Source organism: Molossus molossus, unplaced genomic scaffold, assembly GCF_014108415.1.
Source record: "Molossus molossus isolate mMolMol1 unplaced genomic scaffold, mMolMol1.p scaffold_m16_p_1, whole genome shotgun sequence".
NCBI lineage: Eukaryota > Metazoa > Chordata > Mammalia > Chiroptera > Molossidae > Molossus > Molossus molossus.
Window position 1 is genome coordinate 250,542,426 of NW_023425344.1, and position 68,348 is coordinate 250,610,773.

Below are 68,348 nucleotides of genomic sequence, written 5' to 3' on the forward strand. Positions count from 1 at the left end.
AGATAACGGATTGTGTACTGTGAAAGTGTAGATGAAAGGTGAATGGTGAGTAGATAATAGGTGGATTCTGGATGAATAGATAATTACTAGGTGATTAACAGATGATGGTTAAATGATACATGGCTGTATCTTGGAAAGGGATACATAAAAGGTGAATGGCGCATGTGTAGAAGGTGGAGATATGGATGGATGGTAAGTGGTGAGTGGTAGATGGTAAATGGATGGTTTAGTGATAAATGGAGGAAGGCAGATGGTGAATGGATGGTGAATGAAGATGGATATTGAATGAAGAGTGAATAATGGATGGGGGATAATACACAGATAATGAATAGATGGATGGTGAGTGGATTGTTATGGCGGATGGATTCTGGTGAATGAATGCTCACTGCTATCTCTGTACTCTATCCGGAGGACCTAGAATAATGCTTGACACATAGGAAGCACTCAATATATCTTCTAGAATGGATGAATATGGATGGACGGTAGATGATACTCGAATGGGTTTTGGATGAATAGTGAATTATAGCTGAACAATGGATGGATAGATAAATGTACTGTGAAATGGACAATGGGTGGTAGATGGTTGGTGGAGAGGTGGCAGGTGGATTGTAGTTCATAAAGATATGAATGGATGAGGGATTATGAATGACGTGGTGAGTGAAAGTGGATAGATGAATTGTGGCTGATCAGGTAGATAGAGGTTAGCGGATGGGTGGTGGATAATTCCGGATAAATGAACAATAAATAGATGGTAGATTGACCAGATATATGGTGGGTGGATAAATGAATGGCAGATGACAGTAGTCGGATAACTGGATATTGCATGATGGAGTGTGGATGTTGGATGGACGTTGGATGTTAGATGTTGCATGTTGGAAGAGTGGGGGATTTTATGCAGGTTAGAGGTTGTGAACTTTGGCCTCAGGTGTCAGGTCTGTACATCCAGCTGTAGGAGACTCGTTGTCCCAGGGCTGTTTTGCCCCTTTCTGAGAATGGGCTGGGCATGAAAATAAGAGAGGAGTGGTTGGATAACCCTCCCCCGATCCACATCCATCTTGGCCCTCCCACTTCATTGTCCATTTTTCCTTTCCCTTTTCACTCCTTTTATTTGGAGGGTGTCCTCCTTCTAGCTATCTGGCCCCACCCAATTCTGTCCCCCCAATTCCTGAACCTCAAACTTGAGGGTTGGGATCTCAAGTGACTGGGGACCAGGTTCTAGGTGACACAGTCTTGTGAAAGGGAGGCTGGCACTGGAGTCTCACCTGCGAGCGGAGCCGGGAGGACGGGAACACGGAGGGGTGTGAATGAGGGGCCGGGCCAGGCAGCGCGTGTGGGCGGAGAGCTCCGAGGGAGCAAGGAGCCAGTGAGGGCGAGCAGCGCGCAGAGCGGAGCGCAGGGGCCGGGAGCATCCAGCGTGCGGTGAGTGTGAGTGAGGCGCAGGGCTCCCCCTCCCCACCCACGCCCGGCCCACCGCTCCCACCGCTCCGCGCGCCCTGGCGGCCAGGCGCAGCGTGAGTGGGAGAGGAAGAAGGGGTGGGTTGTAGGGGGGTTGAGTCGGAGCTCCTGGGAAAGAGGAGGGCGTGGGGACCACGGTGAGCCCTTGGCTGCTGGATGCCAGGCTCTGGGCGAGAGCAGTGACCCCGGGGGCTGTGCACCCCCATAACTGGCCTTACATACCTAGGAGCCAGCAGAAGTGTGGTGGCAGGAGCCTCTGATGGGCTGGTGCCCCTGCTGGCACGGACCCTGGCACCCTTAGGCACTTGCTCCCCGCTGCCTGCCCCAGTGGCCTGGCTCCATCACCTGCGTCTGCCATCATCCTCTCCTCCATCTCTACTCCCTCTCTGAGTCTCTGTCTTCTCTCTGTTCTTTCTCCAGCTGTACCATCTCTGCTTTGTCTGTGACCAGCGGTTTTCTGCTTCTCCTCTGTCTCCTTCTCACATCTGGCTGGGTCTCCGTCTGGGCTGCCCTGGGCTCTAGCTGAGATTTTGAGATGAGCTCCCAGGAGGGACTCATTTCGAAGGACAGACCTGGGAGTAGTGGGCAGGGGGTGAGGATGCTCTGGGGTGGAAAAGGCACAGTGGGTATGGCTTGGTTGCCCACTGCCCAGGATGCCCAGTGCTGCCTGTGCCCCCCATCAGCCTCCTCTGGGTCTCAGTGGGCACTGAGCTGACCTGAACTGGGTGTTTGGTGAAAGAAACCTCATTTCCCACAATAGCAGCCCCCATCTTTGGCTGGGTGCCTTCAGGACCCCCTCCCCACAACCACAGGGCCTCACAGACATTTCACCCTGCCTGTGGCCCCCCTGCCTTCCTGGAGGTGCCAAAGGGAGGTGTCTGCCTGCCAGACCCACCCCCATTTCTGCCTCTGGCTTAGTGCAGCAGGAGAGTCTGAGGCTGGTGCCTCTCTTCTCAGAGTCCTTGCTGTGCAGCCTCTGGCCGGGCTCCCATGCCCTCGCGCCTGGCCCTAGTGGGCATGGTCAAGCGCAGGCAGGATGTCAGTTTCCATTCAGCTGTGGGTTGAGGGCCGGGCTCTGGGTGTGTGGGGAGCGTCTGTTCTCAGGAGGGGCACAGGGAACTTTTGCCTCCGGCTGACTTGAACCTGACCCCTGCTGCTCCCAGCGTCCAGTCTCAAAAACCATTTAGGTCCCTCCACTTGGTGTCCCCCCTCCCCGTCTCCTGATTCAGAACATCTCTCCTCCCTGCTGGCCCGGCCGCCTCTTGTCCATCCCCCAGGCCTCAGGTCAGCTGACCCTCTTCCAGGAAGCCTTCCCGGGTCTTAAGGCTGGGTCGGCCTCCCCTCTCCTGCCCCTGCCCTCTGCTGCCCTGGGCACATTGAGTGGTGCCTGTCCCGTGCCCCTCCATGGTAGGCTGGGGCAGGGATTAACAGCGACAGAGGTCCAGCTGGGCCATGGCGTTGGGCCAGGCTGGGGTGGGGTGGATATGGCCGATGCAGCACGAGACTTCTGGGAGGAAGTGGGATCCAGCGTCTGGCCCACAGCAGACCTCTCTCTGTCTTCATGTCTGTCGGCTCGCTGTCTTCATGTAGCCCCACAGTGGAAGCAGCATGAGTGGATCCCTGCCCGCCATGCCGAGGCCAAGCCCAGCCGAAGAGACTGGAGGCCAAGCAGGAAAGGTATGTCGTAGGGGCCCTGGGGTGCCAGGCCTCAGCCTTGAGGGACTGGAGGGAGCCAGACTCAAGTCCCAGCCTGACTTGGGGCATAGCCTCAGTTTACCCATCCGCATTGGGGAGGCAGTGGCTCTTCTATAGAAGTCTGGTAGAGAAGCGGCTGAAGGTTGGGCTGCCCCGGCTTACTTAGCACCCGTTCCGGACCTCGGGGACCCCAGGGCTTGCTATTTGGGGCAATTTTCTCTCTGCTGGGTGAGGCAGTGCCAGAGTCCTCAGCTCCAGTTTTTTTGGGGGGAAGGTGTTAATGCAGCTAAAAAGTGAGCTCCCTACACAAGGAGCACAGTCTTAATGTTCTGAGTTCTCATTCCTGGCATTGTTGGGGTGGGGGGAGCAGGGCCGAGTGGCACGGAAGCCAGTCTGCAGCCTGGGGTGGCTCCCTCCCTGGCAGGGCAGACAGAGAGGGGTCCCCAGGCCTTGGAACTCCAAGCTCTGCTGGTCTGGATCTCCCTCACACTCTGGGCAGAGTGACCCCCTAGTCACCTCCTCCTTCCCAGAGAGGCAGGAAGGAGAATGCAGGTGTGGAAGGGTTCCCGGAAGGGAAGTAGCCCTGGACTGGCAGGATGGTCCAGTCGCTGGGGCATGGCTGCGGTCCCTGCTCCGCTGGGCCTCTGATTCCACAGATGCCCCAGCCCAGTGACACCTGTTCTTGCACTTCAGGGCCCCTGGGGTGCTTGGTTAAAATGCCCGTTCCTGGGCTCCCACCCGGAGAGTCTGGGCGGGAGCCCAGGAATGTGTATTTAGGTGCACGTTCAGGTGGTTCTGCTGCAGAGGTTCAAGGGCTTTTCGCAAAGTCCTGCCTGGTGTGTGCCTGCCCTTCCTCGAGGTACTCGTGCCATTGGGGTAGGTGGGCAGGGCACCAACCAACTACCCTGTTAGGTAAAAGAAGGGAGGGCGGAAGCCCCAGGGGGGACCAGCAAAGCCTGGAGGTGGGGAGCCCCATGGAGGTGGGGCAGGCGAGTCTGGGCTGCTGGGGCGAAGGGCCAGGTGGGGAGGGCACTGGCGGCTGGAGCCTCTACCTTGGAAGGCCTTGAATGGGAGGCGGGATGCTGAGGGCACCAGGAGGGCTTGGGAAGCGCCCACACACACTCTTGTGGGCACTGAACAATGAACCCAGAGTGAGTCGCTCAGGTTGCCATGGCAACAGCTTTCCAGCTCCTCTGAGCAGGGAGGAGGCCAAGGACCCCGCAGGGAAGACCCCAGAAGGGGCTGTGCAGGATGCTGATGGCAGGCAGGGGTGCACTCTCACTGTGAGACCTTGGCCTCTGCGGCCCCAGGCTCCTATCTGTGAAATGGGCCCAAGGGCTAAGCCCATGTGGGTCCCATGGTGCCAAGTGCCCCAGCCCCAGGGATGGGATGGAGGAGGGGCGGGACCTTCTCAAAGATGTGTGTGTGAGGACCCCAGGACCAGAGTGGGAGGGAGTGGGGAGCCAGGGGCCCGGCATTGCCATGACCCCTGCCCACCCTCCCCTCAGGCTGCAGTGGGTGCCCGGGAGAAGGGCCCTCGGCTGGGCCAGCGGCTGCCCTCTATCGTGGTGGAGCCCAGCGAGGTGGGTTCTGTGGAGAGTGGGGAGCTGCGCTGGCCCCCAGAGGGCATCCGGAGGGGTTCCCCCCAGAGCCAGGCTGCTGCTGGTGAGTGAGGGCTGCCTGTGGGGACCCCCAAAAGAGAGGAGTCGGAAACAGGGTCTCCTTCCTGCCCGCCCCTGCAAGCAGGCCCTCCAGCCTGCTCACCCCTGTCACACGCCCTGCCAGCCTCTGCTTGGTGCTAGGACTGCCTGGCCTTGACACGCTTCCTGTCCCCGTCCCCTCCCACCTGCACACGAGCCCCTTCACTCACGGCGGGCCGGTCTGGCACAGGGCGCGTTCGAAGTAAGCATCTGTGGAAGGAGTGACTGCACGTTTTCACCCCTCACCATCCAGTCCCGCCTCCGCCCTCCTCTTCCTCTCTCGTGTGTGCGTTGTCCTCTAGGGCCCGGAAGGGGTGAGGGTATGGGTGCTGAGCAGGTCCAGCCCAGGTGCCCACAGGTGTGGAGATGGGCCAGTCCTGCCCACAGGTGCCCTGGTTAAAGGCCGAGGGGCTGCCGAGGCCGGGGGAGCTTCCCGGAGGAGGACGTGTGGGTAGGAGAGGGGTCAGCCAGGAGCCAGGGCGGGGGCGCAGGAGAGAGAGTGAGTTCGGCAGTGGTGCCCCTGTGGAGGGTACCTGAGGGGGAATCTGTCCCCTGGGGAGGAAATGAATTTGGCCTCAGCCGGCGTTGCTTAGCAACCGCCTGCCCTCTCCCCCTGTTCAGATGTCACCCCCTCCATAACAACCCTTACTGGTCAGCCATACCCTGAAGCTGGGGCCCAGAAGGGGCCTGTCCATGCCTTAACCCACCCAACCCCAAAGCCCTGTCACCCTCTGCCAGGTTCCACACAGAGCAACTCCAGGACAACCCCTTGGGTGGGTGGGATGTGGGTTCTGGGGCATCCCCAATCTGCCACCCCTTATTCTGGTGGATGTGTCAGGGTAGGAGTGCTTCTGCTCCCAGAGCTTGGCCTTATCCTTCCTCCCTGACCCAGAGGTTCGCGTCCAGCACCCCTCCTCCACCTGTGGGGTACCTGCGGCCAGCCCCACCCAGGCTGCAGCCCCGCCCACACGGCGGCCTCCGTGTTTCTGCAGCCCCCTCGCCAGAAGCTCCAGGGGAGGCTCCGGACGACACTGGCAGCAAGGGTGCCAGCTCCGAGGACCAGGCCCCTGTGGCCCAGTAGTAGGACAAGGACCTGGCCAGAGTCTGCTGTCCCTGCCAACCCTGCACTGTTCTCTGACAGCTGAGAGGGCCCATGCCCAGGGTGGCTGGGCTGGTGCGCAGCGGACAGAGCCGGCCACCCCTCCGGCCTCACAGAGGCTGGCCAGGCCCACGGCCCCTGCCCTCTCCCATCCACGGTCGGGGGTGGGGCCACACCCCTCCCTGTCCCATGGTTTGAAGCAGAAATAAAGGTTTTTCCTGATAGTGGGCACACTCGGTGGGGACTGGAGGGGCTAAGGACAATTTCGGTTCTGCGAGTGGCCTTTCAGGCCAGGGTTTCGGCAGAGCCCAGGCTGACCAGGCCAGGTGCTAAGTGAGAGACCACTGGGTGTTCTGTGTGGGGTGGAGCTCTCCGGGGGCTGTGGCGGTGCTCTGGCCCCCTGCCGAGGGCCCTCCGCTCTGCCTCCGCCAGGGCTGCCCCAGGCAGGACCAGCTCTTCCAGGTGGCCTTCTCTCTCCCCTCCTGGGGCCTGCAGCCCTGGCTGGACCCTGAGGGCAGGAGGCTTTGCTGTCTTCCCTCTGTACCCTGGGTACAGAGGGCAGAGGAATGGTGAAGGGGGTGGGGTGCTCTATTCCAGACTGGATCTCTTTAAATTCTCCAGAAGTCCCACTTTACAGGTGAGGGAACTGCTGTGTGAAGGGAGCTCCCCAAGGCTATGGTGGGATCCCTGAGGCTGGGAAGCCCTCAAGCTGGAACCAGAACTCACATGGGAGATTGGGTGGCACCTCTTCCTGAGCCACGTAAGGGTCCTGTCTGTCCATGGGGTCCAGCAACATTGTCTCTTGGCTCTGTCTCATTGCACCAGGACAGGGGAGCCCTGTTGGCCGGTCAGGTTGGCATGGGGGACAGAAACCTGGTCACTGCCCGGGCCCACTCCCCAGATGTGCTATCCTCCCACCCTGGCCCCTGCCCGCGGCCAACCTGACCGTGGGGCCTGAGGAAGCTCAGGGCCTAGCAGGGGGCAGCATGGTATAAATACTAGCTCACCAAGTACACAGGCCCAGGCAGGGTGGGCCAAGGCCTGGTGAGCACAAAGGGGAGGCAGGAGACACAAGCCTTGCTAACCTCCAGGCTGAGAACCGCACCTTCTCCAACCCTCCTTCCTTCTAAAAGTAGCTCAACCCCGCCCCCCAGTGCAGGAGAGGTGGGTGGCGGAAGTGCCCAGTACGCGGGTTTGCCTGGCAGCCTGGGCGTGTGCCTTCATTTTAGCCTCGTGACCCATGGACCCCAGACACAGGCCAAGGACGTCTCAGTGGGCCTGCCCTGGTCTGCAGCTTGGGAGAGGTGTTGGGCTGTCTTTCAAGGCCCTTCCTGTCCTCCTTCAGCTCCTCCTGTCTGGTCCCCAAGGGGGTGGGAAAGGGGTAGACAGTTGACAGGAAGAGTTGCCAGGACTTGCTGACACACGGAGCATCGGGCAAGGGTCTTGCCCGCGCGGGGTGGTTTCAGGTTCCTGATATAGAGCACCAGGTGGGCAAGGGTGCCGTGTGCAGAGATGCCACCCTCCTCCCTCCCAGGCAGTGTCACACCCATTTAAATACGTCTTTCCCAAGGTCCCACAGCTGACAAACAGCTGAGCTCAGAAACCTAGGTGCACCTGAGACCCAAGCGTGGCGGTGCCTGCAAAGCCACTCTGGACCTCGCCATTTAACAGGGCAGGTCTTGGGTGGAGGAGACACGTAATCAGAGGTGCCAGGACCGAGATGCCCGGTGAGCTGGGAGAAGAGGAGTCAGACCCAGGGAGACGGCCCATTTGGGGTGGGGCAGAGCATCACGACCCTGTCACCCGCTCCCCGGAACAGCTCAGGATCCCGCAGCCACCGGACCTGGCGGCTCTAATCCCAGCAGGTCCGCAACCCACCCTCCTCCACTATCCGAAACAAGCACTGAAAGGGAACAGTCGGGGGCGGTGCCAGACAGAAGCCCCGCCCATGGTTAAGCCACGCCCCTTCCCCATCACCGCCCTATGGGCCACTCAATCTCTGCAATACTCACCTTGAAGAGACTGAGGCTCAGACAGAGGCACTGTCTCCCGCTTGGGCCCATAGCCAGGTAGGGGCAGAGGATGGAGCCCAGGACTCCTGCTCGCACACGCTTCGCTGCCCTGCAGCCGCCTCCATGTTTGGGGTGAGAGAGCCTGGCTCCCCAGGAACTCTGAGGACAAGCAAGCATCTGGTGATGAGGGTCCTTGTCCTGCCCTTCCCGACCTGGGAGGCAGGTGCTCCGCTGAGGTGAATCCATCTGATCCCAACAGCCGCCCTGTTTTATGGCGGAGTAATTTGGGCTCAGTCAGAAGTGCCCCTCCTAAGGCTGTGCAGCCCAGCGGGGGGGGGGGGGAGCCGCTATGCCTCCCCCTCCCGCTGACACCTCAAGTCTGCCTTCCTGACACCTCTGGTCTGCCTTCCGCTGAGACACCTCTGGTCTGCCTTCCGCTGAGACACCTCTGGTCTGCCTTCCGCTGACACCTGTGGTCTGCCTTCCTGACATCTCTGGTCTGCCTTCCGCTGACACCTCTGGTCTGCCTTCCCCTGACCCCAGCCAGACCAGCCCTTGCCTGAGGCTCTTCTGAGACAGGCTGGGGCTTTTCAAAGGGGATTTACTCAGCGAATTGGAGGAAAACAACATGGAAATAGAATAAAAGAAACATTACAACCTCTTGTTGAAAAGTGGTCACAGGCTTGGGCAGATATAGGGTGCAGCTGGGACTTAGGGAGAAGTCCAGGAGCAATCCCCAGGCCCTGAGCACCACCTGCTTTTCAGGGACCTGTCTTTTGAGTGGAGGTCCCAGGATGTGCCCTGTGAGCTGGGGAATAAGAGGGAACTCAGAGCTCAGGGGATTAATGGCTCAAGTGGTAAACCAGAGGATTTCCTGGAGGAGGTGTTGACATCTCTATGTCCAACTTGGCCCATCTGCAGATGGCAGTGGGTGCTACAGCATCTCAGGTGCCTTCTGATCTGTTATGGGCAGGATTTCGTTCTTATGGTGAAGTCCTAACTCTCAGTAACTCAGAATGTGACTATATTTATTTATTTATTTTTTTTATATATATATTTTTTTATCCTCACCGGAGGACATTTTTCCATTTTTTGTTCAGATAGAGAGGGAGAGAGAGAGAGAAAGAAACATCGACGTGAAAGGGACACATAGAGTGGCTGCCACCCACACAACCTAACCAGGGCCGGGGACAAACTGCAACCGAGGTACGGGCCCTTAGCGGGAACCGAACCCGGGTCTCTCTGGACTGCAGACCAACGCTCTAACCGCTGAACCAAACTGGCCAGGGCAGAATGTGACTATATTTAGAAATGGGTCTTTAAGCATGGTTAAGTTAAAATGAGGACAGTAGGGTGGGTCTTAATCCAGCATGACTGGTGTCCTTACGAGAAGAGGAGACACAGACAGACACAGAAGCAAGTCCCCGTGAGGACGGACGCAGGAAGACGGCACCTTCAAGCCAAGCAGAGAGGCCGCAGAGAACCCAGCCTGCGCACACCTTGCCCTCCGGCTTCCAGGCTCCAGAACCGGGAGAATTAAAGGTCCGTTGTGAAAGCAGCCCGGCCTGTGGTTCTGTGTTTGGCAACCTCCGGACCCCACGCACAGGCTTGTCTCTGTTCTTCCAGCACCCTGCCCAGGGCAGCCTCCCGCGTTGTCCCCCACTCTAGTGGCTCCAGCCCAGGTGGACAGGCCTGGATCTGTCTTCCCTGGATTTTCCCTAAGTTTTTTCCTAGGACGCTGGCAATGGAATCCCCCCTTAACCGTGTGGGTCTACTTCTGGGAAGTCTCAGTGACCCACCTCACAAAAGCTTTCAACCTGACCCATGGGGGAGGAGTGGGGCCGTGTTCCCAGTCGGCCAGCCAGGTCCCCTGACACCTTTGCTCACAGGCTGAACCCCCGGAAAGACATCCCGTCCCGAGTGACCCTGTCTGACCATTAGGGCCTCCCCTCCGTCCAGCTCCTGAGGCCTCTGCCATGGCGTGTGGCTAACCACGTTCCCTTTGCTGTCACTGTCCCGTCCCCTCTGCCCACCCCTCACCTACCAAGGCCTGTGTTTCTGCTCTCCTGGCTCTCAGCCAGGCAGGGGCTCTCAGGGTGAGCTCGGCAGACAGGTGGGGCAGCTCCTTCGTCCTGGAGGGAGGGGTCCTGCCAGGCTCAGGAGCAGGGGCTGGCCTGGGTCTGACAGGAGGAGCTGGCAGAGCAGTCCCCAGAAGTGTCCCCTGCCTGCTCTGGAGTCTGCCCCTGCATCCCCCTCCCATGGGCCCTGAACCTCAGCCTGAGCCCTGGGCTGCCAGGAATCAAAGGTTAGAGAGAGAGATTGCCTCTGGAATGGAAGAGGGTGGGAATATTTCTGAAAGTGAAAGTATGGGGTCGGGTGGAGGGCGGGGCCGGGGGTGGGGCCGGAGGGCCAAGGCAGTTGCTGGTTGCTGGCTGCAGCTGGGAAGCCCCAGCTGGTTGTCACTGGCTCTGGCTGCTGCAGAGGCCTCACTGCCTGGGCCAGCTCTGAGGGCCCCACTCGGCAGCCTCTCCTGGTGGCCCTGTCTGTCAGGACCCAGGGTCTACCTACTCAGCAGGTATGTTTCATGCAGGTGGAGCAGGGGGCCACAGAGGTGCTGTGGCCAGTGGGTGGGACCCAAGGGACTAAGGACCATTCTGATTCTACTAGTGGCCTTTGGGGCCGAGGGCCTGGGCTCGGAGTCCAGGCCAGAGAGCCAGCTACATCGCGGTGGACACGCAGAAAGCAGTTAGACAGACATGGACATAAGGATATGCGTGCAGGCCCCGACAGACACACGAACTCGGAGAGAACCACTCACAGACCTTTGAGGCACACTCATTCTGGACAGAGGCACACGCAAGGAGACACTCTTAGGCCAGCACACAGAGGTGCACAGCCCACATACACAGTGTGGACACATCCATACACTCCTACATTACATTACTTATCTGTGTCCCTTGGGCCCCTGCTGTGTACTAGCCCTGGCTGGGGCTGGGTGGGTCCAGTCCACTCCCTGCCCTGAGGGGGTCCTGGTCAAAGGGTAGATGCCCCAGACCCTGTAACTGTCCTTTAGTCATAGGCAAATGTATGCACATGGCCAGACTCAGAGCAGGAGGTGCTGACCGTGCTCTGGGGTTCAGCTTGGAAGTCAAGGAAGGCTTCTTGGAGGAGGAGCCTTTCTGAGCCTTGAAGAGGCTGGCAGCTGGGGAAGGTAGGGGAGAGGTCACTGTTGGCAGAGGGAACAGTCTGTGCAAAGGTGTGGGAGAGTGCTGAGTGCTTCTGAGTGGTTAGAGGTGGTGAGCGAGTGGGGAAGAAGGCAGAGGGGCCTTGAACTTGAACAGCCAGCTAAGGAGCAGCCTGAGGGTTTGATGTTTTGTTGCTGTCAGTGGGGAGTCTTTTTCAATTATTATTTTATTTGTTTTTCTTTAATGATTTTGTAGAAGAGGAAGGGAAAGGAAGAGAGAGAGAGAAACATCGATTGGCCGCCTTCTGCATGCCCCCCACTGGGGATTGGGCCCACAACCTGGGCATGTGCCCTGACTGGGAATTGAACTGATGACTTCTTGGTGCATGGGGCAACGCTCAACCACTGAGACAGAGAGGGAGGGAGGGAGGGAAGGAGAGAGAGAGAGACTAACCAGGGCTGTGGACAACCAAAACTGAGGTATATGCCCTTGTGCCGTTGACTGGAGTCGAACCTGTGACTCTTTGGAACGTGGGCTGACACTCTAACTGCTGAGCCTAACCGGCCAGGGCTCAACGGTGACGGTTTTAAGTGCTTTTTTCTAATAGGCTTTTCTGAGGTATAGGAAAGCTATTTTCTAAGCAGAGGATCATATCTCCTACGAATGACAGTTTCATCAGGTCCCGCCCAATATTTCCACCTCTTATTCATTGTTCTTGCCTTGTGGACTAGAATGTGCCCTGGAATGGTGAGAGCACACCTATCATCTTCCTTATTTTTAGAAGACGTAGCTTGCAAGGGAGGCTTGCAAGGGGGGGGGTTATGTTTTGACAAGACCCCCACCCCCGCCACCACTTGCTCTGAGGAGACAGGATCCAAGGGGTCCAGGAAAGAGTACAGTTAGGACCTGTGATGAGGTGATGGGGGATGACAGGTGGGAGGTAAGAGGGAGACACAGCCCAGGGTGCACGGAGTCACCGGCTTGAAGTGGCTAGTGTGGAGCTTCCAAGGATGAGGTGATGGCTCAGGCCCAGGGGAGGTGGGGTGGGGCGGGCCCTGAGGGATGCCTGGAAAGATGAGGGGGTGGGAGGGCAGGTCTAGGAAAAGGGTGGAGGCTGAGCCTGGGGGAGGAAGGGGAGGAAGCCTAGACCTGACTCCTTGGTCACAGGCAGGGTGGCACCAGATGAGTGCTCCCAATGACCATGTCTTCTGGGTGGCATTCCTGCCCCTCCTGCTGGCTCTGCAGCTGTGTTGGTCTAATCTGGGGAGTGTGCAGCCCGGGGCTTAGTCTGGGCTGGGTTTCCTGGGCCTTGAAGCTCAGCTAGTCCTGAGCCCCAGACACAGGAGCCAGGGCCTCTGGGCACTCAGGGCGATGGGGACCGAGAGCCAGAGAGAGACCCTGTGGATGTGGGGAGGCAAGTCTGGGACATGGGCCAGCGTGGAGTCAGCAGAGAGTCTAGCCCAGCACACCCCACCGTGGAGCCGTCAGGCCAGGCAGGGACGACCCTGACCCTGGAGGTTCACTCCTCCTCCAGGCTGCCTCTGCGGTCACGGGAGGCAGCAGACAGTCAGAGGTTCTCAGGCCAGTAGGAGGGACCCACCACCATGGGGACAGTCCTCAGTGCCCCTGAGCACAGTCCAAGGCTCCTCAGATGGGAGAAGAGGCACTAGCACCCCCGGGTCCTGAAATCCAGGTCAGATTTGGAGACTGAAGAGGGGGATGCTGAGAGAGGGAGCAGCCTGAGCAGAAGCCAGGATGCGGGACCTGCTGGGGAACTGAGAGGCGCCCGGAGGCTGGATGGGTGCAGGTGAGGGAGGCCGAGTGGCGAGTCTGGAGAACATTTGCTCCTGGATCGTGGGCTTCAAATGCCAAGCTGTGGGCTTGGAAGTGGCCTGGGGGCTGTGGGAGCCACAGCAGGGCTTACAGTAGGGGAGTGACCTAGCCGACTTCCTTTGGGAAGGTCAAAAATGGCTTGGTAAGCTGCAGGAACAGGGTCATGGGGCTGAAGGACCAACTGGGGCCCCGATGGACCTTCACTACAGCTCTGGTTTGGGATGAAGGTGGTTGAGCAGCCTGGGTAGGCCCCAAGTAACCTATGAGACTCAGCCACCAACTGCTCCCTTTCCTCCCAGAATCTGCCTCTAGGCTTCAAGTCTGACCCCACTCCTGGCATCTGGGAGCTGCCCCCACCTTGGGTCCCTCTGCCTGGAGAAATGGTTCCTTGGACAGCAACCCTGACTCAGGGACACAGGGGAGTCTGGCCTCTGCTCCCAGGTTTCTGAACAGACCTGGGCTGGTCGAGGCTCCTCGCCCCTGAACTGTGTGGCTTAAGGCAAGACCCTGCCCCTCTCTGAGCCTGTTTCCTCTATGAAATGGGGTGAATGATATCCTGCAACTGTTGTCATAGGGATGTGATGTGTGCCAGGTATAGGCACACTGTAGGCACCTACTAAGTGTGAGCTCTTTGCAACCAAAACAGAGCCCAGCTTGTGCTTTCCCCACATCCCCCTGGTGACAGCCTGGAGCACAGGTGGGCACAGCACAGCTGGAATGGTGGCCTTTATCACCACTCCTGCCCTACAGGATGCTGAGGGGCGCCAGAGACTGGGGAGTGGAGGGGACACCCAGCTCTTGTGACAATGCTCCCTGCCTCGTGTGGGTCAGGGCAATGGCCCTGAGTCCTGGCACCAGGGGAGGACAATGACCTGTGGCCAGGGTGGGGCTGATAAGGCCCCCATCAATCATCTGGGTCTGCCCTCCCTCGGTAGGGCCTCCTTCCAGCTGCCCGGGAGCCTCTGGAGAGGAAGGTGAGCCTCTGCTGGCCCTTGGACAGGTGGGGGTGGGTGGGCGAGGGTCTGGGTTCTGCCCACCCAGGCAAACCATGGCCTGGGGAGAGGCTGTTCTTGCCCCATGCTGCTCAAGGATCAGGTGTGGGCTCCAGGCTGGTGTTTGTCCAGGTGGTGGGCGGGGACTGGGAATGAGCTGGCCCCGGTTTCTCCAAGGCTAAGGTGAAAGCCTGCAGGCCTAAACCCTACACCCACCCCTGCCCCCTGCCGGGACCTCCGCCCAGCAGGCAGAAAAGGTTCTCTCCTCTCTCCCACCCCAGCTTAACCTAAAACCAGAGAGTCAAGCATAGTCATGCTGGGCTGAAAGGGGATGTGGGCAGAACCTGGGGCCCTGGGTGGGGACAACCCAAGCTCTGGGTGGGTCAGCCTCTGAGCTGCACCCCCATAGCCTAGGGACCCCCTCCTCACCTCCTATTTGATTGGGGCTAGAGCCCATGGGAGGGGGTGAGGGTGTGATGTAATAGGTGAGAAACTGCATTGGACCCAGCACCCGGTTAAATATAGACCAATGGCTCCTCTCCCTACTAGCCCCCAGCTGACTGTAAGTCCCCAGTGAGCTGGCCTCCACCAGTACCCTCAAGCCTGACCCCACTTCCTCTAGTTCTAATATACCCTGAGAAGACGGATAAGCTGAGGGCTCTGGGGTTGGGGGTGTGAACACTGTGGGTGGTGGTTGGCATTTCAGGCCTGAGAACCTAAGGTCCAGGAAGTCCTGGGTGTGGCTCCTGGGTCCAGCCCAGGGGACTGTGGGCTGTGGGTTGTGCTGGGCTCCAGAAACTGCTGCCAATTCCCTCTCCAACTCTGAGGGAGGGTCTGGCCTGGCAGAGCCCGTGAGGATGGGTGCCTGAGGGAGACTCTTGGAAGGTGGTGTCAGGGAGGGCTTCCTGGAGGAAGTAGCTGTCTATAGCCAAACACAAAGGCAGCACTGGCCACGAGAGCTGCCTGCTGACGCTCCATTTTCACAGCCCAGGACCACCTCCTGGGGGATGCTTCCCTGACCCAGCCACTGGGCACCCTCCAGGCCTCTGAACCTTCTCTTCACCCCCAGCTCTCCTGTTGCTAATATGCTCAGCCCTAAGGAGCCTGTGGAGCCACAGACCCCAGTGAAGGGCGCTCGGCGGGCAAGCAGCAGGGACAGCACCCACCGTGAGGACCTGAGACGGGGCCTGGGCACCTTCCAGCGGGCCTTCTCCCTGGTGAGCCAGCGGGCCTCCAACTCCTGGCGCAGCTCCCGATCCCTGTTCCGGTCCTTACGGCTCTCCCTGGACGATAGGCCAGCCACTGTCGAGTGCCAGGCCACTGCTGAGCCAGAGCCAGGCCATGGCCCAGAGGTGCCCTCCAGAGTCATTGCCGGTGTCAGCAGGCAGTCATCCACCAGGGTGGAACCCCAGGAACTGGAACCCGAGGCAGGTGAGGGCTTCACAAACAGCACTAAGCATGGGAGTAAACTGAGGCCAGAGCATAGAACAGTGGGACCCAGGTTCGCAACAGTCTCTCCCCCCAGCTCCCTACACCCCTCCCCCTGCACAATTGCATTTTATTTATTTATTTATTTTTTATTTGTTTTTTAATCCTCACCCGAGGACATTTTGTATTTATCTTCAGATAGAGCGGGAGGGAGAGAGGGAGGAAGAGAGAGAAACATCGATGTGAGAGAGACACATCGACTGGTTGCCACCCACACAACACCAACCTGTCTGGGGACAAACTGCAACTGAGGTACATGTCCTTAGTGGGAACCGAACCCAGGACTCTCTGGTCTGCAGGCCGGCACTCAAACTGCTGAGCCAAGCCAGCCAGGACCACAATTGCATTTCAAATTCTTCCAGCATCTCAACAAGGGGAGCGCCCATCGGGCACACAAGAAAAGTGAGACTCAGAGAGATGAAATGACTTGCCTCAAGTCTCACAGCTGGGAAGTGGAGAAGTGGGATTTGAATCCAGATTTGCAAGGCTCCAGAACCCTGGCCTCTTCATAGCCTTCCTGGCTCCTGGCTGAGCTAGAGTGATGGACAAGGCTCAGGCCCTCTTAGGACCCAGGGTCCCGGAGCTTGCATGGGAGCCATGACTGCCTGGAGGGGAGCTCAGGGGGCTGCCCAGGAGAGGACTCACAGGAGCTGGCCCTGAAGGGGGATGTGCAGGGGGAGGCAGAGGGCTCCTAGGAGCAGGGGCTGGCCCAGAGCAGGGAGCATCATAAAGTGTTCAAGCTGGACGCTGGGGCAGGAGCCTGGGTATTACATGACTCACCAGGCTGAGCTCTGACCCCACTGGACCTGCAGTAAAGGACAGCACTGGAGGCCACTAGGTCCAGCTCAGCAGAGCTGTGGTTGGGGGTGGAAACAGGGGTGAAGTTAGGGGCTGATCCACATTCCAGCCAGGCCTGAGGCTTGGGGTTCTGCCTCTTCAAAAGTGATTCCAAGGGATGGTTCTGGGCAGTTGGGGATGCTGCTTATGGAGAAAGCCTTCAGTTGAGATCTGAGGCCAAGCAGCCCAGCTCCGGATGGGTCAGACTAAGGCCCTACAGGCCAACGGGGGGGGGGGGGGGGGGCGGTTGCCTCACTGCCCCTCTCCTTGCCTGTCCTGGCAAAAAGGCAAATCTGTGGCGGATCTCATCACCGAACGGCAGCTGCTGGCCGCCTTCCAACAGCTACAGCACCTGGAAACACAGCTGTTGGCAGAGAAAGCTTCCCAGACCTTCGAGCAGGACCCCACGGACTTCGCACGGCGTGCCATGGATGTGTGCCTGCATTATGACGGGCTGGCGGCGGAGATCCGCACCATAGTGCGCGAAACGCTGGGCCCGGACGGCGTGGACGCGAACGCGCTGGCTGAGCTGGCCCACGCGGTGCGCGCCGAAGAGGAGGCCCACCCGGTGTCCCCTGCCAATGGCGACTTCCTGCGCACGCCACGCCGCTGGCGCCAGCACTGGGAGGATGCAGTAAAGCGGAACGCGAAGGAGCGCGTGCAGCAGGCTGGAGCCAGGGAGGCCCCGGAGGAGGGAGCCGAGAGTGCATCAAGCCTGGCCCGACTTCTGGCGGAGCTTGGCGGCTTGGTTCGCCGCGACCTGCAGAAAGTACGGCTGGAGGTACAGCCTGCGTATGCAGCCGCGGGCTTCCCGGCATGGGAAACCTACTTGCGCGCCTACCACGGCGCGGTTGCCCAGCGCCTCCAGGAGCTCGCGCAGGACGCCCGCGGCTGCGAGCAGCTCTACATCCTGCTGGACTGGGCTGCCAACGTCTATGGCAGGTGAGATCTCAGCCAAGGCGCCACGGAGGGTGGGAGGGGCGGGCCCTGCCCAGCCTGAGGCCTTCGGGAACCCGCTCTGTGGAGCGCCAGGCACCTTTCTTCTCCCTTTCTTCCCTGGGAGAGGGCTGTTGATTGGGCATGGGAATTCCCCGGGACCTTTGACATTCTTTCCTTCCAGTTCTAGGCCGTTTAATCTTCACCCGAGGATATTTTTAGAGAGAGTGTAAGAGAAGGAGGGAGAGAGAAACTGACACTAGAGAAACACATCAATCAGTTGCCTCCCGCTCGGCCCGGGGCTGGGGATTGAACCTGCAACCCATTGGAGTATGAGCCGACACTCTAACCACTGAACCACACTGGCCAGGGTTTTCATAAGGGGCCACCCATGAGCTGGTTCCTGAAACTGGAAAGCCTTGGAGGGGAAGTTCCTACCTAGACAGGGAGCCCAGCTATAGGGACTATGCTAGTCCATAGGGTGCCTTTAAGTGAATTAGGAAAAGGCACACCTCCAGGCAGGACGCAACCAAGGTCACACTGCTTGGGGTGGGTTGGATTTTATCCTCACTCTCTCCTTTGGATGACCACCTTGGAGCAGGCTCAGGTCGGTCCACCTCTGGCTCTGCAAAGTGTGATGGGGTGGATTACCTCTCTCGCTGAGTGCTCCCCAGACCTACAGGCAGGAGAGTGTGTGGGAGGAGGGTGCATAGAGTCCTGGGCACCTTAATTTGCTGTGTGTCCTCAGGTAGATACTGGCCCCTATCTGGGTTTCCTGGTGTGGGCTGGATGGTGGCAGGTTCCTGAGCTGGCAGGTACTGAGGGAGCTCAGAGCTCAGTTTGGGGTGTACCCCGACCATAAGGATAGAGGTCACTTCTGAGGCAGCCTGGCCAAGGTCCATCTGAACAGCCATTCTTATGCATTCTGTGTTCACACAGCTGATTGCTAGTGCCAGGAAACCCAGCAGTAAGAAGCTTGTGGGGTGAGGTGGGTTTGGTACAGAATCCTGGAGTTGTGTGATCAGAGACCCAGGTTTGGGACCCTGAGGTGATGGTGGTGACAGTGTTACCCTTTGAGCCTGGCCTTTGAACCACTGCCTCATCAACCCTTATCCTGCTTTCCAGTCCAAATTTCCTGGGCTCCCCGGACCTGACTCTGTCCACGGAGCCGCTGCCCCCGCTCCTAGCACCGGATGTGTGGGCCAAACTGGAGAGCGATTACACCAGCTTCTTGGAGGTTAGGCTGGGGCGGGGCTAGACTTGAGGGGGTGGGGCCTAAATTGAGCTCCGCGTGCGTTTGCTCCACTGTAGGAAGGCGCGGTGCCTCGGATCCAGGTCGAATGCTACAGGCACCTTGAGCTCTAACTGAGTGGCCCTTGTCTCCGAGGGCGCGCAATGGGGCTCGAGAAGTAGGAGACACAGGATTTCCTTCCTGGGAGGGTCTCACCGCTCCCTCTTCACCCCGCATAGACCAAGATTGCAAGCTACCTCGATAACATCCTGCAGCTAGAACAGAGCCGCTGGGCGGCCGCCGAGGCCCCCGAGGTGCTGCAGGGCCGTTACCACACGCCACTGTCCATCGACATCCACATGGTACGGCCTGGGAGGGGGCTTTGGAGGGCACGGATATTTGGCCCCAGGCAGTGTTTGGTATCCCTCGAAGTGGGGACACCCAAAGCTATAAAACCCAGTGGGGCAGGATGGGGGCCCCGGGTCTCATGGCCAGGTAGGGAACGCCAGGGCATAGCTCCCAGTTTGGCAATTGGCCGTGGGTGTGGGGAGTTGGGAGGGTTGGTGACCCTCACGTTGGGGCCGCCCGAAGGCTGAAGCTGAGACTGTGAGACCGAGGAGGGCGGGCTGGAGACATAAATGGGCCACTAGGTGGGGGACTAAGGGACTTAGGGCCCAGGGCTTGGAGTTGGGCTCAGCGCGTGGCATCGCTCGCAGCTGGTGGCAGAGCACGTGAAGGCGGCGAGGGCCATCTCTGCGGAGCTGGAGGCCACCACCTTGCGGATCTGCGCTCAGGCGCTTGGCCCCTTCGTGTCCAGGTATGGGCACATCTTCGCACAGCGTGGGGTGGGTGCCGTGGCCGGGCCAGGGTGTGGATGGTGGTTATCCCCGAAGGAGGGCCCGTCCTATATGCTCAGAGTTGGAGATCCCAGACACGTGGGAGAGTGGAGCCTCATCCTAAGGCTCGAAGTCTGGGTTGGGACCCGAGGGGAGGGGGTTCCTGAGGGAAGGGAGGACTCAGGGTCATAGAGCGGCTGCGAGGGCTCCCCCAAGGCCTCTGCGTACCCCACCCCCAGGTTTCAAAAGGCCTTTCTGGAGTCGAAGGCGGTGAACGAGCCGAACCTGGGCGCGAACATCAACGCCTGCGAGGAGCTCAGGTGGGTCTCTCCCGCTCCTCCTCAGCGCGGTGCCCAGCACAGCCAGCAGGGGGCGCGCGAGTTAAAAAAACTGGGACGCGGAAGGATTCGGGCGCTGCTGGACCCTGCAAGCGAGACAAATTTGGAACCCGGCATAAGCGGAAATTCCCTGGAGGCCTTCAGGAATGCCCCTGTCCCTGCCGTGGGGTCCTCCCTGGGCCTTCAGGAATGCCCCTGTCCCTGCCGTGGGGTCCTCCCTCGGCCCAGCGGAGCCGAGTTCCTGGAAGGGATGCGGGAATTTCAAGGTTGTGCAGAGACCCAAAAGTTCCAGCCGCCCGTCACTGTTGCCAGCCTAGTCCATCCCTGCCAATGTGGGCTCCGTTTCTTTCCTCCCTTCATCCCAGCCAGCCTTCTTTCTTTTTAGGACACTCCCTTTTCTGGGAAGAGGGCTATGCTGGAGGTCAGGCCTGGGTCCCTCTGCCCCAGAAGCCAGAGGCCCTCTCTGTGGGTTGGCAGTGGCTGCCTATCTTCTGTGCCTTCTACCCCTGGCCAAGCCTCAGAGTCCCCCATTGTGGATCACCAACTACTGCAGGACAGCCATCAACTATGGGCACAGATTCTGAGCCATCCTGGGTTCAGATCACAGCTCTGCCACTTGCTGGCTGTGTGCTTTGAGATAAGTCACTTCCCCTTCTGTGCCTCCTTTCCTTATCTGTTGAATGGAGACCAGAGCACCTGCTCCCCAGGACTCAACGCCACTCATACTGCTCTTCATGAGCACTTGTGATGTGCCAGTGCATTACCCACCTGATGCATTCCATCCCAAGTGTGTGCCCCCATGTACAGATGGGAAAGCAGAGGCTCAGAAAAGGAATGACCCTTGTCCTCGGTCACACAGCCAGTATGTGCTGAACCTGGGACTTAGCCAGGCCTGTCTGAATCCAAACCATGATCATGATGAGAACACTCTCTTGTCCCTAATCCATGTCAGGCTTTCCATTCAGCCCCAGGAAACATTCTCCACCCCTTGCTAAGCAGGCAGCCTTTGGCTCAGCCTGGATGGAATTGTAGCCCACCCTTCTGTGTCCCTGTACTAGGGACTAGGCATAGCCTAGCCTTCAGTTTCCTCAACACTGAAACGAGGACGTTGTCACTTTCAAGGAGGCAGTCATGAGGCTCAAGAAAGGGCCCCTGTGCTGGACTGGGTTGTTCTGCACTACCCAGGAGGGATGGAGGTTTGGCCTAGAGCTGCCACAGGGGAGCTCTACATGCAGTGGGGCAACCACCACCATCTCAATGACCTGCCTTTCCATGATTAGCTCCTGGGGCTTTGGTGTTGTCCCCTCACTTGACTGCTCCCAGGTCTACTACAATATGTGTCCCCAGGCCGTTCACATTATAGTCCAAGTGAATGAAGTTGGTATGGCCCCTAGCCTGCATGACTGCATGCTGGACCTGTCCCCTAGTCTGCTCCCCCTTGCCAAATTTTCACCTGTCCTGGCCCCTCCCCAGGACTAGTCTTCTGGCCAGGTTCTCAGGAGCCTTTGTGGAGCTGGAGAAGCCCCTGGTGGCTGCCACCTGCTTCTTCCAGAAGCAGCTGCTCCAGGGTTGGCAGCAAGATGTGAAGGTGAGTGGCACGGGTTCTTCTCTCCCTACTTTCCATGCCCAGCAGGTGCCCCCTATGCCCTGGAGTCAGGGGCCCAAGCACAACATTTATTTACTCCAGGGGCAGTTTCAGGTGTGGTGTGTTGGGGGTGGGCAGGGGACCCAACAAGTGCCCAGCTGGGCAGGGACAGTCAGTCTCCACTTCTTGGAGATGGTAGGTCCAAGAAGCCAGGCTCCTTACCCAGTAAGACCTGGCCAGAGGCTCAAACCCAAACCCTGGAGCTCAGGGCTCCTGCGAAAGGCCTAGTAACAAAATTTGTGGTAGGAAAAATGTCATTAGTGTACTGTGTAGAGGAGGGGGTCAAATAGACACCCCCCCCCGAGTTTCTACCTGTTGACAGATTGTCCCTAGACCCAAAATACCTGTCAGGAGCCAATGCACTGGGCTGGTGGTGGGGGGGTGGGGAGGGTCTAGTGGATGGGAAGGACACCGTTAAAAGATTCCCACCCCTCATCCTCCTCTCCCTCAGCCGCTCTTCAGGGTCCTGTGCACCAAGGACTGGCTGACAGAGGACCCCCTGCAACCCCTCATGGAAAAGGTGGTAGCCTTTGCCAGCCACCTGGAGCATGTAGAGCCACTTCGTGCGCAGGTATTTGGAAGGGGCATGGGCCTGGTGGGTTGGTGCCCAAAGCCAGGCGGTTGAGTCTGACCCTGATCCCAACTGCCCAGGAGATTTTGCAGGAGGTGCACCGTTATGTGGTCCGCGAGTACCTGGTGCAGGCGCTGAGGCCACGGGAGCGGTTCCGGGGCATGGAGCGCACGACTGCCTCCCAGAGGATGGGCCTGGATGCCCAGACCATTAGTGACGCCTTCCAGGGCTTGGTAGGGACATCATCTGACTGGCCCAGGAGCACTCGCCTCCGCGAGGTTCTGAGGCCAGCGGGCTCTTCACTCATTTCAGCGAAGCGAACGCAGGAAGGGGGGGGGGGCTTTGGCAGAAAGGACCTCCCCACAGTCCACTAGCGGAGGGGGCGTGGCCAGGGCGGCACTTTGCATATATTTGCATACATATTGTGGGATTCAAAGAGTCCAACGCATCTATGGGCGGGGCTGTGGAAGGCCTTTCCTCCACCCGGACCTCCATCCAGCCTTTCCAGCTGAGGCTCATACACCCCTCATCCCGGCTGCTGGTCCCCCACTAGCTGTCTGACTTCAGGGAGGACTTCCCACCAGGACCTCAGTCTGTCCATCTGAGCAGAGGTGGAAGACACTCGGCTGTACCGTGAGGAGGGGTGATGACTGTTGGGCTGGGGCGAGTCTACCATGAGAAGCCCCGCGTCCCCTTCCGCGGGGCCGAGGTGGGGGCTGCGGGGAGGCCCACGGTGCTCTCATGGAGGGGTTGCCGGCAGGGCGGCAAGGGGGCTGGGCTGGGGAGGTGGCCAGCCCCCACGCTCGTGTCTCCCTGCCTCCACAGGGCTCCGAGGCCACGTGGCTGGGCCAAGCGATCCCATGCGTGGCTGACATACTGGGTGAGACTTACAAAGACAACATCCAGCAGCACCTGGAGGCGCTCATCCGGAGCTACCCCGACATCAGGTCAGTACCCACCTGCTGCCCCAGGGTTCCAACGGAGCGTTGTGGGGCCCTGGGGTTGGGGGCTTTGTGCCTCCCAAGGTCCCCGAGGCTGTAGGCGGGCAGGTGAGGAGCCCGAGGGAGTCGCGAGCTCGGAGGGGGGCGCCTGGGAAAGGGGGGTTCCCCTCCCTCGAAATCTATTGCCTGTGGTTTTCATTCAGTCCCGTGGTGGGATGGGGGATCCCCGGAATCTGAGCGGGGTCCTGCCCCTCCAGTGTCTGATAGTAGAGAAACGCCCCCCCCCCCGCGGGGGAGTAGTTGGGGGGAAGCCTGGCCCCACCGCGACAGAACCCTCTTCTGAAGCCCTGCCAGGAGGAAAGAGACTTTGCTGGGGGGGGGGGGTGTTGGGGGAGTGAGTGAGTCATGGAACTCGTGGAAATTCCAGCCAGAATCTCTCCATAACCTTGGAGATTGTGGGAGGGTGGGTGGGCATAGAAAATCGCCTTCCGGACCTCCCCCCCCCCCCCAATTCCATCCCCAGCAAGTACTGTCTCTCTGACTTTGACTCAGAGTGACTGCCATCAGTGCTCTGGGGATCCCCTCCTGGCCCCTTGAGGTTCCCCTGCTTTCGGTGGCCCTGCCCTCTCAGGCTCCTGGGGCGGGGCTTAGCAAGCTGGGTGCTGTGGCTGGAAGGGGTGACTAACCAGGCCTCTGGGCATGCACCGCCCACCTCCGCGGTGCTCTTGGCGGGGGTCCTAACTCCTTTCTCAGGCCCCTGACACTCCTGGCCCGTTGACCAGGCCTACCACGTCGTCACCTCCTCCCTCACTCCACCATTTTCCTGAACCTCTGCATAGACCGTTTCCTCCAGTGGGTGGCCTCTTCTCCTCGCCACCCTGCTGGCACCTTTCCCGGCCCAGCCGGCCCCTCCAGGAACATTGCTCCTCCGGGAATGTGGGTGCACGCATGCTTCCAACCTGAGCCAGAGGTTCCCCTCACCTGGGGTTTTGGGTGTCACTGGAGGTTCTGGGTCTGCACTGAGGGCCCCTTGTCTCTGTAGGCGTGACCACGTGCTGGCCATTCTGGCACTGCGCCATCTGGGCCACCGTCAGAACCAGCACCTCTTGCAGCACGCCCAAGACCTGCTGAGGGCTTCAGCCCAGACAGGGGACTCGGGGACCTCTGGGGGCCATGTGCTCTTTGCGGAAATCGAGGTGTCCACCTCCATGGATGTGCTCGTCACCTGTATCTGGTGCCCGTGGACCTGAGCAGAGCGAACCTCGGGTGGGGACTGCAGTAGGTGGAGGCTCAACCACTGTCCCCCAGGCCCTGAGCCCCAAGCTGGGCCTCCAGGGAGGTGCTCTCAGCCCTGCCCTCAGCCTGAAGCCCAGAGTCATGACATTTTTATCCTCTGCGGAGCACGGCTGCTCGCCAGAAGGGACAGCAATAATAGAGGCATTTCAGGCATCTGTGGGGGGCAGAGGCTCCCTTCCATACTGCCCACCAGGGAAGGCCTCCTTGCCTAACTGCCAGCCACACCCCCAGTCTGAAAGTGAGAAACAGGTTTTTAAAAAAATAAATGTGAATTAAAATGGTGCTTAACCTCCCACCCCCCACCCCGGCCCTGGCCAGTTTGGCTCAACAGTTAGAGCATCAGCCTGCAGACCAGAGAGTCCTGAGTTCGGTTCCCGCTAAGGGCACGTGCCTCAGTTGTAGTTTGTCCCCTGCTCCGGTTGGGGTTGTGTGGATGGCAGCCAGTTGATGTGTCTCTTTCGCGTTGATGTTTCTCTCTCTCTCCCCCTCATCCCCGCCTTCCCTTCCACTCTGTCTAAAGATAAATGCAAAAAAAAAAAGTGTCCTCAGGTGAGGATAAAAAAAAAAAAAAAATGGTGCTCCCCTATGTAGGGGCAGGGGCAAGTGGGCTGGGAGCAGGAGATCTGTGTCCCCCTTTATCAAGAGGCCAGGCTGAAAGGTTCTGTGGTGACTTCATTGAGTGGATGACCCTTTCCAGCCCATTGCACCAATGTGGAGACTGAGGCAGGCCCAGAGCGGGGAAGGCCCACACCTGTGGCTACAGAGCAAAATAGGCTTCGACCCCGGAGTTCCGAGTCCATGGGTCTCGTGTGCCGAGTGAGCCTTGCCCAGCAGGGGTGGGCCCTGCTCTGTCCTGTTCTAAGCAGGTCTGGACCCCTGGGATACAAGAAAACACCAATGTTTGATCTGCAGCTTAAGGTATTCGGGTCAGATGTGAGAGGGACTGCAAGGTTATGGGGCTCTCGCTGGGCAAGTGAAACCCTGGAGCGTGTGTTCTGGAGGTGAGGCTGTGAGGGTATGGCTCCATGCACACCCGCACCCTCCCCACCCCAATCCTTCCCTCACAAAGAGCTGGCATTGAAGTCTGGCTCCATCCTCTGGCCAGGCTGCTGGGAAACCCATTTGCATTGGCAACCTTGGGCTTGGCAGGGACCTGGGCACTGAGGTGAGGGAGTTTACAATGAGACAACGAGACAGGCAGCAACAGAGGCGTCCCCCCAAACAGCCCTCCACAGATGCCCCACTGTCTCTCTGGGTCTGACCCTGACCATGGCACAGCTAGGGAGCAGGTAGCTGCAAGTGGGCCAAGGCTCAAAGAGCCCAAGGAAGTTGTCTCCCAGCTCCTCCGGGGCCCACCTCCCTACGCCATGAACATTCAGTGGGCAGTGCCCAGGCGGTGTGTCCTTCTCCGTTCCCCGAGGCTCGAGCACAGAGCTAGGGCTGAGTCCTGCTGGGGCAAAGTCCTCCCAGGGCAGTGGGAGCAGGTACCAGGGGCTGCCCCCTCCATGGTGCACAGGGACTAGAGGCTGGGGGGTGGTGAGGGAATGTCCAGACCTCCCCCCCGACTGGGGAATCTGGTGGGTGGGGGTGGGTTGGGCAGGAATGAGGAAGAGGAGAGGTTGGAGTTCCCAGGCTCCAGGGTTGGGGTGGGGGCAGGGTGCGAGCTGTTACTGATAGTCCTGGGTGAGTGGCGAGACAGGCAAGCAGAGTGTGGGAGTTGGCCCTGCCTCACACCAGGCCCCAGGTGGCCTGGGATCTTCAGCCACAGGGAGGTGAGGTATCAGCCGGGTACCTCTTTCACTAGGAAGGGCAGGTGATTGACAGATCATCTGACCAAACATGTAATCCCAGTGGCCATCAGTGGCCAGGGTGGGGTGGGGAATAGGAAGCCTTGATCTGGTCTGGTCCTGGTCAGGTTCTCCCAGGGAGTCCCTGCTACTCCTACCCCATGTTTGAGTCCCAGGCCACTTATGGAGCGCGACCCCCCCCCCCCCCGTGTTCCCTGGCCCTGCCTGAGCCCCTTGGCTGGAGTCTGAGGGTCTTGGGACTGGGTTTCCAAGTCAGACTGCAGAGGTGGGGTGGGGTGCAGTCCTGGCTCTGCCACTTTCCAGTCATGAGCCGGTAAGCAAGTTCCTTCACCTCTCTGTGCCTCAGTTTTTCCAGCTGTGAAATAGGGGCGCTGTCTGTGACTCCCAGGCTGGGGAGGGTGAAGTAATGCCAGCCATAAAGCCAGACCCCTGGCCCCCCTGTAAGTCCATGTCCCCAGGGGCCTGGCCAGGCCATGCACGGTCTGCAAGAAAAAACTGGGCTCAGCTGGTGTGGCTCAGCGGATTGAGCCACTTCGCCCCATGAACTGAGAGGTCCCGTCTGACTCCCTGTCAGGGCACAGGCCCGGTTGCGAGCTCCATCCCCAGTAGTGGGGGTACAGGAGACAGCCAATCAATGTTTTTCTCTCACATCTACGATTCTATTTATTCCTTCCTCTCTCTCTAAAAAATAAATCAATAAAAAAATACTTTACAAATTAAAAACCTGGGTGCAAGGGTGGGGGGACTCTGAGTGGCAGCAGAGCCAAGGTGAGTGGGTCAGTGCGTGTGGAGGGTCCCCCAGGGGAGGGAGCAGTGGGATTTAGGCTGAGACCCACGGCTGTCTCCCCGAGTGTTTCTAGGCCCAGAGACAAGAAGTCAGGGTTTCCCTAGCAGGAACCCCCATACCCAGACAGCCATCTGCACCCTGGTGTGTGTTCCTGTGAGCCTGGCGGAGTCAGCTTTTCAAGGCCAAGTCAGGACAAGCAGCTCCTAATGAGGCTGCAGTCGAGACGGGGGGCCCCAGGGCTGGCTGAGAAGGGAACCCCTGGGATGGTTCGGGCCCAGGTCATTCAGCCCCAGGGGGGTAGGGACTGTGCCCATGATCCTGCTACCCTTCCTCTCCACCGGGTCCTATGAGGCCTCTCAAAGAGCTCAGAGTACTTGGTCACCATGGTGTCCAGACCAAGCATGGGGGGAGGGGGACTGGCTCTCAGAGCTGCTTCCGGACTTACTGCCCAGGTTGTCTGGCCAATAAGGAAGTGTGTGTGCATGTGCGTGTTTGTGTGTGTTTCTGGAATGTGCCGGCCCCGTCCACGCCCAGAGGATGGAGGACCTTGCCCAGTGTCTGTGGTCCTTTGATGAAGCAGGCAGCCTGGGAGCATCTTACCCCATCCCCCCAGCTGATTCCTGGTCCTACCTCTGTCTGGCCACCCTCTTCCCTGCATGGCTCCCTCTCTTCCTCTCTGCTTGTCTTCCCCTAATGCCCACGTTTTCTAGGCTCCGTCATGGACGGGCTTTCTCCTCTCTCTGCTCTGAGCCTCCGGGTCTTTGAGACAGGGCCTTCTCTGTGATGTTTTGGGGCTCCAGCCCAGGCCTGTCTGGGTGGGTGGGGGGGCAGTGAGAAGGTGCAGAAGGCCAGCCTGCCCAGGTCCAAGGACTTGATGGATCACTGCCTGCCGGCCCAAGAGCAGTCCTAGGGTGACAGGAGGGGACTTGAGTAACTACCTAGCTCAGCCTGGGGCTTGCACCTTCTGTGGTCACCTCTCCCTGCTGGTCCCCGCCCTTGCTTGAATAGGTCGTGCTGGACAAGCCCACAGGGCCACGCCACAGAGTGTGTTCAGGTCTCAGCTCTGCCCTCCTGCAGCTGGTGACTCAGGGCTCTGTGAACTCATCTGCAGCACTTGGGTGAGCGAGTGCCCAGCAGGCGAGGAGCTGGGGTGAATGAGATCCCAGTACGTGCTGCGAGTGGCGGTCAGTGTCACCTCCGTGCCTGTTCAGCCTCTCCCTCTTCCTTCCTCGCCTGGTGACCCAGGCCCCTTCCTTCCTGGCCCTGGACCTCATGGGACTCCTGTACACCAGGACAGCCCCCTCAGCAGGATTCGGTTCTTGAAGGGCCCCTCACCACTGCCCAGGAGGGGAAAGGAGGCTGCTTGTTCCCAGATCCACCTACTATCCCCCAAACTTCCTTCCTTTGCTACCACAAATTCCCTCTGGGAACCCCAGCAGACCAGAGGGCCCCCACAGGGATCAGTGTCTATCCACCATCTGTGATCAGACCTAGGGGGCAGGGACAGATAACCTGCCTCCCCTGCTCACTGTCCTTCCCCAGCCAGTGCTCGTGGAGTGCTGGACAGTGGGTCTGTCCTGGGCACTATGGAAGACAAAGCAGAGTCCCAGGTCTGGTGGATCAAGTCCCACCAGGTGACAGTGCAGGTCCCCCTTCCTTAGCCTCAAAGTGGGGATGTGCTGGAAGTCTGAGCCCAATGGGTGAGTACCACCAGGGTCACAGCCCAGCCTCCCCAGAATCCCTGTCCTAGTAAAATGCTTGGAGGGCCGCCCTGGCCGGTTTGGCTCAACAGTTAGAGCATCAGTCCGGCCCTGGCAGGTTTGGCTCAGCGGTTAGAGCGTCCGCCTGCAGTCCGGAGAGACTCGGGTTCGGTTCCCGCTAAGGGCATGTACCTCGGTTGCAGTTTGTCCCCGGCCCTGGTTGGTCGTGCGGGTGGCAGCCACTCGATGTGGCCCTTTCACATCGATGTTTCTCTCTCTCTTCCTCTCTCTCCCTCCCACTCTGTCTGTACAAAAAATGGAAAAATGTCCTCGGATGAGGATAAAAAAAAAAAAGGCTTTTTGCCCTGGCCGGTTTGGTTCAGCAGTTGGAGCGTCAGCCTGCGGTACAGAGAGCATCAGTCCGCAGACCAGAGAGACCCAGGTTCGGTTCCCACTAGGTGCACGTGCCTCGGTTGTGGTTTATACCCGGCCCCGGTTGGGGTCCTGTGGGTGGCAGCCACTCGATGTGTCTCTCTCACATTGATGTTTTTCTCTCTCTCTTCCTCCCTCTCTCCGTCCTGCTTTCTCTGAAGATAAATGCAAAAGTGTCCTCAGGTGAGGATAATATATAAACAAGCAGATAAATAAGTAAATAAATAAGTAAATAAATAAATAAAATGCTCGGAGGGCCCAGCCAGTGTGGCTCAGTGGATTGAGCGTTGTCCCATGGACTGAGAGAGGTCCAGGTTTGATTCTCGATCAGGGCACATGCCCAGGTTGCAGGCTCCATCCCTGTAGGGGGCGTGCAGGAGGCAGCTGACAATGTTTCTCTCTCCCTATCCCTTCCTCTCTAAAAAAATCAATAAAAAACATTAAAAATATATATATATATATATACTTAGCCCTGGCCAGTTTGGCTCAGCCATTAGAGCATTGGCCTGCGGTCTCGAGAGACCGGGGTTCGGTTCCCGCTAAGGGCATGTACCTCGGTTGCAATTTGTCCCCGACCCTGGCTGGGTTGTGCAGGTGGCAGCCACTCGATGTGTCTCTTTCACGTTCATGTTTCTCTCTCTTTCTCTCCCTTCCACTCTATCTGAACAACAAAATGGAAAAATGTACTCAGGTGAGGATAAAAAAAAAAAAAAAACTTGGAGGGGACAAATACTTGGACAAGTTAGGCCCACACCTGGGCCCACTCCTCTCCTGGGACCCATGGGGCCTGAGCTAGTCATCAGAAAAGGCCCTTTCTCTCTCCAAAGCTGTCTACCTACACACCTATTACTGGCTTATAAAAATGTGTTACATATTTATATTTGTAACTTTAATAATGTTTTGGGTAGTGATTCATTCACTTAGTTCAAAATTAAAATGGCCTGGCCAGTGTGGTCCAGTGGTTGAGCATTGACCCCTGCACCAAGAGGTCACCGGTTCAATTCCTGGTCAGGGCACGTACCCAGGTTGTGGGCCCAATCCCCAGTGCGAGGCATGCAGGAGGCGGCCAGTCAGTGTTCTCTCTCATCGATGTTTCTGTCTCTATCTCCCTCTCCCTTCCGCTCTCTCTAAAAATCAGTAAAGAAAAAAAAATATTTTTTTAATGGTACAGAAAACATATAAGGTAAAAAGTCGTATTCCCATCTCCCATGTCCTTCCCTGGAGCAGCCAGGGTTCCTTCCAGGACACCTGAGTTTGTAAAAGCAGTGATCACCCAAGGAAAACCCGCATGGCGGAGTTCAGGCGTCGGGAAAGCCTGCTTTTGCTGTGGCGGCTGGGTTAGGGGTAGGTCAGTCCTTCTTGGGCTCTGTGAGAACTAAGTCCGCAGGTAATGAGACCTTAGGATCTTCGGAAAGAGGAATTGCTGTCTCTCGGGTCAGCACCACGCAATGAACTACAAGGAGTGAGGGGGAGCATCGCAAGGGAGCAAATGCTTCAGATCTCCAGATGCAGCCAAATTTATTTGCAGACTGGTTCCCCAGGTTATATGTGGATTTATGTAAATTATTTCTTTGCAAACCATACAGCCTAGCCTTGTCTTTCTCTTTTCAAGGCAGAAAGAGACTTTAAAGCTAAAAAATAACAAACCCAGATGTTCTTGAGTCCTCCAACTCATTGTCTACTCCAGGTGGTGTTTCAATCTTTGTCATGTAAATCTTATCCTAAACACATGCAAATGAAGCGTTTACCTGCTTGCAAGGCGGTGTTCCTGGCCTCCAGGCAAGCCTGTCTGTCCACACACACTTTGATCCTAGGCTGGCCTGGTTGCAAGAATGCATATCACAAGGTTACAAATTGTCCATCCACCAACCCCCTCGTCCCTACAAGGAATGTCCTGAACAGCCCTGCTGTCCTGGGCACACCCAGCGTGTGGCTCTGGTGGGGATTTAGGCTTTTCTCCTTTCCGTGCGGGGGTTAAGAATTAGCTTCTGGATTCAGACACATCTGGGCTAGGATCCCAGCTCTGCATCTTCGCAGTTGTGTAAGTTTGGGCAAGTTGCTCTGCCTCTGGGCTCTATCTCCTGTGTAAAATGAGAGCATTAGTGAAGCAGTTCGGATGTGGTTCACTCAGGGCCTGGCTTGCAGCACACGCTGCCAGAGTGGCAGGCGCTGCAATTCATGTGTAAGTATCCACCTTACGCCTTCCCTGGCCAAGCCAGAACATGTCAGCTCCGCTTCCAGGAGGGACAACTGAGGCCCCAGGGGTGAAGCCACATGTCTGAAAACACAGATGTAAGTGACGCAGCTCCCAGCCGCCCGGGGTCCCTGTGCTTGAGCCCCCACCGTTGTACCTTCTCCAAAGTCCAGACACCCAGAGCTCATGGATGTCAGATAAGGGAGAGTCCAGCACCCCGGCTCCAGGAAAGGGCAGGCTCTTTGGTGGTTTGGGCAGCCTCCCAGCCTCCCCACTCTGGCCCAGCCCCACTCGGCACTGGGATTCCAAGAGGTTTCTGCCTCTGTCATTGGGCGGCACCCAGTGGAAAGCAAGACTTCGCAGCTGTTTTCCTGGAAATCATGCCGGTTAGGGGAAGGGCCCAAAGGCAGTACCAGGCCTGAAGGTACAGTAGTTGAACTTGGTCACTTTGCATAACCACCAAAAGCCGTTGTGAAAGGCCAGGCCCTTTTAGGAGAGAGGCCACTGGGGCTGGCATGGAGAGTCTCTGAGACCCTGGAAGCCTGGTTCCTCCTCCATCGCACTCCTTGGAAGGCCACCAGTATCGGGGTCCTGCTGCTCCATGGATCCTGCAGAAGCCATTTCCCCTTAGGCCTCAGTTTTCCCATCTGCCAGATGAAAAAGGAAGTGTGTGGCCTGGCTTCCTCCTGGGAAGAGGGGGAAGGGCTGTTACCAAGTAAATATCTTCGTGTGGAGGCGCGTGTCGTGAGAGAGGGAGCCCTGGAGGGTGGTTCCTGGTCAGCTGTCCTGGCCATCCTGTGGTCCCAGGGAGATCAGCTGACCCTGGCCCAGGTCTGGTGCAGCTGCAAATGATCCTGGACAAGTGACTTCTCTCAGGGGAGGTCCAGTGGCAGCAGGGACCCCAGCCTCCAGGCCTCCACCTGTGAGCTCACTTACCCTTCTGAGACTTAGTTTCCTCTTCTGTCAACAAGAAATACAATGGCTCTGCCCTAGGGAACAAGAGGCCCCAGGTCAGGCAATGCCTGAGAAATAAAGGGAGAAGCAGAACTGAAGAGCCAGGCAGTAGGAACTGCAAGTCATCTCACAGAGGGAAGTGGGCTCAGGGCTATGGGAAGGAACTGGGTGACATCCAAGAGTGCCCTGGTTTCCTGATATTGGGGAGGTTACCCCATGATCAGCACCACCCTATGACCAAGGCCACTGGCCAGGTCCTCTTGGTGCAGCCAGGCCCGACGCCTGCTGCCCCTGCACCTGCCTGTGTCCCTTCTACCTTCCATTCCCCTTTCCAGGAGCTTCTCCCGGAAGAGTTCTGGGACAGTCCCAACGTGGCATGGAGGAAGGACTGGTCATCACACACCATGTGTTTGGGCTGCCCCAGAGGACAAGGGTGAAGATTCTGTTCATGAACAAGGTTATGCAACATTGAAACATCTTTTTTTTTTTCCCCAAAGATGAAAACAAAGTAGAGGGCAGCAACCATCCATTTCCGCATTTCCATATTCGTCAACACTGAGGCAAAGCAATGTTTAGCGGAGCTCCCAGCTCCACCACTCACTGGCCCTGGACAGGGCCTATCTGTGCCTCCGTTTCCTTATCTGTGCAAAGGCGGTAATTAGGGAGTATCCATTTCATAAGATTGTCTGGTGAGACCGTTGATGCATTCAAGGTGCTCAGAACAGAGAGCCTGGCCCGTGCGGGTCCGCATATGTCACCCACCTGGAAGTAGGGTCGAAAGAGGTATCTTCACTCCCATGTGCACAGCGGCCAAGAGGTGGCAGCAGCCCAAGTGTCCATTGCTGGGCAAAGGGATAAACGACGGAATATTATTCAGTCTTATAAAGAAAGGAAAATCTGACACACGTTACAGCATGGATGAAACTTGGAGACACTAGGCTAAGAGAAATAGGCCAGTCACAGAAGCATAAATACTGTATGATTCCTCTTCTGTGAGGTACTTAGGAGAGGCAAATGTGTAGAAACAAAGGGGCTGGGTGGAGAGAGGCGCGGGGAGTCAGTGTTTAATTAGTTTCAGTTTTGCAAGGGGAACAAAGTTCTGGCCCCCTGGCAGTGTTGCTCAACAGCTAGCGCGTCGGCCCACACACCAAAGGGTCATGAGTTCGATTCCGAGTCAAGGGCTCGTACCTGGGTTACAGGTTTGATCCTTGGCCCTGGTCAATGGATGTGCAATTGATGTATGTCTCTTACATCAATGTCTCTCCCTCTCCCCCACCCTCCCTTTTACTCTCTCTAAGAACCAGTGGGGAAAATATCCTCAGGTGTGGATTAACAACAACAGAAAAGTTCTGGAAATGATGGTGGGGACGGCTCAGCAATGTGGAAGCTCTCAGTGCCCCTGAGCTGTAGGCTTTAATGATCAAAACAGTCTGGTTATTCAGTTATTCAGGCTTGACCACAGTTTTTGTTTGTTTGTTTGTTTGTTTGTTTGTTTTTTATCCTCACCCGAGGACATTTTTCCATTTTTTGTTCAGATAGAGTGGGAGGGAGAGAGAGGAACAGAGAGAGAGAGAGAAACATCGATGTGAAAGGAACACATCGAGTGGCTGCCACCCGCACGACCAACCAGGGCCGGGGACAAACTGCAACCGAGGTACGTGCCCTTAGCGGGAACTGAACCCGGGTCTCTCCAGACCGCAGGCCGACGCTCTAACCGCTGAGCCAAACCGTCCAGGGCTTGACCACAGTTTTTTAAAAAGTCAGCTGTCACATCTTAGCAGAGGCAAGGGAAACAGAGTCACATCGGTGTGGCCCCTGTGTGTGGGCCAAGGCTCTGTCCTGCATGCAGGAAGCTGACCACAACTCCTGGCCAGGTGCTGCCACACTTGACCTCTGGTTTGCCTGTAGGCCTATCGCCAGTCTGCCCCTGCCTGCTGCCCTGCCTGCCAGGTGGAGCCAGCTGGCTGCCCTGTGCAGAATGGGACATCAGCTGGCCAGGAGCACTCCTGCCCAATATCTGATGCTCCTTTCCTGCTGAGGGTGGCATTCTTGGCTGGCCTGTGGTTGGCTCTTCCTGAAAGTGTCTTGCCTTTTGGGGATAGTTTTCTCATATGTCAGAGGGGTAAGAATAGCTCCTGCCCTGTCAGCCCTACCTCTCCACACACACACACACACACACACACACACACACACACACACACCCTCCAGCTGTCATGCCATGGCCCTCTCTGCAGCCCCATTTTCAGAGGATTCCCTTGTGTTGGGGGCTGCACATATATGCCCTTGACCTTCGGGAAATGACTGGTGCAACACATAAGGGCAAAGTAGCTTTTCCCACCCCAGCCCTGGCCACTGCTCAGGTGAAGCCATAATGAGGGGCCCAGGGGGCCTGGGCAGTGGGGTGGACGAGGTCGGCCACCCAGTCCTTGCCCTGCAAAGTGTCATTCCTGCCCCTGCTGACCAGGATGGGGCTCTGTAGGATGGTTTCTGAGGGCTGGAAGCCTCCGCCTCCCTCATGACCCAGAAAGCTTCAGAAAGCTTCCCAATCTGTTTGGAATGGAGAGTGGAGGCCTGACAGGGAAGCAGCTTTTGCACAATGAGGCCCAGCAGGCAGCTGGGCCAGGACCCCCTTGATTTGTTGCACCGCCTCTGGTTGGCTGGCTGAACTGGCGGAGGCCGGCCTTAGTCTCCCCATTTCTCGGTAGAGCAGAGGGAATCATCCTCCCAGCCCCCACCCCCACCCCAGCCCCAGGTTGGCTCATTGAAAAATGCCATTCCCCCAGGCCTCAGGGACAAAAAAGATGGGATCCATCTTACTGTCCCCTGGAACACCCCTCACCCTCCCCACAATCCCCTCAGGGACAGGATCAAATGTCCAAACCCAAACCTGGCACCTGACCACTAGTCCCAAGGAGGAAGAGGAAGTTCTCTGTAACAAGGGGGAAACCCAGCTCACTACCCTTGCCCACCCTGCCATCCCTCCAGGCCCATAGGGGTGAAGCCATAATGAGGGGCCCAGGGGGCCTGGGCAGTGGGGTGGACGAGGTAGGCCACCCAGTCCTTGCCCTGCAAAGTGTCATTCCTGCCCCTGCTGACCAGGATGGGGCTCTGTAGGATGGCTTCTGAGGGGTGGTAGGCAATCAGCTGGGGGTGGGGCAGGAGCAAACAAAAGGGAGGAAGAGGCTCCAGCAAAAAGAGAAAGGGAAACTGGCGCTCCATAGGGAAATTCCTGAGGAATGCCTGGGATGTGAAATAGCCAAGGGGGTGAGCTGTGGATGGGTGCTTTTCCCCAGACCCTGAGAAACAGGGCTTAGAGGGGGAAACTGAGGCGCAGGTAGGGGTGTGACCTGCTCACCAAGTGAGGACAAAGCCAGACTGAGTGATGAGCTAAGCTGGAGCTGTTGGGGATCCTGGCTCTGTGCCTCCAGGAGCCTATCCTGGCCCAGACGGGGTTCCAGGAAGGAAAGCGCTTCAGTAGGAGTTCTCCAGGCCTGGGTTCGAATCCCGACTCTGCCATTGCTTCCTGCATGATCTCTGGCATTTCCCCATTCTAAGCAAGGCTTGATAATGAGAGCGTATGAAGGGGCCCAGCAAAGGGCTTTGTCAATAGCTGACCAGCCCTACAGTGCCTTTCCCTTAGGACACCTCCTCCAGGAAGGGTTTCTATGCGGCCACAGTGATACCCAGAGTGGGAACTGCTCTCCTCAGAGGGGCGATTCTTATGTGGCCCAGAGAATTAGGGTGAAACTGTCCGGGCACCCCACGGGGGGGGGGCAATCAGAACTGGGGTGGGTGCTGGCTCTGTGACGAAAAAAACGGGGTCTTGAGCTTCCAGTTAGCCAATCAGAAGCCGTCGTTTGACAATGGGTCAGCTCCAGATGGATCCCGCTACGCCTTGGGTAAGGGTCCCCGTGCCCAAATACCCCGGGCGAGGCTCTGGCAGTCGCGCCCTGGCCGGTGGGAGATAGTGCCTCCCCCCCCCGCACTTCCCTGAAGGGGTTGGCCAGCGCCGCCGTGGGGTGCCACCGCACGACCTGGGGTTCAGCGGCACAGGCAGCCGGGCGGCGCTCGCTTGGGCCTCCGCCGCGGGTTTTCCGCGGTTGTCTCAGGCCCTGGTGGGAGGAGCTGCGGGCGGCCAGGGGGCGGGTCTACATGCTTTTTAGGCAGCGCGGGTCTTGGCCGGGACTGCAGTCTCCGGGCCGACACAGTAAGTGATCTCCATCCCCGGGTGGCCGTCCTCACCGCTTCGCGCGCCGGCCGGTCCTCCCCACCTCCAGTTCCCGGCCCGATTCTCCGATGGAGAGGCCGGCGCGGCGGAGGGGACCAAGGGGTGGGGGGCACCACTTCTAGGAAAACTGAGGCCCCTGCCGCAAGGGACTGCGCGTCACAGAGGGCTGTGTTTGGCGCTCCCAGCGCGGGCTCAGTCCAGGGAAGAGCAGGAGGAAGGGGCTGCGGGGAGGGGCGGGATCTCCCTTCCTTCTGCGGTGGGAAGCCAGAATCTCACGCAGGGGAGGGAGCTGACTGTAATCTAAGCCAAGTCACTTCACCCGCTGTGCCTGCGCGTCCTCATCTGGGGGATGGGTAAGCCCTCTCTAGCCCGCCTAGCCTGGCGCAGAGACCAGGGGAGGCTGTTTGGACCTCAGCCCTGACCCGGAAGGAGGGCGAGGGGGCGTGTGTGCCTGAGGAGAAGCTGGGGCCCTGGGGGGACTGGTGGGCTGCCACTGTTGTGCCACACAGTGTAATTCAGAGCAGGTCCCTTATCTTCATGTGTCCGACAAAGGGCGCCAGCTTAAGGGAAAGCCTCTTCTGCCTGCCTGTACTGTACTGGGCACTAAGATTGGCCTGACAAACATAGGGGCTGGCACTTGGCTGTGTGGATATGCGGGGGGGGGGGGGGGGGGGGGGAGGCTGGCACAGGCTGCAGGGGCTGCAGGGCCATAATATGGAGTTTAAACCCCCGGTGATGAGGCAGCGGTGCCATGTGGGGACCTGGCAGAGCAAGTTCTGGAGGTCGGGTGGAGCCTAGCATGTGTGGGGACCAAGCAGGTGGAGGGTCACTGAGGGCAGAAGTGAGGCTGGTGGCAGCCCTGCTGGTCAGAATGACCCTCTCCCTCATTCTAGCAGGAAGACAGAGGTGGGGCCAGGCCCCAGCTGGCCAGACTAGCTCCTATGGGTGCATGGCGTGAAAATGGAATGGATTGGGAGGGGACGCTGGGGCAGTGGTGGGGAAGGCAGAAGTGCCCAGTGGCCTCACACTTGGTTTGGGGGCTCCCTAGGCAACCCCTGCTTGGTTCTGGAGTGGAACTGCCAGGCCAAATGGCACAGGAAGCAACTGTAGGACCCTGCCCAGGGCACCTGGTGAAGTCATTGAGAGTATGATGAGCTCAGGGGCTTGGGATGAGCAGCCCTCAGGGGGAATGGGACTAGGTAGCTGGGATGATGGGGAGGCAGCAGGGGCTCTGGAAAGCCTGACAGGCCTAATCTGAGCCTCTGTGCCCACTGTGTGTTTGGGGGAAGCACGCCTCTCCCATCACACACACTTCAGTTTCTCCTTCTGGATGGTGGATCATCCCACTTGCTTGGCGGGGCTGCTGCAGGGATGAATCAAAGTCATCATGTTGCTTGTGTCATGACTTGGTATATTTACTCTTGGGTGGTAGAGAAGGCACCATGGTTATGGGTCACCCCAGTTACCAGGGAGATGTGGCCCTGCCTGCTCCCCATTTTCAGCTGTGCCCTGTTTGCTCCCTTGAGATTCACCATATTCCCCTCCACTGATCTTGCTCTGATAATGGTCAAGGTGCTTGAAGGGTGCTGCTGGGCACAAGGGGATCCTGCATTTCTGAACGCAGCTTGCAAGTTGTGGGAGACACAGGCAGGGGAACCCAGGGGCAGGTGATGAGTTCCAAGTTCAAGCTCTTGACAATAGGGGCATTTTCTTTTTTTCTTTTTCTTTTCTTTTTTTTTTTTTTTTTATCTTTATTGTTGAATGTATTACAGATGTTCCTCATTTTTCCCCCATTGACCCCTTCCTCCCCACTCCCACCCCCCTCCTGCCTTTTCCCACACTATTGTCTGTGTCCATTGGTTACATATAAGTTTTTTGGTTTATTTCTTCCCACTCCCCAACCCCCTTCCCTTTGGTGTTTGTTAGTCTAGCAACTAATTTGTACTTCTTAATCCCTTCACCTTTTTCACCCATTCCCCCAACCCCCCTCCCATCCAGTAACCAACAAAATGTTCTCCGTATCTATGAGAATGCTTCTGTTCTGCCTGTTCATTTTGTTTGTAGATTCAATTGTCAATAGATATATATTCATTGCCATTTTGTTTGTTCATATATTTTATCTTTTTCTTCAAAAAGACCCTTCAGCATTTCATGTAATAACAGTTTGGTGGTGATGAACTTCTTTAACTTTTTCTTGTCTGGGAAAGTCTTTATATGGCCATCGATTCTAAATGACAGCTTTGCAGGATAGAGTAATCTTAGTTGTAGGTTCTTGCTTTTCATCACTCTGAATATTTCTGCCACTCCCTTCTGGCCTGCAAAGTTTCTTTTGAGAAATCAGCTGACAGTCTTATGGGAACTCTCTTATAGGTAATTATCTGCTTTTCTCTTGCTCTTTGTCTTGAACCTTTTGCATTTTGATGATGATGTGTCTTGGTGTGGGCCTCTTGGGGTTCACCTTGTTTGGGTCTCTCTGTGCTTCCTGGACTTGTATGTCTGTTTCCTTCACCAAGTTAGGGAAGTTTTCTGCCATTACTGTTTCAAATAGGTTTTTCATTTCTTGTTCTCTCTCTTCTCCTTCTGGCACCCCCAAGATGCGAATGTTGGCACGCTTGAAGTTGTCCCAGAGGCTCCTTACACTATCCTAATTATTTTTTATTCTTTTTTTTCTTATTGCTGTTCTGATTGGGTGTTTTTTGCTTCCTTATATTCCAAATCGATGGTTTACTTCTTGGCTTTACCTACTCTACTATTGAATCTGTGTAAATTATTCTTTGGGTTTTTTTTTTTTTTATATTTTGTTCAGATAGAGTGGGAGGGAGAGAGAGAGAAAGAAACATCGACGTGAAAGGGACACATCAAGTGGTTGCCACCCACACGACCCAACCAGAGCCGGGGACAAACTGCAACCGAGGTACATGCCCTTAGCGGGAACCGAACCCGGGTCTCTCTGGACCACAGGCCAACGCTCTAACCGCTGAGCCAAACTGGCCAGGGCTGTCTAAATTATTCTTTATTTCAGTTAGTGCCTCCTTCATTTTTGACTGGTCCTTTTTTATGCTCTTGAGGCCCTCACTAAGTTCACTGAGGTTCTCACTAAGTTCATTGAGCATCTTATAAGCAGTATTTTGAACTCAGCATCTGTTAGGTTGCTTATCTCCATTTCGCTTAGTTCTTTTCCTGGGGTTTTGTTCTGTTCTTTCATTTGGGACTGTTTCTTTGTCTCCTCATTTTGGCTGCCGCCCTGTGTTTGTTTCTATGTATTACTTAACGAGAGGTATGGGGCTAGCTGAGACCAGATGCTGCTTGTTTGAGAGCATTTAGGAAAACCTGAAGCAGGATCCAAGACAGGCCAGTCCTATGGTTAAGCAACTGGCAACAGTTTGGGTGGGCCTGAAAGTTGGGTGAGGCGGGGCCTCAGGAAATCACCAGGGCCGGGTGGGGCCAACAGTGTGAGCCAGGTTGCTGGAGTCCCAGATATGGGGACTGTCTGCCGCCCCAGGGAAGGGCTCACCAAAGGAACAAAGGCCTCTGACAACATGTTTTTCCCCGGAGAAAGCCCTCACTCCAATGCCAAACAGCTCAGTTCTTCCCTGTATGTCTCTGGCGCCCTCGAGCTGCCTCCTCTCCAAGCTTAGAGGGAGAGAGTCCGATAAGTCCATGCGCGGGACCTTTAAGGAGCTGCCTGGGGCTCCAGTGCCTCAGCCTCCCTGAGCCTCAGTTCCCACTGGTTTTACAACCAGAAGTTATGGGGATTCTCTTCCTGGCACTGGGACCCTGAGCGGGGCGCCTGGTGTGGGACGGGGACCCCTCACTCCTCAGGGAGGACCTTCCCAGCCGAGGTGTCCTCCTGATTTGTATCCGCCACACGTGGGTGTGGGGCCAGCCCATCTGCCTCCGCCCCTCCTACCAGTCTCGATGTGGCTGCTGCTTTAATTCCGTAGTTGTAGGGCTTCCATTCAGCGCGATTTCAGGCAGTTTTGAATGATGTTGTTCTGTAGTTTAGTTGTAACTTTGACGTGGTTGTGGGAAGATACATGCTGCATTTATCTACGCACCATCTTGACCAGAAGACCTCTTTTTTCTTTTTATCCTCACCCAAGGACATTTTTGCATTTATCTCCTGATAGAGCGGGAGGGAGAGAGTGGGGAAGAGAGAGAGAGAAACATCTATGTGAGAGACACACATCAACTGGTTGCCACCCACAAGACCCATACCGGGGCCGAGGTACATGCCCTTAGCAGGAACCGAACCCAGGACTCTCTGGTCTGTGGCCCGACACTCTAACTACTTAGCCAAACCAGCCAGGGTGACAATAGGGGCATTTTTAAATCTCTGAGTCAGACTTGTGAGATGAGGAAAATAACACCCCTCCTGGATGGAATTGAGGAAGAGATGGGAAGCTGTTGTGATGATGATGTCACCCCATTTGGGAGTAGGTAGGGAGAAGCAGGAGCCAGGAAGCCTGGGTTCCCAGTCTGAGTAACTGTGACGGAAGGCAGCCATGGGTCTCATTGGGCCCTTGTCCCCACCATGTGTGAGAGGCTCTCCCAAATCTTTTTCCACCCACTGGAGTTTGGGGGGTGCTATGGTCTCCATAGACTGAGCCCCAAGGCCAGGATAGATGGGTCAGGCTCTGCTTGCCTCATGGTCCCAACAGGAGCAGCCATGTTTCTGCTCACAGAGTCCCTCTGGGACCCCGCAGCCAGACAAGCTCAGAGAAGAGCCAAGCAAGATGGAGGGTGTGATGGCTGAATCGCAGCCTCAGCCCAGCCTTCGCTGCTATGTGACTTTCTGGACCTCTGTTCTTGCTCTGCAGTGGGACCACAGCCCACGCTCTTGTCTCTTTCCCCAGGGCTTTGTGGGATCCAGGGTGTACTCATGCCCTGCAGTCCCCTGCCTAGAGGGTGGGCCGTCAAAAGGCATTTGCCCAATGAAGCCGAGGCCCCTCTACCTGGGAGGCTTGGCGTCCTCAGCTCCTTCCCTGCTCTGGTGATTCTGTGGGAAAAGGAGCTGTGGGTACTGAGAACTAGTGTCCATGGAGGGAGCTGAGCTGTCGGTGCCCATGTGGGCCAGGAGAAGGCCAGAGCCCTGGTGGTCATACTGGTGACAACTGATCAAGCAACTTAGTGCTGCCACCACGCCTGTGTGCTGTGACTGCTGACCTTGTCATGCCCCCTCCCCTTGACCACCTGCAGGTCTGAGCCAGGGTGATGCTGAAGATGATGACCTTTCAAGGCCTGGCAGGCCAGCGGCCTATGCCAGGGGCCCCTGACTTCCCTGGAAGCCCCCAGAAGTTGCGCTCCACATCAGAGGTGGAGTCAGAGGCCTCCATGTCGGAGACCTCCTCTGAGGACCTGGTGCCACCCCTGGAGGCTGAGGTAGCACAGGAGAGGGATGAGGAAGATGCTTCAAAGAAGAAGAAGCCAAAAGGCCTGGCCAGCATGTTCAGCATCTTCACCAAAGGGAAGAAGAAGAAAGGCCAGCCCAGCTCTGCAGAGCCAGAGGACAAGCGGGAGTCCAGACCCGGGCTGGGGGGCCCACTGCCCACAGGTAGGCTGGGGCCCCATGTGGGGTTGGGGTCCATGTCAGAGCTAGGCCGGCTAGCCCACTCACCCCGCACAGCGAGAGGGCAGGAACCATGGGCTTGGAGGTTTCTCCCCTCTTGGCTTCCACCTGAACCCCCTACCTAATTTGGGGGGCAGGGAGGAGGCAGACCAGGCTTTATTCCTGTCTGGTACACCGACTGGCCTCTCTGGGTGCGTCACTTGGCCTTTTGGGCTTTTAGCCTCCCCTCCTGTGGGCGCCGTGGGGGGAGCTGTCCCGCCGCCCGCTTGCCGGTGGCGCTAACGCGGTGTCCCCGGTCGATCACAGTGGAGGAGCTCAAGGCGGACCTGGACTGTGGGCGGCTGGAGGCGGCGGAGCCGCTGATGGCGCTGGAGCGGGAGCTGCAGGCGATGGCGGCGGCGGGGGGCGCGAGCGAGGAGGAGCTGGTGCAGCGCCAGAGCAAGGTGGAGGCGCTGTACGTGCTGCTGCGCAACCAGGTGCTCAGCCTGCTGCGCCGGCCGCTGGAAGTGCCGCCTGAGCGGCTGCGCCAGGCGCTGGCCGTGCTGGCCGAGCAGGAGCGCGAGGACCGCCGCGCTTTGGCCACGGGGTCCGAGCCCTCGATTCTGGTGGCCACTCGCCCGAGGCACTGGCTGCAGCGCTGGCGACAGGGCGTGGCGCAGGAGGCCGAGGAGCGCCTGAGCCAGCTGGCCACGTACGCCGATGGCCTCTCAGAGGCCGAGCGCAAGTTCCTGTACATGGGCCGCACCATGAAGGAGGACCTGGAGGCCGTGGTGGAGCGGCTGAAGCCGCTGTTCCCCGCCGAGTTCGGCGTCGTGGCGGCCTATGCGGAGAGCTACCACCGGTACATCGCGGCCCAGCTGGCGGCCTTGGCGCAGTTTGAGCTGTGTGACCGTGACACCTACATGCTGCTGCTCTGGGTGCAGAAACTCTACCCCAAGTGAGTGGGCAGGGAGGGGCCTGGTCTGCAGGAGGACGTGGCTCCAGGGCAGGGAGCAGGGTTAGCCGGGTCAGTGCAGGCAGAGTCCTGCGCTGGGTCTGCTTTGCACTTGGAACCCTTCATCTCCAGGGCCTCAGCCACATTCGGCAGTTGGAGAAACTGGGGTGCAGAGAAAGGGAGGGACTGCATTCATTCTTGAACTGGGCAAGGGGTAGGCCCGACAGTGACAATCCAGAGCTGGTAGGGCTGTGGCAGAAGAGGCCAGGGACTGTGGGAGCCCAGAGCAGGGGAATTAACCTGGCCTGGGTCAGTCCAGGAAGTGGGCCTTGAGGATGCACCAAATAGGGTTCTGCTTGGAGCAGGAGCCAAGGTCCCTGCTCAGGGCAAGCTCCCAGTCTAATGGGGAAAGGGGCTGGGAAGAAGGCAAAGGGAGTCACCTTCCAAGATCTGAAGCTAAGTCGTGAGGCATTCTGGGAGCTGTGCAGAACTTGTCAATGCTGGATTTATCAACAAACTATGGGGGCCCTCCCAGGAAGCACAGAGAGGTGGGTTGTGTAGGGTCACCCAGTGAGGCCACAGCTGAGCTGGGTTCTGGCCAAGAGGCCTGGAGCTCCTCGGATGGAGGCTGGCCGTGCCAGTGGAGGGTGCCTGGTAGCAGTGGGTACAGCCTCAGGCATCCCCTGATTTCCCCAGTCTCCATGGGTCTCTGAGCACAAGCTGGGTGGGGAGAGACTGGGTGTGGAAATGCCCAGCACGGGAGGCCTGGGGTTCCTTAAGGGCTGGCCCGGCCCCAAGTATAAAGCCTGCAGGGAGCCTGGTGGAGGAGACTGTCTGGGCAGTGTCTGAGGGTCTTGGGGACACATCTGGGTGGCCAGTGGGCTCAGTTGGTGCTGGTGGGTCAGGAGGAAGGGCCCGGTGGGGTGGTGGGTGAGGAGTCAGCAGGGCATAGGGAAGTGGGCACAGGGCAGGGGCTGCAGGAGAGACAGGCCAGCCCTGAGCCTGTTTCTTCTTGCTTATCCTGACTCACCAGGAAATGCTGGGCATGCACACCTCTGCCAGTCAGCCGTCCTGTCCCAGTGACTGGGGGGCTTTTAGCCTGGGGCTCACAGGGGTCAGCACAGCAGGAAACTGAGGCCAGCTGAGCATGGAGCCTGAGGAGGGGGTGTTCAGGGAGGAATTGTTGAGGCCTGTGTGGCCAGAAGTGTAGGAAGCAAAGGGCCATGGAGTCCAGGCTTCTAAAGGGGCAGAGAGGGCCACTCCTGAGACTCTTGGCAGACAAAGGCCCCTGAGGAAGTGCCAGGGCTGGGCTATCCCTGGGGGCAGAGGCGCCAGAAGGGTGAGTGGATCCGCCTCTGTGGAGCCCTTGGGCAGCCCTTCCTGCTTGGACTGGCCCAGCCTCTGGGAGCAGCGGGGCTGGCCTGGGAGGGAAGAGGGGCTCGGGGCTGGAGTGCACTGAGGGGACTGTGTGGGAAGGAGGCGGGGAGTGGGTGGCTGGTCTCAGGGCTGCTGCCAGAGGGAGCTTGGGTTTCACTTGTGTGAGAAGGAGGATCAGGTTTGCAGGAGGAAGCGAGCAGGTTCTGCCAGCTGGGTGGACGATTGTTGGGGACAAGGGCAGGAGCAAGGAGGCCTGGGAGGAGGCTCCTGCAATAAACCAAGCAAGAGATGGGGGTGGGGTGGCTGGAGGCTGATCAAGGGGGGAGATGTTTTGGAGCCCGGGTGGATGAGGGGGCGAGAGAGTAAAAGGAGGCATAATGCTTCCAAGGTTTTTGACCTGAACCAAATGGAATAGATGGAGCCCCATCCTCTGAGATGGAGAAGTGGGATGCAGGGGCAATGGGGCAGACACTAGAGTTCAGGGCCCGCAGAGGCTCAGGCAGAGGAAGTGGGCTCTTGCCTAAGGCATGGTGCTGGGTGGGTGCAGTTTTCCTTACTCCAGCCCCTCTCTGCCCACAGTGACATCATCAACAGCCCCAAGCTGGCAGGTGAGCTGCAGGAGATCAAGCTGGGGAGCCTCTTGCCCCCCAAGCAGATCCGGCTGCTGGAGGCCACGTTCCTGTCCAATGAGGTGGTGAGTCCAGCGACAGCACCAGGGCCAGGGCCAGGGAGGGGCAGGAAGGAAACGGAGGGGAGGCTCAGGGACAGACAGGACATGGGCAGGGAGCTTGACAGGGACTTCCACGTGGGCAGGGCTGATGGGTTCCTTGCTACCTTGACATGACTCTCCTTCCCCCAGGCCAGTGTGAAGGAGCTGATGGCCCGAGCCCTGGAACTGGAGTCACAGCACTGGGTGCAGGATGTGGCCCCCCAAAGGCTGAATGGCCACTGCCACAGTGAGCTGGCCATCGACATCATCCAGGTAGAACAGCCCACCCCTCATGCACACGGACAGCCCGTATGTGAGCAAGCCATGCACGGTGCAGAGCCCACACTGTCCATCCCTGTGTGCACACACATGCCCACCTCTGAGCCCATCCCCTTGTTCCAGCATGCCTCCCACCCCCACCCCTGCCTTAGTCCAGGTGGGCCCCTGCTCAGCTTACCCCCACCCCTGCAGATCATCTCCCAGAGCCAGGCCAAGGCCGAGAAAATCACACCTGACCTGGGCACGCAGATGAAGCACATGCTGCTGGTGGAGCTGGCTGCATTTCTGAGAAGGTGGGTGTGTGTACGGGCATCACAGAGGGGGCCCTGCAGCCTCCTCCCTGTGCCTCAGCTGGGGATCCAAGCTAGATCTGCCCCCTTCTGGCCCCTAGAGTGCCTGTCATTATGAACAAGAGCCCTCTCCCTTTGCACCCCCCCAACTGGACACTGAGTGCCTCCACTCTACCGGGCCAAACTCCAACAGAGCACCCTCCAGCTGCAAGGAGGATGCTTCACGAGAGACTGAGACCCTGTCCTCCCCTTCCGATGACACCCCCAGTCTCCACCCCCCAAGCCTCTTGCTGCCTCCCTCCTCGCCTCTGAGGACGCCTCCATTTACCCATGGCCCATCCAGGCTTCCAGATGTAGAGAAGCAGCAGAGCCTGGCCAGCACCCTGTTCAGGAGCTCTGCAGGGCCTGGCTCCACCGGCCTCAGGGAGCAAAGTCAGTCCCATGATGCTTAGGGGCTAGCCGCCCGGAGCTGTGGGGGACCACCCCTGGGAAAGTGCTCTGTAAACCTAGGGTGGCTGCTATTGTCCCAGTGTTTGTGATGGTCAAGCAAGTGCCCCTTCCTGTTTCACCAGCTACCAGCGAGCCTTTGATGAATTTCTGGAGAGGTGCAAACAGCTGACAAATTACAGGGCCAATGTCATGGCCAACATCAACAACTGCCTGTCCTTTCGGTGAGGGCGCTGGAAGGGGCCTGCCTGTTGGAGAGAAGGGGTAGCTGGGAGGTGGAGGCATGTGCTGGGTGGGGGAGGGGAGCAGCTGCAGCACAGCTGTGGAATTGCCATGAGTAAGGCCTGTGGGGAAATGAGCAGGGCCTGGCGCAGTGGGGACAGTTAGTGCTGGTGGGTCAAGGCCTCAGGCGAAGGATTTATTAGTTTATCTTTAGAACAACCCTGCGACGTGGGTACACTGCTTATGTCCACTAAGTAGATGAGCACACAGGCGTGCAGAGGCTGGTGTCCTAAGTAAGAAGAGGATGGGTGTGCTGGGCATGAGAGGCTGGGCCCCGCCCGAGGACTCGGACTTGCTCCCACGGGGAATGGGGAACCATTGAGTGTTCTAGACTGAGGTGGTTTAGGACGATTCACCTAGGGCTAACTGGCTCTCTGGGCAGGGCTAGTGTGACCTCCCTGATTCCATGTCCTTCCAGGACATTCGTGGAGCAGAAGTGGCAGACATCACAGGACCTCCTGGCCCCCCTGGGTGAGCTCAAGAGTCGTGGCTTTGACACCCTGCTCCAGAGCCTGTTCTGGGATCTGAAGGTAGCTGCAGCCTCCTTCCCTGGGCCCATGCTGAGCACAGTGCTTCGGGGATGTAAGAGGGGCAGGGAGGAACAGCAGGAGCAACGACTGGCATGTGGAAGGCACAGTGTGGGGCCCGATGTAGAGAGGCTGGTGCTGCCCAGGCGAGGGGGCCATGGAGGCCTTGACCTCGCCCCCACCACTTCAGCCTGGGGCTTGGACTCAGAGGGACCTCCCGGGGCTGGGAGGGCACAGAAAAGCTTCAGTGCCCCCTGCTCCCTTTAAACTCAGCCCAGTCCCTAAGTTTGCACACACATTGCCTTTCTCACCCCTAGGCTTCTCTTCCCTCGCCTGTCCCCACGCCTAACTCCCAGCTGTGATGCTCAGAGCCTTTGGCAGCCACGTCTGCTGGGGCCCAGAAATCCACAGAAAGACCTTAGTTACTTTAGCAGAGGGTGAGGGTCCCTGTAAAACAATAGGAGGGGTTCCGTGTCTGTCCTACATGGGGACCCACGTTGTACCCAGTGACCAGAGCAGGAGGCAATGGGTGGTCTGCTAGTGGTGGACGCCAGACGGACTCTGGATGACTTGGCACCAGTCAAGCACAAAGTCTGGTTTATGCAAGAATTTATTTATTTATTTAAGCGGGGGGTGTGGGGGAGGCCTCGGGGCAGGCCGACTGCTTCAGCCACAGCTGGTTGTCCTTGGAGAAGGGTACACATCCTGCCGCCACTTCCTGTGAGTGACCGGATCTCTGTCCTGGTTCCTTGGCAATCCTTAAGTCCCTTCACCCCTGGATCACCCTGTGTGTCAGGGTGCGTGTCCGTGCGTGTCTGGCTGGCAGCCCTTTCCCTGCAGGCAGGTCCAGACATCCTGCCTTTCTCCTGTTGCAGCCGCTGTTCAAGAAGTTCACGCAGACCCGCTGGGCAGCCTCTGCGCAGACCCTGGAGGAAATCGTCTCCACCGTGGAAAAAAGGCTGCCCGAGTTCTGGGAACTGCAGGACTGTTTCCGGGAGGTGAGGAGGCAGTGGGCTGGGGGCTGGGCCTGGCAGGGGGTGCAGCCTGGGCATGCATGCTAACACAAGTCTGTGCACACCCCCATGAACACATGCACACACGCACAACTATGCATTCCTTTGCTCTGTCATCTGCCCCTCCATGAACTCCTGGATGGGAGGCTTCCAGGGAGGTGTGAGGTCCCCATCAGGAGCTGACTCACACAACCCTGCCCCTGGCCCGCACAGGAGCTCATGGAGCTTGTCCACCTGCACCTAGTGAAGGAATACATCGTGCGGCTCAGCAAGCGGCGCCTGGTCCTCAAGACCGCAGAGCAGCAGCAGCAACTGGCCAGGCAGGTCCTGGCCAATGCCAACCTCATCCAGCACTTCTGCACTCAGAGTGTAAGCCCCGGTCACCTGGGATGGGCTGCCCTTGCCCCTCTGGGCCCCTCCAAACTCGATCAGTTCTGACCTGAATCTTCCTGGGCACCTGGGGCCCTTCTGGAGAAGGGGCAGCCTCCCTCCAACCAGGCCTGTGCTTGCAGGGATCCCCGGCAACCTGGCTGCACCAAGCCCTCCCTAAGCTCGCCGAGATCATTCGCCTACAAGACCCCAGTGCCATCAAGATCGAGGTGGCCACCTATGCTACCTGGTACCCTGACTTCAGGTGAGAACAGGGCACTGCAGGACCTGGGCAGTCAGTATGGCTCTGCTGATCCCCACTGCGGTCAGAGCCTTGCGCGGCTGCAGTCAGCCCCTTTGGGGCGCGTGGAGCTTGGATACTGGCCACACAATGCCGCCCTGGCAGCTAACCTTTGCTGAGTGCGGCTGACTTGCCGGCTATCAAGCGAGGCTCACAGAGGCTCATTCATTTGACTCTCACTACAGCACCAAGAGGGTGATGCTTTTCATCCCCGATTTACACACGAGGCCCAGACAGCTAGAGGCACGTGTCCGAGGTGACCCAGTGAGTCAGTGGGAGAGCTAAGATGACAAATATAGGCAGTCTGGCTCCACTGTCCACACTCTTAGCCTTTACGATACTGCCCCTCAGAAGGGAAACTGAGACCAGAGAGACCAGGGGCTTGCTAGAGGCCTTGACAAGTCAGTGATGAAGCTGGGGTTCACCACTCAGCCGAGGGATCCTCAGGGACTTGGATCTATGCCCTGGGCCCTGAGTCCCTGTACCAGAGTAGAGGCTGCCTGAGGATCTTGTGTGCCAGGGAAGTAGTTTTTCTGGGCTGAGTCCTTGGACATGGAAGAGAAAGTTTGAATGGGTCTTGAGTTGAATTGACAGCTTAGCCTAGTTTAGCCCCTGGCTGATCCACTGCACTCATCCACCCAGCAACCCACTTACCTACACACTCACCCATTTATTCACCCACCCATACAAGCAGCCAGCTCCCCATCTACTGGTCTAACCAGCCATCTAGCTATTCAGCTATCCACTTACCCACCCATCCACATGTCTACCCATCTAGCCACTCATCAATCCATCCATCCGTCCACCCACCCACCCCCTATCTATTCATGTATCCATCCATCATCCACCCCTACCCATCCATCTATCCATCATCCGTTCATTCATCCAACTGTGCATTCATATCCTCACCTACTCATCCATTTACCCACTCATCCACCCATCTACCCACTCATTCATCCTTCCATCTATCTATCCATCCATTCATCCATCCACTCACCTATCCATTCCTACCTCTACCCACTCATCCGTCATCCATCCACTCATTCATCTATCCATAATCCACTCACTCATTCATTCATTTATTCATCCATTTAGCCATCCATCTATCCCCCCACTCATCCACCAATCCATCCATTCACCCACCCTCACCTATCCATCCATTCATCCATCTATCTATTTTTTTAAATATGTTTTTTAAATTGATTTTTTAGAGAGAGAGAGGAAGGGAGACAGAGATAGAAACATCGATGAGAGAGAAACATTGATTGGCTGCCTCCTGCATGCCCCCTACTGGGGATCGAGCCCACAACCTGGGCATGTGTCCTGACTGGGAATCGAAATGGCACCTCTCAGTCCATGGGATGATGCTCAAACCACTGAGCCACACCGGCCGGGCCACCCATCTATCTATTCATCCATCTGTCCCCCAATTCATCCATCCATCCATCTACCCACCCACCCGTTCATCTGTCCATCCCACCAATAATTACCGAGTGGTCTGCCAGGTGCCAGGTTCTGTTCTAGGCACTGGAATGCATTGAAGTACAAGACAGACCAGGTCTCAGTTCTCCCTCATGTAGCTTCTAGTCGGTCTACTGAGGGTTAGCAATAGTGAGGTAATCAGCAAAGAAATAACAACGGCAAGTTGTGAAGATTATTTAACCAATAGAAGGTGCTGACTTTAGAGCTGGGAAGGCCTCCTGGGGGAGGTGACCTTTTAGCTGAGACCTAGAGGGTGAGAGGAGCTGGTCGTCTTGAGAGCGTGCGGAAGAGCCCTGGCCGGTTTGGCTCAGCGGCTAGAGCGTCGGCCTGCGGTCCAGAGAGTGTGCGGAAGAGCGTTCCAGGAGGAACAGCCAGTTCGAGGCTGCAGTGGGCAGGAGTTCGGTGCGCTCTAGGGGCGAACAGGTGGCCAGTGCTACAGGAGCTCAGTGGAGGAGAGTGAGGCCCTGCGTGGGTGGGGAGTCGCCCGTAGGGCGCTGTGCTCAGGCCACGAGTCTGGGGAGCTGGGAAAGGTTGTGAGCAGAGGTGTTGGTGACCAGGCTGGACTAACAGGATGTTCTCCTTGCCAGCAAAGGCCACCTGAGTGCCATCTTAGCCATCAAGGGGAACCTGTCAAGCAGTGAAGTCAAGAGCATCCGGAGCATCCTGGACGTCAACACAGGGCCTCATGAGTCCTTCAAGTCCCTATTTTCACTTATAAAGGTTGGTTAGCTTTTCCTGTGGCCTGACCTGCTTGTGAGCACCTGGCGAGCATTGGACACACCCCACTTCGGGCCAGTCACCCCCACTGGGGGGCACTTCAGACCAGCACCGGCTTCGCAGCCCCTCACGGGCTTCCTGCCTTCTGCTGCTGCTTCTGCCCAGCCCTGGCCAAGGTGCAGGCCCCTGAGCAGCTGAAATTAAATAGGCCCTGGGTTGTTACCAGTCCGGTGGGGCGAAAGCACCTTTGTGAAGAGCCGAAGGGGCCACATCTGAGAAATGACAATTGATCGTGTGTGTGATAAAGGAGGTAGAGTGGTTAGGGGTCAGAGATCCTGGGTCACCTCCTGTCCACGGGGCCCGTCCATGGGGCCTGTCTGCCTCAGACCTGCCTTTCTCATGCCGGGTCTGAGTGCCTAGGGCCGGAGGCCAACCCTTACCCACCCTGCCTCCTCCACCCAGGGCTGCAACGAGCTGAGCTCAGCAAGCCCGTGGACTCAAAGCAGCTGAAAGAGGAAGAAGGGAAAATGAGCTATCGGGGCCTGGAGGGGAGGGCACATGGCCAGCATCAGAAGCCCCTCCAGATTGCCCCACAAGCCCTGTAGCGCAGACGCTGACCCCTCTCTGATTGCCCACAGGCATCCCCTGAGGACGGGCTCAGAAGAGGGCCTCTTGGGTCTGCTAGGATGCAGCCTGCCCCCCAGGCAGGCCCAGGCCCAGGGTGTGCCTTCATGGGTCCTCTGACCCCTTCGTCCCCGTATTAGTGTTTTGCTGCTGCTGTAACAAGTTTCCACACACTTAGTAGCTTTTGTTTTGTTTTGTTTAAATGTTTATTGATTTTTGAGAGAGAGAGAGAAACATCGATGAAAGAGAACATCGATTGGCTGCCTCCTGCATGCCCCCCACTGAGGATCAGGCCTACAACCTGGGCATGTTCCCTGACCTGGAATTGAGTCGGTGACCTTCTGGTGCATGGGTTCATGCTTGACCACTGAGCCACACTGTCTGGGCACACTTAGTACTTAAAGCAAGGCTTCTTTTTCAGCCTGGAGGTCAGAGTTCCGACACAGGTCTGGTGGGCTAAACCCAAGGTGTTGGCAGACTAGGCTCCTTCTGGAGGCTCGAGGGGGCATTCCCAGCCTTTTCCAGTTCTTAGAGGCCACCCTCGCACATCGTTGGCTTGGGACCCCGTCCATTTCAAAGCCTTTTCACATCGTAGCCCTTCCCCCCTGCTGCCCTCTTCCACGTTTAAGGACCCCTGTGATCCCTTTGGCCCACCCAGAGGGCTAATCCAGGACCCTCCTCCTGTTTGTCAGGTCAGCTGATCAGCAACTTGAACATCACCTGCGACTTTAATTCCCCTTCCCACACAACCTCACAGTAAGCGGTTCCAGCGAGTAGGTGTGGTATCTTTGGGGGACCATGATTTTGCCCACCACAGCTTCCATTCATCCCCTGCCCTGTAGGACAACAGGGGTTCAGTTACCTCCCTGTCCTCTGCCCACCCCATAACGCACTTTCAACATGAGAAGGGGGTTCAGACTCAGGTGTGACTCAGCCTCTGAGGGTGCCACCAGGGCCAGGCCAGCTCTTGGGTCTGTCCCCCTCTTTTTAGGTACTTGGCCAGGAACTGGCCCCTGTAAATGGTGCACAAAAGCCTTTGTATATTTGTAAGAGTTAGCATGTTTGATGTTATTATTATTATTTTTATAGTACTGCTTTTATATGTGTACCCTCAGGAGGGGATCCGCGTTTTCATAACTTGGTATAAAGCCGATTTCAGAAGTGGCTGTGGAGTGATCTGTTTGGGGAGCAGGGGTGAACATCAGTGGCTTTCTGCGGCTCCTGGGTCTGGGCAGGGCTGTCGTCCTGGCTCTGCGCCAAACCCCCAGTGAGTCCAGCCCTGCAGGGCCGCCCGCCTGTCCTCACCAGTGAGCGTGAGCCTTGGGAGGGCCTGCCTGTGGGGCACGGCCCCTCCTCCACCCTCCACGCCCCAGCGTCCTCCCCTGGAAGAACCTCCCCGCAGTCCTGCGCTGGAGATGATGGAGAGGGGTGTTGGGACTCTGGACAGTCATTTCCACTCCACGCAGAGGCTCAGTGGGAAGTTGCTGTTGTATTTCTGGAATTGACCTTGAACAGAGGAGCTGCATGGTCTATGAACAGACGGCCCCAGCTCACCAGGGAGGGTGTTGCTGAACTGAAGGGGTTCGTTCGCCTTCGCACATCAGGGCCCATAAGACACAAGCGGGTTTGCCGCCCAGAAAGCACGGATTTGTTAAGGAGATGGCGCCATGCCCGAGTCACAGGTAGCTCGTGCTCCGAGACCTGGCGCCCCGTGGCCAGAGCGGGGTGTGGCTGGTCCGTGCCTCTGGTCCTCACGGCAGCCCTGGCTTCGCAAAGATGCAGGGGGCGGTCCTTCTGGAGAGAGACACGACGGAGGCCTAGGCATTATCTCTAGTTTGACCAGTCTCTGTCTCTGTGGTCAACAGGCCCGAGGCTTTGTTTCCAAGACTCCTGGGTGCTGGCCAGAACTGCACTGTCCCAAGGGCTTAATGATTAAGCAAGGGAGAGCGAGGTGGGTGAGGCAGGGCACTAGATGAGGCCAGTTGGAGTCAAAGGAAAAAAACAGGGCAGATCAAAAGGAAATAAGGTTCCTTTGAGGTTACTAGGGGTTTTCCTCAGCACTCCTACCCTGTCCCAGGATTTGGGGAAGGAAAGGGTGTGAGGGGTCGGGGGAGGTACCTTGACCAGTTCATTCCACAGAGGGGGTGGGCCAGGCACCACCTGTGGGGTCTGGGGTCCTTCAGAAAAGGTCTGGATGCTAGCAGCCTAGGTCAGGGACGGGGCTGGAGGGGGGTGGGGAGGCCCTTTCTGGTGAGGTCTGTCTGTGGGGCCATAGGGATGGGGCACAGCCCACAGTGCAGTGAGGAGCAAGGAGGGAGAGGAATGGCAGCCCCGGAAGGCCCGGTGAGGCGCCCGCCCCCATGGCACCTGTGCGTGGGCCTGGGCCCCATGGAGCCTCCCAGGAGCTGCAGTCCCTGTGCTTGGTTTCCTGGGTCACCCTCCCAGAGGAGCACGGAGTGGGAGCAGGAAGGGGGGCCACAGTGACACCCTCCCCATGGCACCTCCTGGGGTGCAGGACGACGAGAGCCCAGGGCCAGAAGGAAGTCTCTGCACGGAGAAGGGGCCACACACCGCACCTCAGCTCGGGGGAGGCCTGCGTGGCCTCCTTGCAGACTCAGAGACCGGAGGGAACCACACCGGGTGGTCTGAAATTCAAACTTCCTGACTAAAGTGGGTCATGCAGGGTAGGCAGGTCCTGGGCCGGCATCTTCCTTTGGGTCCGTCTTGACCTTACCTAGGCCTGTGTGTTGACTTTTGGCGTCTAAGATAACATACCTCTGAAAGGTCAGAGTGATCTCCACGTCCTGACCCCTCGGGGCTCACCCTCCCACCAGCGCAGAGACCACGGACCCTCGTGCATCCTGTCCCCACACACCATCTCCCTGTGCCGTAAATAACTGTCTGTCCCCTTCCCCATGAAAGAAGTGTGTCTGTCACTTTACTTTTCATCCAATCCCAGAGAGTTCCCGCCTTGCTTTCTCCCGCCCCCCTGAGCTACACCCGTGGGATCCTGTGACCCCCTCAGGTCTCCTCCGATTCTGATGTATAACGTGAGTGGTCAGACCGCCACGGTCCGGAGCATTTTTCTCAGCCCGCTGAGATCTTGCTTCCTGGCAATTTCCATCAGTTTGGCTCAAATAAACTCGTAAAAATGTGTACAGGTTTGGATGTTTTTGGACATTTCTTATGTCAACATCTCAGATGGGGGCAGACGTGTACATAAACCCCAAAGTGCCGGCCTTGCTACACAGGGGGGTCCTTGGAACACAGGGGACAGCAGTAGAGACAGGGATGGGTGGGTGACTCTCCGGGCCACCCCCACCCACCATGCTGGGACAGGGAGGAAGGGACATGGGCGGCACCCACGGTTCCTGCTATTCCTGTCACCAGGTCGGGGAAAGGGCTGAGGTTCCGCCTTAGTCCCTGCCACCGCCAAGGGTTCCACATTAGTAACTTCCCAGTTGTCCGTGCCACAGGGAAATGCGCCTCAGAGTGGAGGAGTGAGTCACCAGCAGGGGGGAGAGGGCACAGGGCCCTCTGCGGCCACCTGCTCCTCTGTACAAGGACCCGGGGCCCCCGCCCCACCACTCCTGTGGACGGGAAGGGGACCTCAGTCTGCTGTGGGACAAGGTTGATGGGGTCCTCCATCCCTGCGGGGGGAGGGCAGTGGGGAAGGTGGCCCCCACTCTGAGGGCTGACATCCCTGGAGGCCCACAGAAACCGCAGCCAGTAGAGCAGTAGCTCCAGCCCATGAGCAGGGAAGGTTCGCTTGGTGAGGAGGCCAGGTGACAGGCAGCTCTGTGGCACTGAGGAGAGCTCACTGGGGAGGAGACAATTGGTTGGGGACCCCAAGCTGGAAGGAACAGTGCAGGGGAGGAAACCACCTGGGCAAAGCCCAGGACAGGGAGTGGGAAGGGTTCCTGTTTCAAAAAGAGAGAGAGCTCAGGCTGGGTGGTGAAGGCAGTGGTGGAGCAAGAGCCTGCTGGGGAGGGGGAGGGGAGGAGGAGGGGACAGGGGGAGGGCTGGGAGGGGTGTAGGGCTCGGGGGCGGGTGTGGATCACAGGGCTCCCAGGGCCTTAGCTGGGGCAGGAGTTGGGGTTCACTTCAGCTGTACAGGAAAAGCACTGGAGGGCTCCCTGGTTGGGTGGCTCAGCGGTTAGAGCATTAGCCCGTGGACCAGAGGGTCTCAGGTTCGATTCCCGGTCAAGGGCACGTACCTGGGTTGCAGGTTCAATCCCCAGCCCCAGTTGGGGCACATGAGGAAGGAAACCAATTAATGTGTCACACTCACATGAATGTTTCTCTCTCTCCCCTCCTCTTCCTTCCACTGTCTCTAAAAATCAATGGGAAAGATACCCTCATGTGAACATTAACACAAAGGAAAATGAAGACATTGGAGGGTTTTGAAGAGGCAATTAGGGGCTGATAAAATATATGGTCATGACTTGAGAAGGTGCTACTGGCCGCCGCATGACGGGCATGGGCAGGCCAGGAGGCTGCAGCAGGGGCTGGGGTTGCCCAGGGTGCAGATATTGGGGTCGGTGATGTGGAGGGAGAGGAGGCCAGCTCCTAGGCAGGGGTGAGGAAAGAACAATGCCCTGAGCCATCGACAAGACCCTAACGCAGCCAGGGGGACCACGCCTGGGGGGTCAGGGTGCTGCTTCCTGACAGGATGGCCTGGGAGGAGGGGAGTGCAGTTCAAGAGGTCTGCAGGAAGGGACTGTGGCTCACTAGGTGGCCCAAACTCAGGCAAGTGACAACACTGCATTGCGGGGCTGGGGCCCACCCAGCGCTCCCGCTCATGGCACTGGGTAACTGCACGGCCCTGCGCAGGGCCATCTGCCAATGTGCACACACCTTTGAACCAGCTGTGCCCCTTCCGGGAATGTGACTTATCGATACTCTAACCTCCTTGCCCAGTGACTCAGGTACCAGGCTACTCACTCTGATTACAGCAGCGAGATATTGGAAAATCCCTAAATGCCCATCGGTAGGCCTGGGAAAGGATGGCTGTCTGAACAAGGGAGCTCTGTGTGCGGCTGTGAACCAGGGGGAAGTTCTCTCCGTTCCCACGCAAAAATAGCTCTAATAGGTAACGTTCAGGGGAGAACAGCAGACTGCAGACCAGAGCTTGTGGGGCACTGCCGTCAGATAAACTCAAGTGGGAAAGGCTACATTTGTGTGCACCATGCATTTGGGCAGCCTGTGGGTGTGTGCACACGGGCGAGTGTGTGCATGGGTGAGTGTGTGCATGGGTGAGTGTGTGCATGGGTGAGTGTGCCTGCGGCTGGGGAGGAGGAGGGAGACAGAGGTGGGCAAGGAGCTGCGTCACTGGGTGTCCTGTGTTAATTGTCCCATACTGAGCCCTGTGAGTGTGTTGTACAATGACACTCTGTAGCCTAATATTTCACTGAGAAATAGAAGCAGGTGTTGCTGGAGGTTCGAAGAGAGGAGGGGACGCCCGCGTGGCTCAGTGGGACCGTCCAGCAATGTCCAGCGCCCGTGTGAAGTGGGTTCTCCAGCCAAGCTCCGTGCTCAGGGGCCAGCCTGGAGTCCCAGAGCTGGGTTTCACTGAGGACGTGTTTACGGTCAGGAGGTCATGCCAGGGCAGACCACAGCCAAGGCGTGAGGGTCTCAGGTGAGGTTACAGAAATGGACCTGGGTCTCAGCTGGCAGGAGGGGGCTGTGACAGAAAGCGGGGTGGAGGACTGCTGGGGTACAGCCTGGGTGAGCCAGTGCAAGGACCGGAGTCTCCCACAGACAGGGACCCTGGCAGTTGAGGTTCTGGGGGGCTGCAGTCCCTGGTGGGAACACAGTGAGCACCACCCTGAGTGGGTGTGGCAGACAAGTCAGGAGCTGAGGACTCCAGAAACCAGAAGCAGTGTGTGGAGCCTGAAGTTTCCAAGAACGCTGACAAAGTGGTGAGGGGGACAGTGGGCAGGGGCTCAGGTCCCCTGGGAATTCCAGTGAGGGAAGGGGAGAAGGTGTGCTCATCAGCCAGGTGGACCCTGGTCAACCTGGTCCCTGGCTCCTGCCCCTCGCCCTCTGAGGGTCCTGCTTGGCCATCACAACCAGCCCCCGTTTGTGCTGAGCAACTTTCTCAGTCTTTGTATCATTCAGGGTCCAATCAAGAGGCAGAAACTACAGCCATTGGATAGGGAACGTTTAAAGAAGGGTCGGAGTAACAGCAGACTGGCTGCTGCAGAAGGAAGAGAACTCGGAAAACGCAGAGCAAGGTGTTGGGTGCAGCCGCGGCCCCGGGGCAAGTGTGAAAGGCTCCGCAGCCCAGACGGTGCTGGGATTCAGGCTGGCTGGCTTGGCAAGGCCCACGGAGGCACTCTGCCTGCAGAACATGCTGGAAAGTCACTCTCGATGATAAGCCACGCATGGGCAGGTGCTGTGCTCGTACCTGGCTGCAAAGTCACTCTTTTAAAAAAAAATTTTTTTAAATTGATTTTAGAGAGAAAGGAAGGGAGAAGGAAAGAGAGATAGAAACATCGATGAGAGAGAACATCGATGGGCCTCCTCCTGCATGCCCCCCACTGGGGTTTGGGCCCACAACCTGGGCATGTGCCCTGACCAGGAATCAAACTTGTGCATGGGTCGATGCTCAACCACTGAGCCACACTGCCTAAGGAGTGGCAGGGGAAGCAGCCCATGGGGAAATGTCCCAGGTGGCCAGCCAACAAACATCCATGAACCCCTTCTTCCTGCACTGTCCCCCCAGCGCCCTCTGCTGACCCCGCTTTCTGCCAGCAGACCAGGGAGAAGTTCCATGCAGGACGATAGAAGATGAATTTGGAGATGAGAGGCAGTAGATCAATGTCTGTTTGAGCTTCCATCTGCACCCTTCAACGCACATCTAACCTTTTATAAAAATGTCCACTAAACGTAATACATCGACCCTTCCTACAAGGGAAGACCCCCTCCCCCACATGGAGACAGTCCCAAGGGTCACTGTCCATCACCGGCTGCGTTCATTACTCTGCAGATCCAGTCATGGTGCACCTCATTTCTGTTACCTAACGACGGAATGGCGAACTAACCTCCAGCCAGCTGCCTCCGCCATAAAGATGTCAAGGAGAGAAAAGAGGAACATGGTTCGCACATACAAGCCAGCACATTAAACAAGCAAAGGAAGTCAAACAATAGGCTCTGTTCCTGCAGTGGCTCAAGGGGCCACTTACCACCTATGGCTTCCTTCTCTCGGCACGCCCGGCTGCCCCGCCCCCCCCAGCCAGAACCTCTGCTAATTGGGGATCTTTACTTGATGAGTGACCGAACCTCTACTCCCGAAGGGTCTGTCCTCGATGATGCTGCCACTGATGTGGTTTCCATTAGTCTTTACGGGTGGTCCTGGACATTGTAAGCAGAGCTGCAGAGAATCCCCTGGCCTCTTGTCCCTAATGTGCGGCAACAACCCCGTTTTCCCTGAGTGACCACAGCGGGCCACTCGGCCACGACAGCCATCCCTTCTTAGGCCTTTGGCTCAGTGGCACAATGAGCCCAAAGTGCCAGGTGGCAGTACCATTCGATGCAGTGTCTGTCCCCGGTGGAAGCGTTCTCCCCTCGGGGACTGACACCTGACCTTAGCAGAGCTCAAGGCTGGGGGTCAGAGGGGGAGGGCCCACCCACGGCCATGGGAAGGGCACACCCACGGCCACTCCTTGCTTCCTGAGCCCATGTAAAGAAATCCTGTGAAATAGGACCTGCTCTTCCTGGATGCTGTGTCCCAAACGGCATCACAACCAATCCGCATTCAGTCACCCAGTCATTTTTGGGTGACGGGACCCGCAGTCAGACCAGTACATTCTGTGGCCTGGAGCCCGCACGGCTACATCTCCTTGGCAGTGAAATGAGTTCTTGGATCAGAGCAATGTTGTCTGGGACACCATGGTGATAGCTAAGGTGTCCTGTGAGTCTGTGAGTTGTGGTCCCAGCAGAGCCTGATGGGCAAAGAAGCCAAAGCCATGTCCAGAATGACCTGTCCCAAGGAGGCTGCCCCACTGCCCCTCTGTGATGAAAGAGGTCCAGGGTCATCAACCTGCTGCCAGGCTGCTCTCCCGAGGCAATGGGACCAACAGGACCTAATTCTCTGCTGGTGTCAGATAAGACACTTGACAGGAGCCAGAGCAGCCTGGCAAGGGGAAATCCATGCTCTTGAGCCCACGAATAGCCCACGACCCTGTCACCATAGTTACTTTGTTGGTGGGTCCCTTGAGCAAGCACTGGGGTGGTGGGGGAAAGAGGCTGTTATGGGTCAAATTGTGTCCCCCAAAATTCATATTGAAGTCCTACAGCCTAGTGCCTAAGACGGTGATCTTATTTGGAGACAGGATCTTTACAGAGGCAATCAAGTTAAAATGAGGTCATTATGGTGGATCCTAATTAAATATGACTAATGTCCTTCCAGAAAGGGAAAATTTAGAAACAGACACACATGGGAAGAATGCCTTGGGAAGATGGAGGCAGAGATTGGGGGGATGTTTTTACAAGGCAAGGCACACCAAAGATCTCCAGAGAACCCCAGAAGCGAGGTGAGAAGCATTGAACAGAAGGAAGCAGCCCTGCCAACAACTTGACCTTGGACTTCGAGCCTCTAGAACCGTGAGATGTACACTTCTGTTGTTTAAGCCCCAGCCCAGGGTTCCTGACGCCCTCGCAAACTGACCCTGTGGCTGCCAGGCATCTGTACAAAGCTTCATTCTTTGTTTTTTTCTTTAAAAAAATTTTTTTTTCCTTTATTGATTTTAGAGAGAGGAAGTGAGAGATAGAAACGTCAATGAAAGAGAACATCGATTGGTTGCCTCCTGCATGCCCCCCACTGAGGATTAGGCCCATAACCTGGTCATGTGTCCTGACCGGGAATCGAACCGGCGACCTCTTGGTGCCTGGGTCGGCGCTCAACCACTGAGCCACACCAGCCGAACTAAAGCTTCATTCTTGCACCCGATCAGTGAGAGCTGCTTCTGAAGCGGCATTCATACGTCACACCAGTAGGCCTTGCACCCACTCTAAGGGGTCGTCTACATACTTCTTCCCCAGACTGTCATGTCACCAAACTCCCGATTCTGTTTTTCCCAAGTCCCTGACCATCCAGCCAAACTGTTAGCAACAGTCTAAATGAGTGCAGATTGGTACCTGTGGCCACCTCTCTAGACACAGCGGACACTAAATGTACTGCTCAGCTCTGCCCCCGGGGATGTTTCCTCATCACTGTCCTTCAGGGTCACGAGTGGGGCTGCTGTGCTGTCCACTTTCAGGGGTAATTAGCCTATCATGTAGTTCCACCGGTCGACTAGGTGAGTTTTTCTTGTTTGACACCCCACAAGCCAGAGGCATGGGCTGCGGGGAGGGAGGCGATGCACCAGGAGTTGGTGTCCAAGAAGCCTGAGCCACCCTCTCTGCAAACCCTCGTGGGTCCCGGGCCTGCCTGAGCTCGGGCGCTCACGCTGCTTCCATGTGCCAATGGAATGCTGCCGCACACACCGAAACTGATGGCCAGGTGGGCTAACAGCGGCGACCGCAGGCCCCGTAGTCCCTGATGTCCCATGGTCAGTCTCCAGAAAAATCCCAGGCAAAAGCCAGGAGCAGTGCCTCGGGAGGAAAAGAGTCATCTGTGCAAAAGAGCAGAGAACTGCTCCAAGTTCTGGAGCTCCGGCTGGATCTCCCACTGATGCTAGTCAAGGATATTCTGAGCATCCTTGGGTCTGCTGGGTCATAGGGCCCACGTGGCAGAGGGGCTTGGGCGTGCATGGTGGCTTGGACCTGCAGAGCCTTCCCTTGCTCCACTCTCCTCTTGAAACTGGCTCCCTCTGGGTGACCTTGTACAGGTCAGAGGGTAGCACACTAAAGCACATTGCTCCCCAAATCCAAAAAGGCCTACCAAGCATTTGCCTCTTTTTTCATGGTAGATAGTGAGAGGGGCAACAATTTGCTTTTCACTTTAGAGGAGATATTTTAAAATTCTCCAGACTGGCCCTAGCCTGGTAGCTCAATTGGTTAGAGTGTCATCCCAATACGCCAAGGTTTCGGGTTCAATTCCCAGTCAGGACACATACAAGAATCAGCCAATAAATTCATAAATAAGTGGAACAACAAATCGACGTCTCTCTCTCTTTCTCTCTCCCTTACTCTCTCTAAAATCAATAAATTTAAGAAAAAAAAAGTTTTTTAATCCTCACCCAAGCATATTTTTCCACTGACTTTCAGGAGGGAGGGAGGGAGGGAGAAAGAGAAAGAAAAACAGTAATGAGAGAGACACATCGATTGATTGCCTCCCGATCAACCCCAACCAGGGCCAGGGCTTGAACTATAACCAAAGTACCTGCCCTTGACCAGAATCGAACCCACAACTCTTTGGTCCATGGCCCAACACTTTAACTACTGATCCAAACCAGCCAGGGCTAAAACTTTTTTTATTTTATATATATATTTTATTCCTGACCAGAGGATACTTTTCTATTTATCATCAGATAGAGTGGGATGGAAAGGGGGGAGAGAGAGAGAGAGAGAAACATCGATGTGATAGAGCCACATCGACTGGTTGTCTCCCGCACAACCTGACCAGGGCTGGGGACGAACCACAACCGAGGTGCATGCGCTTGGCTGGAATCAAACCTGAGACTTATTGGTCCACGGGCCAATGCTCTAACTGCTGAGCCAAACCGGCCAGGGCTAACATTTTTTTAAAATAAAAATTAGAAATTGGTATGGAGAAAAAGACATCAGCTCGGCCAACAGGTACAAACTGAGTGCCAGGGCCTTGCGGGTTTGCACCGGGACAGGAGCTGCGGGCAGGGTCGCCTCCTGATCACAATGATCATAGGTCAGAGTCATTCTCCAAGACCCACCCAACATCTGCATGGGCTACACTGGTGAGTTAGATCTATGGGAATGGTCTTCAAGTGTTCAGGGCTGGCATTAACCTCTGCACCTACCCAGGCACCTGAGCAGGGCCCGGACTAGGGTGAAGCAAGTGGAGCAGCAGGGCACCAAGCCTGAGGAGGTGCTCATTCTCGGGGTGATGCCAGTACTGATCTGCACTCACACGTGTTGCCAGGAGCTCACTGCTGAGCAGACCGACCTCCCGGGACGTGGCAGGTGCGGTGTGGGATATCTGCACAGCCACCCACTGCTGGTGGGACTATAACAGAGCAAAACATTTCTGGAGGGCACATTGGTCAAAAATATGATTCCAAGTTTTCAAAAGTACTTGTAACTTTTCACCAATGTGTTCTGTTTTGTGAAATTTTTACATTTAAGTTTATATTTTTACCAGGCTCAATGTAAAATAGTTCGAAAAGTCAAATCACAATTCTAGGCTTATAATTAAAAAGTCAGTCCTCTGGCCCCTGCCATCACTAACTCAGGCAGCCCCGCCTACCTCTACCTGTGACTTCTGGTCCTCCTTGGTTTCTAGGTTTGTGTGTGTGTGTGTTGGGTTGTTTTGGTTGATCCTCACCCAAGATTATTTTTCCATTGATTTTTTACATAGAGTGGAAGGGAAGGAGGAAGGAAGAGAGGGAGGGGGAGAGAGAGAGAGAGAAACATTGATGTGAGAGAGACACGTGGATTGGTTGCCTCCCACACGACCCCGACCAGGGCCGGGGATGAAAAACAACAGAGGTACGTGACCTTGGTCAGAATCAAACCCGAAACTCTTTGGCCCACAGGCCAATGCTCAAACCACTGAGCAAACTAGCCAAAACACAATTTTTAGTTTTAATTCTCTATTGAATTATCTTTTTTTTTTTCTTTTTAAACTTATCTTTATTGTTGACGGTATTACAGATGTCTCCCCTCTTTTTCCCCCATTGACTCCCTCTTCCTCGCTCCTGTCTCCCTCCTGCCTTCTCCACACTATTGTCTACATCCATTGTTTATGCATATATGCATATAAGTTCTTTGGTTTATCTCTTCTTGCCTCCCCTCCCCACCTCCCTTTGAGGTTCATCAGTCTAACAACAAATTTGTACTTTTTAATTCCTTCACTTTTTTCACCCAGCCCCCCAGCTCCCTCCCATGTGGCAGCCAACAAAAAGTTCTCTGTATCTATGAGTCTGTTTCTGTTCTGTTTGTTCATTTTGTTTGTAGATTCATTTGTTGATAGATATGTATTTATTGCCATTTTATTGTTCATATTTTTGTTCTTCTTCTTCAAGGAGAACTGTCAACATATAATACTGGTTTGGTGGTGATGAACTCCTTTAGTTTTTTCTTGTCTGGGAAACTCCTTTATATGTCCATCAATTCTAAATGATAGCTTTGCAGGATAGAATAATCTTGGTTGTAGGTTGTTGCTTTTCATCACTTTGAATATCTCTTGCCACTCCTTTCTGGCCTGCAAAGTTTCTTTTGAGAAATCAGCTGATAGTATTATGGGAGCTCCCTTGTAGGTAACTAACTATTTTTCTCTTACTGCTTTCAAGATTCTCTCTTTGTCTTAAACCTTTTGCATTTTGATGATGATGTGTCTTGGTGTGGACCTCTATGGGTTCATTTTGTTTGGGATTCTGTGCTTCCTGGACTTGTACGTCTGTTTCCTTTACCAAGTTAAGAAAGTTTTCTGTCATTGTTTTTTCAAATAGGTTTTCAACTTCTTGCTCTCTCTCTTCTCCTTCTGGCAACCCCATGATACATATGTTGGTAAACTTGAAGTTGTCCCAGAGTCTCCTTATACTATCCTCATTTTTTTTTTTTTTTTTGGATTTTTTGTTCTGATTGGGTGTGTTTTGCTTCCTTATATTCCAAATCCATGGTTTGCTTCTTAGCTTCACCTGCTCTCCTATTGATTCCTTGTAAATTATTTTTTATTTCAGTTAGTGCATCCTTCATTTCTGACTGGTCCTTTTTTATGCTCTTGAGGTTCTAAGTTCCTTGACATTCTCACTAAGTTCCTTGAAATTCTCACTAAGTTCATTGAGCATCCTTATAACTAGTGTTTTAAACTCTGCATCTGTTAGATTGCTTATCTCTATTTCATTTGGTTCTTTTCCTGGAGTTTTGTTCTGTTCTTTCACTTGAGACATGTTTCTTTGTCTCCTCAATTTGGCTGCCTCTCTGTGTTTGTTTCTATGTATTAGGTAGAGTTGCTGTATCTCCTAGGCTTCCTAGGGTGTCCTATTGTAGTAGGTGTCTTGTAGGGTCCACTGGCACAGCCTCCCTGGTCACCCCAGCTGGGCCCTCGAGGTGCACTCCAAGTGTGGACTGTATACCCTTCTGTTGTAATTGAGTCTTGATTGCTGTTGGCATGTCAATGGGAGGGATTTACTCAGGCTGATCAGCTGCAAGGACTGGCTATGTTCATGACCACTGACCTCTGACTACCTTGAAGGATCAGCTGTGCAGGGCGCACCACACAGAGCAAGACTTAGTTCAGCAGGACTCTGGTACCCACTGAATCCACTCCTTGAATATTTCGCTGGTGGAGGTGGTTGGGTGGTGGTGCTTTGCCACGATCTGAAGCTGTCCACTGGGTGTGATGGCTCTGGGCAAGGTCAGCCACTGCCTGTGTTCTACCTGGTACCACCAGGCATAAGCTACAAAGCAATCTGTAGATGGCTGCTTCTTGTGCTGGTGCCCAGGCAAAGCCAAGCTGTGAACCAAGGCTGGATATTTCTAGTGCCAGGCCTGGGGCCAGTTAGCTAGAGATATGGGGCTCGTTGAGGTCAGATGCTTTTTCTTTGAGAGAATTTAGGAAAATCTGAAACAGGAGCCAAGACAGGTCAATCCTACGGTAAAGCCACTGGACACAGCTTGGGTGGGCCCAAAAGTTGGGTGGGGCAGGGCCTCAGGGAATCACCAGGGTGGGTCCAACAGTGTGAGCCAGGTTGCTGCAGTCCCAGATATGACGCCCATCTGCCTGCTCCATGGGGAAGGGCTCACCAAAGGAACAAAAGCCTCCATCAGCACGTCTGTCCAGGAGAAAGCCCCCTCTCCAGCCCTCGCTCCAATGCCAAACAGCTCAGTTCTTCCCTGTATGTCTCTGGTGCCTTCCAAGGGGCTTACCCCACGCTGGAGCCTGAAGGGTGCGAGTCCGAGTAAGTCCATGTTTAGGCCCTTTAAGAGGAACTGCCTGGGGCTCCAGCCGCCTCAGCCTCTCAGCCTCCATTCCCGCTAGTTTTACAGCCAGAAGTGATGAGGATTCTCTTCCTGGCACTGGAACCCTGAGCTGGGGGCCTGGTATGGGTGGGGGACCCCTCATTCCTCAGGGAGGACCTTGCCAGCCGAGGTGTCTTCCTGATATTTATCCGCCACACGTGGGTATGGGACCAACCTGTCCACGCCTCCAACCCCCAACTTCCAGTCTTGATGTGGCTACTTCTTTAATTTCGTAGTTGTAGGACTTCCATTCAGCTTGATGTCAGGCAGTTCTGAATGATGGTTGTTCTGTAGTTTAGTTGCCATTTTGATGTGTCTCTATAGAATTATCTCATTGGCCTTTAACAATTTTTTTTTCCGTTATTGATTTTTAGAGAGAGAAAGGGAGAGGGAGAGAGAGAGAGAGAAAGACTGATGAAGGAGAACATCTATTGGCCGCCTCCTGCATGCCTGCCACTGGGGATCGGGCCCACAACCTGGTCATATGCCCTGACAGGGAATCGAACTGGCAACCTCTTGGGTGCGTGGGTCAACACTCAACCACTGAGCCACACCTGCCTGGTGGCCTTGAACAATTCTTTTAAAATTTGTTACCAGGCTTTTCATAGTTTTTTTTGTTTTGTTTATCCTCACTTGAGGACATTTCTGGCATTTATCTTCAGTCAGAGCGGAGGGAGAGAGGGGGTAGAAAAAGAGAAACATCAATGTGAGAGAGACACATCGAGTGGTTGCTACCCACACGACCCCTACGGGGGTGAGGACAAACCACAACCGAGGTACATGCCCTTAGCGGAACCAAACCCAGGACTCTGGTCCGCAGGCCGACGTTCTAACCGCTAAGCCAAACCGGCCAGGGCCGCTTTTCATAGTTTTAACCAATATTGTGAATTAGACCTTTTTCTATAAAAATTATCTTATGAGGTCCTGGGCATAGAGTGTCAATCTAGTGAGTGTTGTACATTTGTGCATTATTTATTCTAAAAAGGCTTTAGTTTGGTCTCTCTGGGTTTCTGGGTGAACAATCCCATTGTTTGGGGGATTTTGCATCACACGTGCCTTGTGAAGTGCCTGCACAAAATCCACGTACCTGAGAGAGGACTCTGGAACAATGTGCCCTAGGAAGCACCGGGAGCCTGTCTCCCCACGTAGGTGACGGCTGCACAGGCAGAGGCTGTCGGGTGTGCCTATGCTAGTATTCTGAAGCCTGCTGCAGACTTGCAACTTCCGGGGGAGGACTCGGGCAGAACATTTTGGTCCATTTCATCTCTTAGCACAGTAGCAGCTCCCACCCCTCACCCCAGCCAGGAGGCAGACATTGGTGCCCGAGTTTCTGTGGGAGCCAGGGTGGGCAAAAAGGACCCTGTCCTCCAAATATTGGGGATCTGTGCTCTGATCCTGTTTGCTAACCGATCAGAAGAGTGCAGACAAAGAGGTGGGTAACCATCGTTGTATGACCGAACTTTGGCTATAACTCTGAGAACACAAGTGTAGTGTAAGTGGCTGACATTAAGCTTTTGCTGAGGCCTCCATTTAGAAAGACACTCATTTAAAATAAACATACGACATGGCTACTGGCCAATCGATTAGTTAAGAAACTAGGCTACCCACACCTATGGTTTTCCCCTTTCAGAAAACCCTGGGTGACCTTGAAAACTGTTCACTTAAGTGACCCTACCTCCACTCTCCCACACCCTAATTCCCAGTCTTATGCTTCAAATTAGCCAACAATAAGTGATCCCGCAAATTCTCAGACACCCCACCCCTCAGACCCTGATAAGGGCACGCCCCAGGTCCAGATTCTTGTTCTCTCCTCCCCACACCTTGCCGTGGGGCCCTCAAGTGTGCTCTGTACTTTCCAGGACCTGTGAGTAATAAAAGTAGTTCCTCAAGTTCCCTGATGGTTTTCCTGGTGGTTTCTGCAGAAGTACATCCTGTATTTATGATAAGAAACACAAGACCCAGCCCAGCCACAGCACTGGCCCTGGCAGGAGAAATGCCTGTGGGAGCCACAGAGTAATGTGGTTCCCAGCCCAGTGCCTCTGACACTCCGAGCTGAGAGTATCGCCATCAAAACGCTGGGACTGCCCGGCTGCTGTGGCTCAGTGGATTGAGCATCCTCCCATGGACTGAGAGGTCACCGGTTCGATTCCCAGTCAGGAACACATGCCTAGGTTGCAGGCTCGATCCCCAGTAGGGGGATGTGCAGGAGGCAGCTGATCAATGTTCTCATCGATGTTTCTATCTCTCTCTCCCTTCCTCTCTCTCTAAAAAAAAACAATACAAACATTTTTTTTTTTTAAAAAGGCTGAGGCTGACACAACAATAATGTATGCAGATGTAATGGTGCATATCAACAATCAAAGGGGTGGGGTAGAGCTGCAAAGGAATGTCAATGAAGTTAGGCTGGTATAAATTCACATTAGGGTGTTACAATGTTAGGATGTTGACTGTAATCCCCACGGTAGTCACAAGAGACAGTCATGCAGGAACTGAGAAACAAAACAACGATAGGGCATATAGAAAACAAACAATACCATGACAGAATTAAGTCTCTCCTTATCAGTCACTGCTTTATTTTTTATTATTTTTATTTTTAATCCTCACCCGAAAATATTTTTCTATTTCTGTTCAGATAGAGTAGGAGGGAGAGAGAGAGAAACATCGACGTGAAAGGAACACATCGAGTGGCTGCCTCCTGCAAGACCCCAATCAGGGGCAGGGACAAATCACAACCAAGGATGTGCCTCTAACCGGAATCAAACCCGCGACTCATTGGTCCGCGGGCCAATGCTCCAATCATTGAGACAAACCGGCCAGGGCAAACTACTTTAAATGTAAAAGAATTACCCTGGCTGGTTTTGCCCAGTGGTTAGAGCATCCACCATGGACCGGTCAAGGCTACATCCCTCAGTTGCGATTCCATCCCCGGCCCTGGTTGGGGTCTGGGGTCATGCAGGAGGCAACCAATCGATGTGACTATCTTACATGAGTGTTTCTCTCTCTCTCCCTCCCTCCCTCCCACTCTATCTGAAAAGCAATGAAAAATATCCTCAGGTGAAAAATATCCTCCAGTGAGGGTTTAAAAAAAATTAAATGGATTGAAAGAGAGGTTCATCGAGTGGGTTAAAGCAT

General features: G+C 56.4%; 3 protein-coding genes across 5 annotated transcripts; all 3 read left to right on the top strand.

The window, feature by feature from the left end:
• Positions 1–3,063: 3,063 nt before the first annotated feature.
• Positions 3,064–5,931, top strand: LBHD2 (LBH domain containing 2). The gene is made up of 3 exons (XM_036254184.1): positions 3,064–3,132; positions 4,659–4,815; positions 5,843–5,931. Exons 1-3 carry the CDS (start codon positions 3,064–3,066, stop codon positions 5,929–5,931), a joined length of 315 nt encoding a protein of 104 aa, XP_036110077.1.
• A 4,481-nt stretch (positions 5,932–10,412) lies between these two features.
• Positions 10,413–24,374, top strand: EXOC3L4 (exocyst complex component 3 like 4). Its single transcript, XM_036262593.1, has 12 exons — positions 10,413–10,536; positions 15,041–15,402; positions 16,584–17,238; positions 18,358–18,469; positions 18,703–18,825; positions 19,180–19,280; positions 19,539–19,619; positions 21,111–21,225; positions 21,734–21,853; positions 21,934–22,086; positions 22,679–22,800; positions 23,837–24,374. The coding sequence occupies exons 2-12, from the start codon at positions 15,057–15,059 to the stop codon at positions 24,042–24,044; spliced, it is 2,136 nt and encodes a 711-aa protein (XP_036118486.1). The 5' UTR covers positions 10,413–10,536; positions 15,041–15,056; the 3' UTR covers positions 24,045–24,374.
• TNFAIP2 (TNF alpha induced protein 2) lies at positions 22,713–51,391 on the top strand. 3 transcript variants are annotated; one of them, XM_036262560.1, is made up of 12 exons: positions 22,713–22,800; positions 41,393–41,747; positions 42,069–42,699; positions 44,653–44,767; positions 44,933–45,055; positions 45,254–45,354; positions 45,924–46,022; positions 46,499–46,610; positions 47,483–47,605; positions 47,834–47,989; positions 48,133–48,254; positions 50,360–51,391. In XM_036262560.1, the coding sequence occupies exons 2-12, from the start codon at positions 41,408–41,410 to the stop codon at positions 50,499–50,501; spliced, it is 2,064 nt and encodes a 687-aa protein (XP_036118453.1). In that variant the 5' UTR covers positions 22,713–22,800; positions 41,393–41,407; the 3' UTR covers positions 50,502–51,391. The 3 variants fall into 3 exon arrangements, with proteins under 3 accessions (XP_036118453.1, XP_036118462.1, XP_036118473.1); XM_036262569.1 differs by lacking the exon at positions 22,713–22,800 and adding an exon at positions 36,154–36,172; XM_036262580.1 differs by lacking the exon at positions 22,713–22,800 and adding an exon at positions 36,193–36,546.
• Positions 51,392–68,348: the final 16,957 nt, after the last annotated feature.

Excerpts from the sequence above, each read along its gene's own strand:
- EXOC3L4 (XM_036262593.1), top strand. The coding sequence starts at position 15,057 with ATGCTCAGCCCTAAGGAGCCTGTGGAGCCACAGACCCCAGTGAAGGGC. Across the intron at positions 18,470-18,702 it reads ATTACACCAGCTTCTTGGAG|ACCAAGATTGCAAGCTACCT; the intron begins GTTAGGCTGGGG and ends CACCCCGCATAG. Across the intron at positions 21,854-21,933 it reads TAGAGCCACTTCGTGCGCAG|GAGATTTTGCAGGAGGTGCA; the intron begins GTATTTGGAAGG and ends CCAACTGCCCAG.
- TNFAIP2 (XM_036262560.1), top strand. The coding sequence starts at position 41,408 with ATGCTGAAGATGATGACCTTTCAAGGCCTGGCAGGCCAGCGGCCTATG. Across the intron at positions 41,748-42,068 it reads GGGGGGCCCACTGCCCACAG|TGGAGGAGCTCAAGGCGGAC; the intron begins GTAGGCTGGGGC and ends GGTCGATCACAG. Across the intron at positions 45,355-45,923 it reads CTGGCTGCATTTCTGAGAAG|CTACCAGCGAGCCTTTGATG; the intron begins GTGGGTGTGTGT and ends CTGTTTCACCAG.
- LBHD2 (XM_036254184.1), top strand. The coding sequence starts at position 3,064 with ATGAGTGGATCCCTGCCCGCCATGCCGAGGCCAAGCCCAGCCGAAGAG. Across the intron at positions 3,133-4,658 it reads CTGGAGGCCAAGCAGGAAAG|GCTGCAGTGGGTGCCCGGGA; the intron begins GTATGTCGTAGG and ends CCCTCCCCTCAG. Across the intron at positions 4,816-5,842 it reads CCAGAGCCAGGCTGCTGCTG|CCCCCTCGCCAGAAGCTCCA; the intron begins GTGAGTGAGGGC and ends GTGTTTCTGCAG.